General features: G+C 46.0%; 1 protein-coding gene across 2 annotated transcripts; it reads left to right on the top strand.

Annotated features, from left to right (window-relative positions):
• Positions 1–12,497: 12,497 nt before the first annotated feature.
• Positions 12,498–55,667, top strand: Rxrg (retinoid X receptor gamma). Of its 2 annotated transcripts, XM_036202946.1 has the most exons (10): positions 12,498–13,037; positions 28,352–28,599; positions 38,477–38,621; positions 41,046–41,225; positions 45,271–45,431; positions 45,540–45,669; positions 47,237–47,369; positions 48,723–48,814; positions 50,071–50,176; positions 55,168–55,662. In XM_036202946.1, exons 1-10 carry the CDS (start codon positions 12,989–12,991, stop codon positions 55,313–55,315), a joined length of 1,392 nt encoding a protein of 463 aa, XP_036058839.1. In that variant the 5' UTR covers positions 12,498–12,988; the 3' UTR covers positions 55,316–55,662. The 2 variants fall into 2 exon arrangements, with proteins under 2 accessions (XP_036058839.1, XP_036058840.1); XM_036202947.1 differs by lacking the exons at positions 12,498–13,037; positions 28,352–28,599 and adding an exon at positions 31,756–31,993 and having other exon boundaries at positions 55,168–55,667.
• Positions 55,668–71,735: the final 16,068 nt, after the last annotated feature.

Below are 71,735 nucleotides of genomic sequence, written 5' to 3'. Positions count from 1 at the left end.
ACAGCATGACCCTGTCCCTCAAACAGCAGCAGAAGCAACGGTTGCACAAGAACTACTTGTTGGATTAATCGAATTTCTTCCCAGCTTGCTTTTGCTTTGGGTGGCCTGAAGACCCTGGAGGCCGTTTCCATCTATCAGGTGACATTGGCTCTGCTGCCACTACCCTCTGACCTTGGCTTTCACAGCCCTTCCAGGCTTGGTGTGCTGAAGTCCGAGAAACTGGAACAAACACACCGGAGAAGACCAAGAAGCCTCTCCTAGAGGAGAATGTGGGAGCAACACCAGCCTTACACATGGACTTGGACTTGGCGTCAGAAAGGCTCCGGTCCCTAAATATCTGGTCCCTAAATACTAGCCTGCTGATATGTCTGAAATTCCTCTGTGAGAGTCGGTGATGTTTGGGTCATTTCAGAAATAGCACAGCATCCCAACAGCTGCTCACGGGTGAAGTCACAGGCAGTCAGAAACCTTTGTCTCTGCATACAGAAGCACCAGGAACTGTCTCTAGATTACCCCTCCCTTGCTGTTTAGTCCTCCGGTTCTCTTAATTGGAGATATTCTGGGACTCCTCTTGTCAAGCTGTGCTTTTTTACCCACTTTTTTCCAAGGAAGACTTTCCAGTAGCAGGAGTTGTAGACCAGCAGCACATTGGTTTGACCTCACCCCTACACTTAACTCATCTTCTAGAACCTTCATCTGACCAGAGTCTGGGCCACTTGGTACCAGGAACTAGAGTGTACACAGTTTGAGGACTAGCTGTGTAGAATGCGGAGTGGAGAAAAGAGCACAGGATTTCAAGTTCAAAGAACTGGCTTCTGATCTTACTTGGGATATGCTGTATCCCCCCCAAGGCTCGTGTGTTAAAAGCTGGGGTGCCAGTGAAAGTCTATGGGGGAGTGATCAGGTCATGAGTGCTCTGACTCATTGGTAATTAATCCACTGATGGATTTATAATTTGGTGGCATTACTGGGACTTTGGCAGGTAGGGATTACCTGGAGCAGGAACTTCCCTGGAGAACTGCCTTTGCTTGTCGCTAGTCTCTTCTCTCTGCCTCCTGTTGTCCTTCGCTCTACCAGGTTATTCTCTTTCAGCTCCTCGGGCTCAGAAGCAACAGAGCAAAGCAATGATGTACTAAATTCTCTGAAACTATGTGCCCAAATAAATCCTTCAAATGGTTTCTCTCAGGTTATTTGTCATAACATGGGATCCTAACTAACATAACCATTGTGAGTACGAAATCACACTAATGAGGCGTTAATACCAGAAGGAGCAAGGAATTACCTTTGACCCTGTAATGCAGCATACTCAGTTAATAATATGAAGATATTCTCAAGAGTGGGATTTCCACATTGCATGACCATAGCCATCATCTATGGAGCTTGTTAAAGATGCATGTGTGCAGGAACCTTCCAGGCCCAAAGAATCTGACTCAGAAACTTAGGGCAGGGTCCAGGAATCTATTTATAGGCTTCTCAGGAGGTCTGATGCAGAGGGTGCAGCCCCACTTAAAAGATGTTATTCTATCTCTTGAGTGTCCTATAAGATACTAGCTATACTGGGTCTAGTCCCTTTTGTAAAGCATATTTATTTACGATGTAGGGGATTGAACTCAGGAACTCTTGCATGACAGACCATTGCTCTATCCCTGAAGCATATCCTTAGCCTAAGGCAAATTTAGCACCTAAACGTAGAGCTTTCTCAACTCTGATGGTGCTAAACATTCTGATTTTACTTACTCCAATCAACTATTTCTCTTCCTACAGCCATTTCTGCTTTTGCTGCTGAATGCTGATCATTAATAAATCCCTCCTTCAACTCCTTGCAAAACCAAATGATTTTTATACCTGTTATTGACCTGATAGAAAATAGATGGTGACAGAGGGGCTTATACAGTATGTGAATGTGGGCCATGCATCCCACAGCGAGCTCCTGGCAGTTGGAAGACCATCGCAGGTATTGGTCATTGCTACCTTGTTTGAAATGGGGTCTCCCTTTTGTTGATGTGCTCCTGGAGAGTCTCTAGTCTCTGTTTCCATCCTTGCCATAGAAACATGAGGATGGCAGACTTGGGCTGCCAATGTCTGGCTTTAGGTAGGTTGTAGGGAGTCAAACTCGGTCCTCACTTCTGCACAGCAAGTAAGTGCTTTACCCATGGAGCCATCTTGGATTTTTTTTTTTTTTTTTTTTTTTTTTGCTGTTGTTGTTGTTTTGAGACAGGGTTTCTCTGTGTAGTTTTGGTGCCTGTCCTGGAACTCACTTTGTAGACCAGGCTGGCCTTGAACTCACAGCGATCTGCCTGGCTCTCTCTGCCTCCCGAGTGCTGGGATTAAAGGTGTGCACCACTACCGCCTGGCTGGATTTTGTTTTTAATAGCAGTTCATAACCTTCTAAGAATGGGCAACAAGGACATGGTATATACTATCAAGTGTTAGACACATGAGCAGTTCCATTACTGCTGTTTATAGACTTGGAAACCTTCTTATGGTGTAAATATCATAGAACAGAGCAAAATGGGCTTTGCCCCCATCCTAGCTTATGACAACTACTTGACTTGCTCAGTGGTTCTTGATAGGACCTCACAGTGGCTTTTCCTGCCACACAGAGCTCATCTCTACAAGTTCTTAAATGGAAATCAAATCACATGTAATAGCCATTTGCCTCTGTGTAAATATAGCTCTACAAGTGGTAGGACCTTTGGGCTGTGCTGGAGTTAATGGTGGCACTTCTGACGTCCCCATCTGCCACACCCTGTTCAGCTGCCAGCCATGGTAATCTGCCTCCTGCAGTCACTGGATGGTATATTTAGAGCCTCTTCCCCAAGAGTAAGAGGGATCTGAAAATAGACTTCTTTGCTTGTGTGTGCGATTGGGTTGCAGCCTCCAACCTACACCTGAGTATGTGGATGCATGCAGCCAGTAGCCAGCACAAGCAGTTCAATAGAATCTGGGTGCCAATGGCTCCCACCAAAGAGCAAGGCTGCCCTTCAGAATTTCTTCCTCCATCTCAGGGACTTGAAGAGGCTTCTCCAAACTTGCACACGACAGCCATCTCTTTGGCTGAGTTTTCTTGCATCTGGACCTAGTCTGGATTAGAGTGTTCCATATTTGCACCAATGGCTCCCCTTTGGAGGGGACCAGATGTTTTCCCCTGGTCTCAGCTCCATCTCCTCCCAGCCTGATCACTGTGGTTCTGCATCCTCAGAGCTGCCATGTGCATTGCAGCTGTGGTTGGGTTGTTTATGGCAGGAGGGCTTTGTGATCGTTACGTGGCCGGGAATCAAGAGAAATAGGAGTCTTTGCAACTGTTCTTTCTACTTTAAGGAATTTATGACAACCTCATTTCATTGGGAGTAAGTTTCACTAGCACTCATGGCTAAGAAGCAGCAGGGTAAAGTCTGCTCTGTTAATAATTGTCATCTCAGGCTACGGAAATGGCTCAGTCAGTAAAGTGCTTGCTTGTCCTGTAAGCATGAGGGCCTGAACTTATGTCCCCAGCACTCACACACAAAGGGGAGCACTGTGGTGCATGCTTGTCATACCAGTGCGAGAGAGGCAGAGACAGGAGGATCCTGAGGTTTCTCAGGCCAGCCAGTGTACCCTGTGAGTGAGTTCCATATTCAATGAGTGATTCCATCTGAGAAACTAAAGCGGAGAGCAGTAGAGGAAGACACTCAGTGTTAACTTCTGTCCTCCACGTGAGCATATGCACACATGTACATTTACCCATGCATATACCACACACAGAGAGGCATAAATAAAAAGATTGTGATGATAATAAAAAGAAACAAGGCAGAGAGCAATTGAATGGCATCAATTGCTGGTCTACATAGGCACTTGCACATATATATACAGAAATATTCAAACAAACACACACACATACACCTACACACACACACACACAGACACACACACACCTACACACACACACACACACACACACACACACCTAACAATAATAATCCTCACCATCACCTTACCACCATACATGCTACAGGCATTTAGCAATCTCTAATGCAAACTGATAGCTTTTTCGGTAATATAAATATGAGATTGTCTGTGTGTACAAGAAGACTACAGTTTAACAACTGGTTATGGTTCAAGTGTAAAGTTAGAGCTGTAAGACACTTAGCAATTTTTTTTTTTAAAGCAGCAGAAACATTAAGTACTTTAAGGGAAGATTGACAGAGGAACCCCCCTTTAATGAGTCAGATTTTGACAGCAGGAGGAGTAAGATGGGACCATGCCAGGTTGGGGTCACAGTGCTGACCAGCCATAGCTTAGAACCTGCAAAGTCTACACACCCGGTGGGCACATACAACCACATCTCTGGATCAGCAGGAGCTTTTTGGGTTCTTCAGGCCCCACTACGCATTGTAGCAGATAGGCAAAAGGGATCTTAGTGATTTCCCGGGAGTATGCAGAACGCTCTTTGCATCTTCTGCTGTTGGGTTCTTCTGAGTAGTTCCCAAAACTCAGCTCAGTAGAGTCCCCTGGGTTCTTGAACAGCTCCAAAACCCAGACCTTCACCCCATACCAACCATATTATCTCTGGTAGTGAGCATGTGCAGTAGGGTGAGTCCAAGTCAGACAAGTACCAATAACTTCCTTATATGGGGACAACTCAGCTCATTTCACTGGTGACAGGGACAGTGGCTGTGCTACAAACTAATAGCTGGTTTCTGAGCCACTAAAGACACTGTAGCTATAATTCTCACCCTGGACATATTTAGGCCATTTGCCTTTTTTATGATAACTGAGATAGTTCTTCTAACTTAAAGCTAATCAACACTGTGCTGTAGGTGCCTAGTATCTGTCTTCTGATGATCTCAATTACTGAGACTGCTATACTGTAGTACTGTCCATAGAAGCCTATAATCCCAGGACAGTGAAATCTGGGCTCTAGAGTCCAGTGGAAGGCTGATGAAAAGGCTCGGTTGGGAAAAGTGATTATAGTGAAAGGAGGAGGACCTGAGTTCGGATCCCCAGCTCCTAGGTAAAAAGCTGGGTGAGGTGGTGCATTGGTTTGTACTGCTCACACTGGAGGAGTGGAGACAGGTGGATTGCTAGAGCTTGCTGCCCAGCCAGCAGAGCCAAACTGGTGAGCTTTGTGTTCAACGAGAGACTATATCTCTAAAAATAAAGGTGCAAAGAGATGAAGATACAAGCTATCGATGACTGGCCCCCACATGAGCATGCACATGCATATATGTGCTAACAAGCATGTGCATGTCCATTAAAAAATTGAACTGTTGACTCTGGGCACAGCCACACTCAGTTCCTCATGCTCAGCATCCTGGAGTTGACATCAGGAGATCTTGCTATACTCAACATATGGTTCCATTTATCATATAGCTACTAGGTTTCTGCTATATGTAAGATTCTGTTGTGGGGGTTTAGTGAGCTACAGAAATAACTCAGACTTAGGTGCCAGTCATCTAGGGTTTACCATTCATTAAGGGTTTTCAGAGACACTTATGGTAAGGCAAGGAGAAGCATGTTGACACAACGGTGGTGCCAGACACAGCTATGGAAGTCTAGAAGTGGGGAGGGAGGGAGAGACGGAGGGAAGGAGGGAGGGGGAAGGGAGAAAGAAGGAGAGAGAGAGAGAGAGAGAGAGAGAGAGAGAGAGAGAGGAGAGGAGAGGAGAGGAGAGGAGAGGATTCACAAGACCACCTAAAGGACTCGTGTGAATGGCCATTAGGGACAGTTTTTGAACAGAGAGCAGAACTGGGGGACTTCTCTGAACTGAGGAGCAGAAGGAACACATGCATGACGGTCTTAGGGGGTGTCATTGGGAAATGGCAATTCATCCATCTGACCAGCAGTGAAGAGAGACAAAGGCAAGGAAAAGAGATTCTGCACAGCATCCAACAGTGGGGTGGTCCATCCAGCCCAGAACCTCGGGTGAGACAACAGGAAAATGGAGCTCTAGAATGCTGGCCATTCAACATGGGCAAAGAATATCTTAGCTCCAGCCCCGGGATCCTGTGTGTTCTCTCCCCCTTGGCCATCAGACCTGTTGTTCTCTCTACCTAGCACACTCCTCCCCACCTTCCTGCTCTTTGTTCCGTTGAATCCTACCGATTGCTCGGATCTGACATAGTTTCCATTGCCTCAGAAGTTTGCTATGACCTTTCAGAGTCTTCTGCTAGAGTCACTCAGCTCATCCAGTTTGTTTTCCTTCCTAGCACTTATCCTGGTTTATAATGACACGGATGCCTATATGGGTTTGTACTGCTAACACTGGAGGAGTGGAGACAGGTGGATTGCTATTTGTTTAATATGTATCTCCTTCATCAGACTGCTTAAGCTCCAGGATGTCAGGGACTACATCTCCCTTTTCTATTCATATATCTTCCCTGATGATTAGAGGCCAATGAGTGCTGAATGGATAATGAAAAAGAGCTAAAACAGTTTGTAGGAACCTCCACTTTGGACCACACATGTGTAATAGAAACATACTATGATGGTTCACACTGATGGTCCACTTGGCAGAATCTAGAATAACCCAAGAGACTAACCTCTGGGCGTTTCTGTGGGAGACAGTCTCCACTAGATTAATTCAGATGAGAGACAGAACTTGACAGTGGGTGGTATTATTCTATGGACTGGGTTTCTGAACTGACTAAAAGATAGAAAGTGAGCTGAGCACTAAGCATTGATCACCTTTTGCCTCCTCACTGTGGCTGCAATGACTAGCAGGGCAAGCTCCTGCCTCCAGGACTTGACACCATGTTGGAACTACACTCTTGAATTGTAAGCCAAAGTAAGCTACTTTCCCCTGAACTTGCCTCTGTCAGGGTATTTAATCCCAGCACCAGGAAACTCAGAGTGTATCAGCGCTGAGAGGAAGACAATGGTTTGGAAGAATCACTCTGGCTAGGAGTCAGAGTCGAGGATATGGATTTTTTTTTAAAGATTTGCTTAGTTTTATTTTATGTTGATAGGTGTTTTATCTGCATGAATGTTTGTGCACCTTGTGTGTATAGTGGCTGAAGAGGCCAGAAAAGGCATCAGACCCTCTGGAACTGGGATTACAGAGGTTGTGAGCTGTCATGTGGGTGCTAGGAACCCAACCTGGGTCTCCTGCAAGAGCCACAAATATCCTTAACCCTTAGCCATCTCTCCGCCCCAGGAAACTGATGAAATATCCACTCTGTCACTGATGGCGATGAGACCACATTCAAAATGTGGTGTATGTGTGTGTGTGTGTGTGTGTGTGTGTATGTGTGTGTTTGTGTGTATGTATATGTGTGTGTATGTATATGTGTGTGTATGTATATGTGTGTATGTATGTGTGTGCACTGTGTGTGTATGTGTGTGCGTGTGTATATGTGTGTATGTGTGTTTGTGTGTGTATTGTGTGTTTGTGTGTGTATGTGTGTGTTTGTGTGTATGTGTGTGATTGTGTGTGTATGTATATGTGTGTATGTATGTGTGTGCACTGTGTGTATGTGTGTGCATGTGTATGTATGTATATGTGTGTATGTGTGTGTTTGTGTATATGTATGTGTGTTTGTATGTATATATGTGTGCATGTGTGTATATGTGTGTTTGTGTGTGTATGTGTGTGTGCATGTGTGTGTATGTGTGTGTTTGTATGTGTGCATGTGTGTGTATGTGTGTGTTTGTATGTGCACGTGTGTGTATGTGTGTGTATGTATATGTGTGTTTGTATGTATGTATGTGTGTATGTGTGTGTGCATGCATGTGTGTTTGTATGTATATGTGTGTGCATGTGTGTGTATGTATGTGTGTGTGCATGTGTGTGTATATATATGTGTGTGTATGTGTGCATTGTGTGTATGTGTGCATGTGTGTGTATGTGTGTGTATGTATATGTGTATGTGTATGTATATGTGTGTGTATATATCTGTGTGTATGTATATGTGTGTATGTATATATGTGTGTGTATGTGTGTAATATATATATTTGAGTCATTATCTTTTCTTCTCTCATTTCACAAACTTGATGTCAATTTGTTCATTTATAAAATTGAGAACATAAAGCCCATTGTACTTAATTCTAGTTCTTTGGGGGCACAAATTGGTATTTAGTATACTGTTATATAGGTAAAGTTTTAGAAAATATAAAAGCACCATCCTATCACATCAGTATGAGATCAGCACATCTGGTTTCTGTACCTAATGTTTATTGGTAATCATCAAGTGAATGACTTTAGGTTTTCATCTGTGTTTGCTGCAGAATATTTTAGCTCACCATTGGTCAAAAGAAAAACAAAACTACCCAGAGATAAAGCTGTACCCTTTGATTATCAGGCTTTGAAATATAAGATTTGTTGGCTGAGTTCTCGTTTAATGTTATAGTGCAAATACATGTCATTTAATCAAATGCTCTACTCAGAGCTCATCAATACAAGTACATTGCATCATTTAAAAGGACATCTAACCTTGGCAAAAATTAAGCTCAGAATTTTTAAGGAGTGAATTAGCTAGTTCCTTCTCCAGACAAGGAGCATTTGGTCATTCCTTTAACGTCTTGATGAGAATTCACTGACAGATGGAAACACTGGGCGACTGAAGTCCTTGTAGCTCTCTGGGGGAGTGGGGGCCTTGTGTTAGACTATTGGACAGTCAGGATGCTGTTGTGACATCACTAATGGTCTTACCCCAAACCACACTTCTTTTAACTTTGCAGGAAGTCTTGAGTGCATGGTAAGCCTCTTGAAAGGGACCACAGGGAAAGAGCTTTTATGTATTAGTGGTACACTGGGGCTATTGGAAGCATGACAACCACTTTTTGATGTGGCATATTTATTGGGTATCTATGAGCATTTATGTCAGAGTCACTCACAAAATCCACTGTCACTGTCTTTGCAGAGTTAACAGTTAGGCAGTGAACACAAGGCACGTTTGAAAGAAAGCTAGTAACCACTCAGTTCCACTGTGCTGGGGATGTGGTGAGCTCACACCTAGGAAATGTCACCGGAATGCCAGTTTTGTCAGACATGGGCTGGGGGGGAGATTGTCCTATAAAGGTGTGGGACTGAGCTGGAACTTGAGTGATGGGTAAGAATTTGGCAGATGGGAAAAACTAAATGAAAATGAATAATAAACCCTACTGAAGGACCCCACAGAAAAAGGGATAGGAATGAGAAACCCACACACACACACACACACACACACACACAGAGAGAGAGAGAGAGAGAGAGAGAGAGAGAGAGAGAGAGAGAGAGAGAGAGAGAGAAGAAAGCTTTAATTCTTTGAATTTACTTTACAGTATAAAAGTGAACACATGCCCAGTTCTTACCACATGTGATCCACAAAACAAAAACCAAGTCCAGAGACTTCAACAAGATGGACAACATGTGTATTTTTTTTTCCTGGAGTCCAGCTTGCCCCAGGCCAGAAAGCACCTAAGTGGCAGAGCTGTATGGACCAGTGCTTCATGACAGCTGTCCCTTAGCATTCTCCTCTACCTACAGTTCAAAGGTTCTGTTGAGATACAATGGTGAAGCCTCCATGCTGGCTTAAGAAATATGCTTATTCTGGGGGTAAAGAAATGGTTTCGTGGTTAAAAGCACTGGCTGCTCTTCCAGAGAACTTGGATTCAATTCCCAGCACCCACATGTTGGTTCACAGCCATCTGTAACTCCAGTTCCATGGGCTGCTATGTCCTCTTCTGATCTCCACAGGTACTAGACACATGGCACACAGACATAACATGCAACAAAAACGCCCCCACACATAAAATAATAAAAACATTTTAAAAAGGAACTTGCTTATTCTGTGAGGAAAAGAAGTTGAAAAGATACCTAACGGTGGCAAGAAAAGATACCAACAGATCGTCTCGACATTAACGCTGGGCTAAGCTCTCAAGGGAGCACTTTAAAGGATGGTTTTTGAGCGTCTGGATACTTAAAAGAGTCCTTGCAAGCATGGAATCATCCAACAGCCAATTGAGACAACATGTTTCCTTTCTGACAGGCGTATCATAGAAAACGTGGTTTGTCCTTGATGGAGACACTTGCTTCAGACACCACAGCAGAGAAGACAGACAATTGGGAACAGGTGGTAGTTGGACTGCATTACTGTTTCTCGTTGAAGGGGATAGTGGATGGAGCTTATTTAAGGAAAGTGAACTAAAGTGCCTCACTGAGATTGTCATGCCATCTTCATGGTCATCGTCAGATTAGCTTGTACGTGTGGCACATGTATCATGCCTCTGTCATAGTTTAAGTGGTGGGCATTTGTGGGTTCACTAAATACTCACAGCCCAGAGAGATTCAGTAATTGACAGATATCACCAGGCTATAGCCGTAGAGTTGGGGTTTGCAGCAAGACTGGCCTCAGACTTGGCACCAAGGGGTGGATTTTCTAGTGGTGTAAGATGCTACCTTTGATATATATTCCTTTCAACATTTTGATTAATGGGTTGGATAAGACATGGGAAGCCATCTGTTGCGTTTTCAGAAGCCATGAAATGAGGATATGTATAAGAGAGACACTGGCTAGCAGAAACATGTTCCAAAATAGCTGGAATGAGGAAGGAATGCCCTTAAAATTTTCATTTTAGAGGAACACAGGTCAACAATGCAAGAAGGCCCCTAAACTAATCATCTAGGAATTGGGTGAGTGATGTACATAAAGGTGAGCATAACATGCGTGGGGAGTTGGTTTTTTGTTTGTTTGTTTGTTTGTTTGTTTGTTAATCAAGTTAGTTCTCTACAAATGAACATGCAGAGCCGAGATGCTGGCCATCTGAGCAAGCGGGTCTCCTGGGAGCTGCATTGCACTACTTACTTCAGCCCACCCTGGATTAATGCTTTGAGACCCGGTGTCTGTCCTCTTGTCCCACTGTGACCCTCCTTGACTCTTGTTGCTCGGGTCCCGTTCATTACCTCGTCTTCTGTCGTCTGGATTTTGTGCTTGCCTCTGGAATGTTTTTCTTAGTTTTCACTTTGGTTTCTTCTAGAGTTCAAATTTTGATTTTGTACCACAGTTCTCTGGTTTGATTTACCTCTCTGGCCGTCTATGTTCTGTGCAGTATCAGGAGAAACCTTCATCCTTTGTGAAATCCCTCAGTTCTAATCCTATGACAATGGCCCTTGGGGAGTGGGGAGTGTGCTCACAACGTGCCCATCACCTTCTATCACAACTTGAAGAACAATGTGGCCCATACTAGAGTAATCATGCAAGTCTGGTCAACTCCTTTCTCTTCCTCGAGGGTGTCTATAGAAACAACATTATTAGAAACAAGGTGTGTGTGTGTGTGTGTGTGTGTGTGTGTGTGTGTGTGTGTGGTTGGCTGGTTTGTATATGTCTGTATGCAAGTGTGCATGCCCATGCATGCAAATGCAGAGGTCAGAAAAGGATGTCTTCTATCACTTTCTACTCTGTTCTTTTGAGACAAGGTCTTTCTCAGAACCCATAGCTCACCATTTCTTCTTCAACTAGGCTGGTGGCTAGCCAGTCCCATCAATCAATCTTCCCGGCTCCACCCCCCTCCCCAGTGTTGGGATTATAGGTGCACATGGCCACATTCAGCTTTGTTCAATGGGCACTGGAGATCTGAACTCAGATCCTCAAACATACACATCAAGCATTCTTACTCACAGAACCAATCTTCCCAGCCCCCTGGATGTTATGAACTCTTAGTGATACATGGACTGTCTGGAAGAACCAGGTACATCTAGAGAGAAGGCATGACTGTGTTTGGCATGGCAGATCTTTGCCAGAACTTCCAGATGATCCAGTGACAAGCCCCATAGTCTTCTATTCCGTGCCTTCAAAGAACAGCTGAGATCCCAGCAGTAGGGAGCAGAAGTAGGGTGGTGAATACTCTTTAGAGAGGAAATGAGATGGTAGTGAGTTCCCCAACATTGAAGATATTCAAATATAGGCTGAGCAGTGCTTTCTATACATCAGACTCAAATACCAAAGGGACTTAGACTTCTCTCCATTTATTCAAGGGACTCTGTGTCAGTGAGGAAGCGGGGATGACCCTTGAGCAGATGGCACAATGATGGTGCTCAAGGTGAAGTTATCCAACACCCCCCCCCCCCCCCCCCCACAGTGAACCATCAAGGTGAGTACCACTTTGCGGAGGCAACATCCCCTTCCTACCTGTAGGAAGCGTCCTACCTGTATGTAGACTTCCTTGTGAACCAGCTCTGGTCTTGCCTATTGGGTCAGGCTTCCATTGTTAGAGCAGGGACCACTGTGGCTGGCCACCCAAGCAGGAGGGGCCCAGCCCAAATCTAAAGGCTGCTCTATTTGAGTTTTTCGTCTTTGGGCATCTAGTCTCCTGCTTTTCTAATTCTGTGCTTATGAAAGGGCTCTGTTCTCTCTTGGCCCCCACCCCCCCCCCCTTTCACAGATCAAATAACAAATGCACTGGACAGAGAGGAGCCAGAGTGAGAAAATGCATTTTAATAAAACCCCATTGATTTTTGTGGGTGCGAGTCAAGGGAAAAGGCACCTAAAGAGTCTTCTATCGCCTGCCACCTCCCCCTCTCTCCTGACCTACTAGGGCACTCACACATCGATTGGTTCCCAGCTAATAGATTGTGCCACCCGGTAGGGACCTCTGGGGACTAGCGGGGGAGCTGGAAGAGTCGCTCACAGCAGCCCAACCCAGAGTTAATCAAACTAGCAACAGGATCTCAGGCGCGGCGACGGCGGCAGCGGCGGCGGCGGCGGCGGCGGCAGCAGCAGCAGCAGCGACGGCGGCGGCGGCGGCAAGAGGCAAGAAGAGTAGCAGCCGCGGCGGCAGCATTATGCGTGATTACTGACAGGCACCAGCTGCCGCCGCCGCCACAGCCTCTCAACACTATGTGGACTCTCGGATCTAGAGGCAGATTCCTGACTAATCCCAGAGGGCTGGCCCAGCCTGCGCTCCCCCGGCTGCTAGCAAGCGATGGCCACTCTTGTTAGCCCAAGTTGAAGGAAGCCGGGCTGTGCCTGGGAGCGGGGAGAGGCTGTACACTCTTCAGAAGCGCGGCAGAGGAATGAACTGAACAGCAAACATGTATGGAAATTATTCCCACTTCATGAAGTTTCCCACCGGCTTTGGTGGTAAGGACCTCCCTGGGGCTTCACCGTATGAGTGGGAACCTGTCGGGGAGAGGCAGGGAGGAAACAGGATAACGTAGCTTGGAATTGGAAGGCGGGCATGTATGTTCATATGCATGTGCAGTGCGTGTACCGCGTGTTTCGCGGGTGCTTATCCGTGCAGAAGAGTGAATGGTCCCAAGGTGAAGGCATGTTTGCGTATCAGAAGAAGGGCCTGGGGTATTCCGAGAGTCTAAACCAGCGTGTTGGAGAGGGTCTGAAACAAAGATAAAGAGCTCGTGCAACCCCACATGTCCTGTGGGTGTGAAAAGTGAAACAGTGAGGGACATTGCTAAGATGTACCTTTTATTTAATGTGTAATGAGAGGGAAAAAAAAAGTGATGTGAAAGGTTTTGCTTGGGCAAAAAGTGCTGGAAATACTTTACAACACGGGCGAGGTTGTTTTTACTTAAAAGCTGATCTCTTTACAATTGGATTTTCAAAAAGGAAACATACCCCTTTAATTTGCCACCCTGCTCTCCTCTCTGCGTTTCCCCCTTTTGATTTGCTAATAGCCTCCTCTCTCCTCCCCTGCTGCTGCCCCCAATTCCACAGCAAGGGTTGCTGTCATCATTTCCGCTCTGGGGGTCGAGATCTAGGGCTGGGGGTAGGGAAGGCCAGGCTCTGAGACCGAACCTGCAAACTGAGGCTCTAAGTAGCCACACCAGGCAGGGTTGTCACTCACTCCCCAGGAGGCTGAGTTCATGGGCTGCCTGCCCAGGCACATCTGTCCTGAGGACCCCCTCCCTCCAGACACAGGAGTAGTCCAGACACCCAACCATGTGTAAATGCAACCAGCCGTCAACCCAACTGACTTCTCATGTGTCTGGTTGGTGGCATGGAGTTCATATTCATGGGAACCAAAGTCAGAGGCTCTACTCTATGGATTCTGGCAGGCCTGGTAAAGCAGACAGATTTGCAAGGTCTTAAGAAGTGAAGTCCCTGCTTGCTTGACCTCCTCTATGAACAAGAGCCAATTTATCCAAAGGCCTGGGAAGAAAGTTTGCCACTTTACTAGACTGTATCCTCTGTGAGGCATTGTGACACACGACTGTCCCTTGTTTGGAGGCTTTGGGTGAGGGGTGTCTCATTCCTTCAGAGTGCATCCAGTGACTGTACGAGGCAATCAGGGGCCAGGCACCTGGAGATTGAATGTAAACGACACACTACCCTTTGCACTGAGGTAGGTTCCTTAGATAGACACAGTAATGCTGTGCTGTGTACAGTGGCCGGAGCATTAGAAGACTGGGCCCGGGGGCAAGGGAACGTGGGAATGGGCCCATGGTAAGGCTCAAGTTCTTTGGACCAGTTTGATGGCTGAGATTGGTGGCCGATAATATGATCTGATATGAGGCTTCCAGGTTGTGGTTGAGTCCTTCTCCACGCCCATCTCAGTGCCCTTTGGGGCTGAGAAGAGCTTTACCCCTTGCACATGAGCTTGATTGTTTATCTTCAGCCCGATTCTTTAGACCCTCAGGATCTTCGGGATGATGGCTTCAAAACGGAAGAAGAAAGAGGGACTGACTAGTCTAAGATTCCTTGGGGGCTGACTGCTGGAACTGTGAAATGGTAGCAACTGAAGGGCCTCAGAGAGTCGAAGACGTCTCATTTGGATAGATACCAAGCTGAGGCCTAAAAGAAGGCCGAGATTAGTCCAAGGGGATGAAGGGTAGAGTCGCAAAGTGCTTCCAGAAATGCAAACTTATAGTAGAATTGCTTTCACCTGATGTAACAGACAGAAACACACACACACACACACACACACACACACACACACAGAGAGAGAGAGAGAGAGAGAGAGAGAGAGAGAGAGAGAGAGAGAGAGACAGACAGACAGACAGACAGAATGAGACTGTTGACTTTGGTCCTTAATTTTCCATCATTTATTTGTGTGATCTCAGGCAAGCTACTGAACCTCTCTAGACCTTCTCACCTTCAATCTCTAAAGTAGGATTTGTAATCTCATTCTTAGAGTTTTGTTTTGAGAATTACATGAGATGGCTAGCACATGAAAAAAAAGTATAGTCTGTACATTTGGTACCAGGTACAAATTAATATTTCCATCCCTCCCATTTTGCTCAGAAGCCAACATGCAAATCAATTTAAATACCAGATATTACTGTAGAAGAATGAATTGGGGATCTGGAAAAACAATGTACAACTAAATCTGCAAAACCCCACACATTTTGCTGGCTTCAATTTTAATAAATGTGGAGGCTGCAGTATTTAGAGTAATTGTTATATCAGATCTGATATAACTCGGGGAAGGGTTGTTGGAATGCTTGCTTCTAATGATGCTTTTTGTTGTCATCCCTGAGAAGGAATGACGTACTTTGCTGGTTCTGTTGATGTTTTCCATTTTGTTTGCATGAGCCAGTTAAGAGGAGGCCTATGCTCAGAGCCAAAGGACTCTGCTCCTTCTGTACTAAGAACCTGCAATGCAGGAGGGGGATCCGACTGCAGGCCCGGGAAACCTGGGGACATCACCTGCAGCCATCATGCCTCTGACTTCCTAATACAGTGCAGGATTACTCCTGCCTTTGCACATATTGGCAAATAGAGTCACAGAAGGTTCCGGGGTCCTGTAAGAATCTCTAGAGCAGCAGCAATATCGCTGTTGGAGAGTAACATTCATGTCTGGGCCATGCTTATGATGTGGCTGAAGTCCAGTGCCCACAGAGACCTGCAAAGTGCCCACTCTTGGGCTTGGACTCTGCCCTGGATGGTAGGAGAACAATTTTCTCCTTCTTGGCTAAGTCTTGGGTTTGCCAACTGAACAGGAACATACTTGTTATCCCAGTATGCTTCCCTTAGAAGATTCAAGACAGAGCTTGTGATACCCCATCTAATTGAGCGGTAATCCCAGGGAAGAGAAGAGAAGGGGCAGAGGGTGACAGGGGCCAGCTGTCAGTGTGAGTGATCTTCTGGGGCCAACCCAGCAGCAAGCAGGCTCGCTGACACTGGCCACTCTTTTTTTTTTTTTTTAAGAGAAGAATAACTGAAGGCTTTGGGACTTAAGGACCCTCACAGCTAGAAATGATACAGCTGGCCCCTAAAGCCAGGTAGTCAGGCTGCAGGTGCATGCTCTGCACAGCGGCCGCACAGCTTTTGAAGCTGGCACATTTACTTTGCAAGGGTAGGAGCAGCAGTCCACCTCACTCCAGCCTGGAAAATTGGGGCTGATCGCTAACTGGTGGCTCCTGGCACAGCGGCCTGGCCATTGAGAAATAAACTGCAGAATGGCTTATGACCAGTAGTGACCTCTGGGGCATTGACTGGTGGCTTCTTAGGAACTTCCTGATTTTTAAGAGTCCTGCTCACCTGACCTGGCTTTGGCATAGAAACTGCTCCCTTTCAGCTTGAGAACAGCCACAGAGGAGAGTCATGTTGGCAGCATTTGTGTATGTATGTATACACACATGTGTGTATTTTCCAGAACACATTTTTCCCTCCGCCAATGTGTGGGTGGTTAATTGAAAGCTACCATGGGCATAAGTGGTTAGGGTTTGTGTAGGAAGAAATAACTGTTTATGAGATGTAGGAAGGAATATATTTAGGATAAACTATTTTCTGAAACATTTACAATATTAAAAAGAAGTAGATTGATCAATAGCAGCCAAGAGAAGAAACTATACAAAGATAAATCTCTCACTTCCCCCAAGGTAGACAGCATCGAGGCTGCTGAGAGCTGGACCTTTAGCCCTGGGTGTTTGATGTCAAGGCTACTGAAGGAAGCTGCTGTTTTCCTTTCTGGTGCTTAAGTGCATGACACGGAGTTCAGGAAATGCAAGACATCTATTTTTTTAGAATTCCTGGGCTTGGGTGGCTCTCATGAGATGGTTCCAATCCTCACTCAGTTGTCCTCACAAGAGTGAAAGTAATAGTCAGCATTTACCAGGCACTTGCTGTGTGCCAAGCACTCTCTGGGGCACTACATGTATGTATATGTTAGTGTTCTCTGGGATCCTTGGAGGTAAGATACTACTATCATTTTTTTCCCTTTTTGAAGACAGGAAAGCAGAAGCCTAGAGAGCTTGAGCAAACTGTCCAAGGTCATCCTGCCAGTAAGGAGCAGAGCCCAGGCAGGATCCGAGTCCAGGCGACTCAAGCCAGGGCTGCTGGGCTTAACCTTACACTGAGAGGCCACGCCCAGGGCCAGAGGGAAGGTGGGGTAGGAGGTAGGAAGGAGTCCCAGAAATGAAATGGGTGAGTTACTTGTAAGAACAACTTACATCCCTATTTTTATTATTTAGAACTTAGGGTTCCTAGCGCTTACTTTTTCTCTTTTGAATCACTATAGCAAAAGAATAAAATATCTTCGGGAGGAGGCAGGTAACAAGACAAAGGTTAATCTTTTTCTTTCGCCCTAGGCAGATCACATTTTATTTTACTATGTGCTAGAGTTTCCCATTCTGGGGCAGGGGTTGGCCGGACGGCAAGCAGCGCACACTTTTGCAGGCCACACTGACTACATCTGGGAGAGGTGCTCACATGAACTGTATAGTGAGAAGCAGCTATGGCTGTGCTCCAGCAGAGCTGCTAGTCCCTAGGGGATTTCTCTGGAGAAGTTTTATTACCATTTCTGATTGTTCCTCTGTTAGCTGTGATTCCCAACACCTGGCCTGTACAACACATTTCTTCTGGTTTCTCTGTCATGGAAATGAGTTCTCACAGTCAGACAGCATCCCTTAGGTCATCTGTCCCGACTGTCCAGTGACGGTTGGAGATACTTAGGAAAGCACATGTAGCTTGGCCAGGGTGTAGGGATGGATGCCACCTTCAAACTCATTGTTGTAGTTCCGTTGGAGCAACCCTGAGTGGGCAGGAAGAGGGACATGCAACTAAGCCATGGGGTCCTCCCCTTCCCTGCTGTCCACTTCGAGTGCGTAAGCATTGACCTACAGTTGTAAGGGTTAAATTTTTATTTGAGCATGGAAAATTATAAAAGCTCTATAGAAGTCTGTTCCCCCTGTTTACACAACATTTGGAGGCTGGCATTAAATGTGACCTGAATTCTGTATGTACATGTACCCTCCCAACCCCACCCTCCTTATAAGAGGGATGTCTGTTTTTTTTCTTTTAAGGAATTTTTTATTCATTTTACATATCAATCATAGATCCCCCTCTCCTCCCTCCTCCAGCTCCTCCAGCCTTCCTCCTCAACCTACCCCCCATTCCCTCCTCCAACAAGGCAAGGTCTTCCATGAGGAGTCAGCAGAGTCTGGTACATTCAGTAGAGGCAAGTCTAAGACCCCTCTCCCATTCCCTCCCCATCCCCTCACCCCTGCTTCATCAAGGGTGTGTGAGGTGTCACCCATCATAGGTAGTGGGCTCCAAAAGGCCAGCTCATGCACCAGGGATGAAGCCTGATCCTACTGCCAGGGGCCCCTTAAGTAGGTCAAGCTACACAACTGTTTTGCTTATGCAGAGGTCTAGTCCTGTCCCATGGAGGCTCCACAGCTGTTGGTCTAAAGTTTATGAGTTCCCACTAGTTTGGTTTAGTTGTCTCTGTAGGTTTCCCCACCACGGTCTTGATGCCCCTTGCTCATAGAATCCCTCTTCTCTCTCTTCGACTGGACTCCTGGAGCTCAGCCTGGTGTTTGGCTGTGGATCTCTGCATCTGCTTCCATCAGTTACTGGTTGAAGGCTCTATGATGACAGTCAGGGTGCTCGCTGGGGATGTCTGTCCTAAAGTATCAGACTGTACACTGGGACATGCTGAAATAAACATGACCTGGATTTGATTCCTGGAAAAGCACAGGTTTCAGACAGTCACAGGTTAGCATGTCATTCCAGGGCAGGTGCTCAGGAGGTCGCCATGATGGGGACCTCCTACCCCTGCTCTTCCAGAGCCCTTTGTACCAAGGCAGGGAGGGAGGGACCTTGCTCACTCCTGACTCTGGGTTTCTCACCTTTGAATTAAAGAGCCTCCTGTTGCCCTTGTCAGCTGCTGTGTCTAGAAGAGGGCAGGGAGTGTGCACAGTAAGGGTTTCCAGGTTCAAGGTCAACTCAAGCTCCTGTTAGGATTTTAGAATTAATATTTGAACTCCAAAAATGGAAAAGGCTGTGATCTTTAAGTCAAAAGAACATTTACAAGAAGTTAGAAGACTGGCAAGGAAAGTGCTTAATAAATATTTTAGGCTGTTTGCCTGAGTTTCATTTCTGGGACTCCAGATCTTTGTCTCTCTTTTCCATCTTACTAGTCATGAGTCATGGGAAAGCAGCCTCATGGAGGCCTTGGGGGTCACAGTACCTGTGTTTTCTCAGCTCCAGCAACGAAGAGAGCAGAGCAGAAGTCAGAGAGCAGTGAAGTAGTTCCCTGGACCTAGGAGAGGATGTCTGCTCATTCATTCATTCATTCATTCATTCAACTTAAGGGCTAAAAACCTGGTGTGTGTAGGACCTGTCCCTTGTTGGCCTCCTGGAGTATACACTCGGGCTCCAAATCCTTGAAAACATTTGAGGCTCCCATTGTTTCTGGAAATTTCTCTCAGGCTGAGTTTAAGTGTATAAATCTGAAAAATTCAGGTATTTAGAACCCAAGAACAGATGAAGCCAGGGTAACATTGTATAGAAATATGCTTCCTGTAATGTAAGGTGACTGTAGTCTTTGGAGAAGGCTTTCCTTGTTCAGAGGCTGGGAGAACCTGAACAACCCAGAGACATAAAGGCCATGGTTTAAAGAGCTGTGGTGGGCAGAGCTAATGTTCAGAGACCTCAGCAATGAAAAGTTATTCTGTGGCACCCTCAACACCTTCCTCAGACTCCCGTTGGTACATGGTTAGAAGGGCTCATCGAATACATCGTACCAGAATATGGACCTGGCTTGTGGGATAGACAGTTTTTTTTTTTTTTTTTTTTGTCAGAGGGATCCTCTGGTACATCTCATTTGTTAGGGGGCAACACCATCCCCGTCTGGACCAACCAGGCTTATATTTGGTCCTGGGTAGGAAAGTAGTATGTGAGTAAAACTATCCAAAGAGAGGCAGACAAACACGGGGTGGGGTTAGACCCCCAACTCTAGGGTATACACAGCACTGACTACAGTAATTCACAACAAGCCCTCTTGAAAGAGCCACATGGTCATCGGGAACCTCTGTTTGCTGATCTGCCTAATGGGGATAACCCTGTACCAGACTGAAGCTGGAATGAAACAGACAGTAGCCTCAAGGGGGAATGGTTTTATCTCAAAGGTTTGTCATGGATCCTGGCACACAGCACTCAAAAATGGCTTTTGAAAAAGCCAATAGTTGCTATGGAAATAGCAGCACAGATTCACGAAGAACCCCACGATGATAGGCATCATTTAGTGAGTATGATATGCTTGGTTTGAGGAATCTGAAGACCCAGGGCTTTGCTTGGCATGGCCCTGAGCAGATCCATCTTTGAGCTCATCCCCCTTTAATAAACAAGGTAGTTCTTGAAATCTTATAAGTCTGATTCCTAATCAAAAGCAATATAGTCTTATTAATTTATGAAATAATAAATTAAGAAAGATGATAGGGCACTGGGGGGATGGCCCAGTGGGTAAAAGCATTTTCTGAATGAGTGTGAGGATGTGAGTTGGAATCTTCAGAAGCCACTTGAACTCAGAGTCTCTTCCTGGAGAAGGGAGGAGGAGCCAGGAGAGGGAGGCGGGGCCAGGAGAGGGAGGCGGAGCCAGGAGAGGAAGCCCTTGGGAGAGCCAGCCTAGCAAAACTAACTTCACCACCACCACTACCACCACTATCACCACCATCAAAGAGAGCTTGTCTCACACAAGGTGAAGTTGAAGATTAGCACTTGAGGTTGTCGTCTGGTCTTCACACACACACACACACACACACACACACACACACACACACACACGTGCCTTGGCACACGCGTGCCTGCATTCATATACAAGAATCTGTATACATTCACAAGTAATAAACATTAGGAAAAAACAATCACGGTATGAACTAGTTTGTATTCGCTGATTTAAAAAAAAAAAAAGAAGAAGAAGGTTTGTTAAGCAAATAAGCTGGTGAGAGGAGCGTTGAGCCTATTTAAGATACATCTGTTTTCAAGCAATTTAAAAAGCATAGTCGGAATGTCATTAGCATATTAACGGGGTGTTAATTACAAAAGAGTCTTTTAAAGCAGGTTTTATAGAATCCCACTTAGTAACCATTAGCTTACAGTACTTGAAACACAAACTATTCACGTGTGTTACTTAGAAGTAATAAAATTGTAATTTAAAAGTAATCTGCCAACTTGTCAGGAATTTAAACTGATTTTCCTCTCAATTGATCCAAATGAGTGAGGTTTTGCTATAATTATATATAATGCTGGTAATAATGAGGCTGATTATCAATCTTTCCCTGCTTTTCACCACTCCATCATCACAGATTTTAGGGTGGGAGTGGAGAGAGTTGGGAGGAATGGGGGATGGGGAGGGGAAGTGGAAGAAAAAGAAAAGATGAAAAAAAAAAAAGCACATTCCCCTCCCCCCTCACCCCCTTTGAAGCCCTGGAAGATGCCACCACACAGCCTCTTCCTGAACTGTGCCAGTCTAGCAGAACTCCCTCACTGGCTGGGAAAGGCTGTCTGCCTCTGCAGCCGGTCCCAGCCCCGCAGCAGATCACCACCAGTGATCACCATCATTTTGGCCTCACCCCTACTTCCCTCTCAGTGGCTGTGGACATAGCGCAGGACTGAGCAACCCCAGAGGCAGAAGCAGGGCCATTTCTCCATGTTTTTCATTCCGGACAAGTTCTTGATTATTCTCTCTTTAAAAAAAATCCAGGAAAGGCTTTGGCTGCAGAGGAGGCTCCCTCTCTGGGCTTGCTTCTAGGTGGGCTCCCCATCCGGGGAGTCTTGTTTCTAATACCTTGTTTTCCACACCTGTTAAGACATCCAGCTCTGTTCCAGTTTAATGGGTATAAAAAAAAAAAATCTTTCCATCCAGCCCAGATATTGATGTGAAAGTGCTTTGGAAAATGCCAATAATGATTCAAGTATAGAAGAGGTATCTTAGCAAATCCTAGTACAGGATGGCTCTCCATGGAAGGTCGTGCCGGTCAGGAGTCCTGCAGAAGGGAACCAAAGCTGGGGTTTGGACTATGAAGGGCTGGACTCAGGACTAGTAGGTCCTGTTGGAAGGATTCAGAGTCAGGATTCTGAGAGCTGAATCAAGAAGAAGGAGGCGGGAAGGACCACCTCAGGATTCTGCCAGGAGCTACCATTGTACCATCAGAGGGACTGGGAGGCAGGATTGACCCTCTCAGGATTCTGCCAGGAGCTACCGTTGTACAACTGGAGGGGCTGGGATTAGAGTCGAGCGCTGGTGCCTTGCATAGTATCAAACGCCTTGTTCCCTTGTGTAAGTTGTTGGATCCCGCTATCTCCCAGGTTTCACATCCACACAAGCAGGGACAATAAGAGTGCCAGCCCCTGGCTGGGGATTTAGCTCAGTGGTAGAGCGCTTGCCTAGCAAGCGCAAGGCCCTGGGTTCGGTCCTCAGCTCCGACCAAAAAAAAAAAAAAAAAAAGAGTGCCAGCCCCAAAGTATATGACATGCACAAGAGTATCACAAATAAACCCCATTGATTCATGTAATGAATATGTGCTAATAATATATATATATATATATTTTTTAAAGTACCAGCCTCCAAGGGTTGTTGGCATGAGGCGAGTTAATATATGTAAAGTGTTGTGAACTCTGTCTGGCTCATGGCAATCCCTCAATACTATTAGCTATTATTTTTATTCAGGAGAGGAGACAACACAAAAAGCGTCAGTTAAAGCCCTTCGTATGGCAGTCCCCTGCCGAACTGGCTCAGCAGCCTGCCAGTGTGTTCAGAGCCAAGTAGGGAAAGGATGTGTAAGTTTTCTTTAAACAAAGAACAAGTCAGGCATCGACTATTGTCGATCACATGTCAGCTTAGGCACAACATCTTTCTACTGGATGAAAGGAGGGAGACTCGGGTGTGGGATGGTCCCCACCGTGGGAGAAACCAGAGTGGGGCAGGGCCCCAGGATGCTCCCCCTCACCCCAACTTATTGTGGAGACTCCAGTTCTGAGAAACTGTCCCCTCCCCATGGGTGGGCATTAGCCATTATCAATGGCTTGTGACAAGTCTCCTTGCCCTCCTGAAGAGGGTTGCCAGTGGGAAAACAAACCCTCCACCCTGGCACAGCAGCAAAGGGGTGGGCACGCCAAGCCGTCTGCTCCCTTGTCTGGCCAGTCAGAAAGACTACAGGCTTGACATTTCACTTTCATTGGTGGAGGATTGGTTGCTAAGCAACTCCTTACCTTGGTAAGAATTCTGTACATCTCAGTACTTCTCAACAAGTATCTGTTTCTTTCTCTTCTCTTCTATTTTCTATTCCTCCTACCCGCCTCTTACATACACACACACTTCATTTATTGTTCAGAGATTCCATAGGTTTTGGTTTTGATAACTGTCAGGACCATTGTTTCTTATGCAAATAATTTCTGTTGATGTATTCTACATCTAGTCATATATAACCGTGAACAAATGCTTCACTGGTCAAGAATTAGCCAACAAATACCATTTTGAGCACAGTGCTGGGAACCGTGGTGATTGTTCAGAGCAGGAGTGTCCAAACTTCTGACATGATGGCATGATGTCATGGTCTACAAATGTGCTGGTTCACATGCACAGTTAGTCCAGGTGCATGTGGCCCATGCTAGCTGGCCAAGCAAAGAGGTGACTGGCCACTGGTCACCAGGAATTCTGAAGAGAAGTCATCAAAAGGGACCTGTGTGCCGGACTGGATGATGAGATGATATGAGGGGACCTAAGGAAGCTGGGGTGACAGAGGAGCACTTTGGGCTGTTTATGAGCCAGTCATTTAGAAAATACAATATTAAAAACCCCGGTGTGCCTATGTAGGTGCCTCTAATTGAACCCTTACCTGAGGGTTCACTATTCACTTGAATTGGACCAATCCACATTTTAGCGCTAGATACAGAGCCCAAGGCCTTACACACTGCAGGCAAGTGCTGCCACTGAGCCAACCCCTCCCCCACATTCCTTTGATCTTTACCAAACCAGTTTTCTGTGACTCTCAACAGTCCCTTCCTACACTCCCTACAAAGCAGTAAGCCTTCCAGAGGCTGCCACTGTGCCACCGGGGATCTCAGGCCTTCTCTCTCTGAGGCAGGCATGGCTGTCTCAGTCCACACAGTTCAACAGGACTTGGGTTGTAAGAAGAGGGAGAGACCCAGGAGCAGGCACACTTGGAGGACACAGCAAGGAGGCTACCTGCAAACCCAGTAGAGCAGATTCAACGCCACAACAGCATGCGGATGTTGGACTGGCCGCGTTCAGAACTCTTACGAAGTCAATTTTGGTTGCTCAAGAAAACGCAAGTCTACAATGGCCGAAAAAGTGGAGGCCAGAGGTCACCTTTGGGCATTTTCCAACGTCAGAGCTTGTGTCTCCTCCTCTATAGGACTGTACCTGAGGCTGCAGTGCTGTAACAAACTTCTGAAAGCGATAGTGTTCTTTCTTCCTGTATTCTACATATTCTTGTCACAGTTTGGGCTCCTGACGATACTCAGCATTTCAAACTATACTTACCAGACAGCCTGAAGGCCTAGCCAAGTTCAGCTGGCCATGGCAGGCCCCCTCAGCCAGTGGCTCACCTCAAACCATTCCAGACTACCATCGCCTGTCCTTTCTCCCAATGCCTGAAGGCTGTGCTCTGCGCGTCACTTACAGAACAGAGCTAGCTGGGAGGATTGTAGAGGTTACCAAGTAGGAGATCCCTGCTGGGAGAAATGAGGCCCATGAAAAGCAAACACTTTTCCTTGGCCTATTGTCAGGAAAGGAGGGAACCTCCTTAGGAATTTTCAACAGATAAGTCATTATATATATATAAAGCTGCTGATTCAAGAAAGAAAAATGAACTCAGAAAAGTAGTTCAAGGGCATTTTCTAGGTCTCTCGGCAGTTGGCATATTGCAAATGATATAAGTTCAAGGTGCAGGACCAGGGAGCTAGCAAGGTAGATAGGATGCAGAGGCAGGATCCTCATTCAAAGTGAACCCAAGCAATCAGCTCTCCATCCCTACTGCTATAACAAGGTACTTCAGTCTGGCTAATTCATAAATAATGATGTTTTTTACTTATGATTCCTGAGACTTCAAAGTCCAAGATCAAAGGCCTGACAGACTCAGTGTCTAGTGAGGGCTGGTTTTCCCACTCTGATCGTGACGTGCTCCGTGAATTCTGGTCCTCTGGTGATAGAAGGATTGGAAAAGAGTCAAATGCTGTTTCCTCACATGCAGAAGAGATCTTAGAAGGCCTCATTGCATGCTGAAGCTTCTTTCAGAAGGGCATCAACCCATTCATGAGGGTGCATCCCGAGGCGCTCTTCACTTCCTCAAACCTGGGGTTTGAGTTCCAAATGAGTTTTGGAGGGACATATTCAACCCACAGAAGAGTTAAATATCTTTGCTCAAAGCAAAACTACCATTTCTAAGAACTACTAGGTCATTGTAAGGTACAGAGTTCCAAAACAAACAAACAAACAAACAAAAAAATTGTGCCAGATGCACTTGTCTCTTTGAGTTTGATTTTATTTTGGAAAATCTGGTTATAACTCATCCACCCCTTCTAGGTTCATGGATGCATCAGAAGTGAGTCACATTTTTTAAAAGTAAAAATTGTATTTATTTATTTATTTATTTATTTGCTTACGTGAGAGTGAGTATGTGTGTGTGCACTTATCTGTCGCATACATGTGACATGGCATGTGGGAGATCAGACCTATGGAGCTAGTTCTCTCCTACTATGTGAGTCCTGGACAAGATCCTCAGGTCATCAGACTTGGCAGCAGGTGCCCTTCCCCACTGAGCCATCTTGCTGGCCCTGTACACCTCTAAGACAATTAATAACTGGGCATGCGCACTATTTCATTCTGTCTCAACAAAGAACCCTTCCCACAACTGCGGTTCATAGTCAAATCGTCTTCATTTTTACTAGTGGCGGTAACAATAGGCTTTGATTTTTGAACTGTTTGCATGTTACTATCTCAGTTTATTTCTGAAACAACTTATACAGTCTCTAGTATCTATTCCTATGTTGCTGTGCAGGTCAATCAATCCATCCTTCCTTTCTTTCCCCCTTCCCTCCCTCCCTTCCTTTTTTTTTTTTTTTTTTAAGGGTTTCTCTGTGTAGCTCTGACTGTCCTGGAACTTGCTTTGTACACACCAGGTTAGCCTGGGACTCAGAGAGCTGACTGCTTCTGCCTCTCAAGTGCTAGGATTTAAAGGTCTGCATCACCACGTCTGGGTATTTTTTTTTTCTCTTTTTGGGAAGGAGTCAATGTTCCTTAAAAGTCATTTGATGCTGACTTTCACAGTTTTATAGGGAGAATATACTTTGTATTTGGCATATTGTTCCTTAGCTTGTTTCCATGACAACAAACCTGGAAGGAAGCAGCTTGAGGGACAAGGGTTTATTTTGGCTCAGGGTTCAGGGGATGCAGTCCATCATGGCAGGGGAGGTGTTGTAGCAGGACTAGCTTCTGTCTGTGGTGTGGGGATGTTTGGTTACATCTAGGCAGATCAGGAAGCAGAGAAGGAGGAAGGCCAACATCCATCTGTCATTATCCTTTGCCCCCTTTTATTCAGCTCAGAGCCCCCATCCATAGTGTTATGATGCCTGGATTCAGAGTGGGTTTTCCCTCTTCAGTTAAACCTATCTGGAAACAGACTTGTCCAGGTGTGTCTCCTAGGTGGTTCTAAATCCAGTCAGGTTGACAATGAAGATTAGCCATTACACGTGGTATTTCGCTAAAATCAATTTATTGTTTTTTAAAAAAAGTTTGAATAATTCCCTTCAGAATGATAACTTTAGATAAAAGTGGGACATTGGGCCCAGAAGTGAGTGACTGGGGGCTTGAGATTGTTCTCTGCAAGAAACAATTGCTCCCTCTTTGATTGATTAACTGATTGAGTGATGTGTGTGTGTGTGTCTAGATGCATGAATACACATGCCACAGTGCATGTTTAGGAGTTAGAAGACAGCTTGTGGGAGCCGGTTCTCTCCTTCCACTATGTGGATTCCAGGGTTGGGACTTCAGTCTCTAGACCTGGCAGTTGGTGCCTTTACCCATTGAGCCATCTTGCCATCCCTAGAGTAACTCCTTTCCTTAGGCAGACCTTAACTGAGGAAGAGGAAGAGAAAAGAGAAACTCCAGACAGACACGTTTAAGACCAATGATAACTCCCTGTTCAACCCCAGAACTCTGAGGAAGAGAGTTGTTCCTTACCTCCTAATATTAGCACTTACTGCTCAGGATTCTACCTCGGATAGAGTGTAATTCACAGGAGGCATTTGGAATTGGGCAGCTTCTCCTGCAGGGCATACTCACTAACCACTCAGTTTTCCTTATCTATCCCTGTATACAACAAGGTGCTGGGGCTGAACCAAGAGCAGCAATTTTGCACATTTCTTTGCATCTGGCCTTTCATATCAGCTGCTTAGGGACCCAGAGCCACAGTTTTGGTGGTGATGGGGTGCCCTTGCTGAGTTTTCTAGAATGTTTTGCAGAGACTGAGTTTATAACCATGCTGGAGAGAATGGTTCATGATGGGCTCTCAAGGTGGTGGGAGAACATCCATCCGTCCCTTTTGTCTTGTGTTAGTTACTAGCTACAGGAAACATGGGTTCAACTGAGCTGAGAAAAATAGTTAACGCTAACCACCCAGTCACTGCTCCCGTGCTCTCAGAACCTCTTCCATAGACACTCAGGGCATGACACCCTATCCCCGGAGGTGGGAGTGCTGTCTACAAGCCCATGCGCACTGGCTGGTCTCTGGTACCCAAAAAGCCATTTCAGTCATTCCAATTTGCATCTGAGGGAGTGGGTGTTAGTCTTGCCTCAGTTCTCATAGCCATATGAGCTTGAGGTAGGGAATCTTGGTAAAGCTTGGGCACTGGCTCACTCTGTTCCTCACATGGGCATTGGCATACCCTTCCCGAGTGACTGGCCCAGGACACAGGACACAGTCACAGAGGCCCAGGGACTCGTGAGCCATGCATTTGTTGTACCCCATTCAACCTATGATGGGTACAGGGAGAAACCTGGAGAACTAAGTCATCAGTGACTCCCTCTTCTAGGCCAAGCCCTCTCCTATGCACGTTGCTTGTCTGAGCAACTAGCATTTGTAGGAGGAGAAGGATCCAGGAAACAAAATCAGGGGTGGGCTAGGTCCCTGTCTCCACAGGAGCCTTGTCTTTGCTTTCCTAACCTGTCATGAACTATGTTTGTCCTTTCCCAGGCTCGCCTGGCCACACTGGCTCAACCTCCATGAGCCCATCAGCAGCCTTGCCCACAGGGAAGCCCATGGACAGCCACCCCAGCTACACGGACACCCCAGTGAGTGCCCCACGGACACTGAGTGCTGTGGGAACCCCCCTCAATGCCCTCGGTTCTCCGTACCGAGTCATTACTTCGGCCATGGGTCCGCCCTCAGGAGCATTGGCAGCCCCTCCAGGAATCAACCTGGTGGCCCCGCCCAGCTCTCAGGTAGGTGTTCTTTCTCTCCAAGGTTCATTTAGCCATCTTCAAGGCTGGAGGTTGCTCTTGGGTAGACCACAGGCCAGACCAAGAGCTTGAGCTGGACCCATAGGCAGGTGAGGTTTCTGAAGCAATTGGATTACCTCTGTGGATGGCTCTCCTTCAGGACTTCACTGTCTGCACCTTCAGTCTGAGAAGGCCAACAAAGTCTGTGGTCCATGAGACTGTGGTCACAAGGGCACTTCTCTCGTGGGCTTCCTGGATGGGATTTCATCACCTCTCTGGGGTGTTTGTAGACACTTTCATTTTTTCTTATTTCATAATGAGTATCTAGAGCAGTGGTTCTCAACCTATGGGTTGCGACCCATTTGAGGGCCCCATATCAGATATCCTGCATATCAGATATTTATATTATGATTCATAACAGCAGCAATGACAATAATTTTATGGTTGGAGGTCACCACAACATGAGGAACTGTATTTAAAGGGCACAGCATTAGGAAGGTTGAGAACCTCTGATCTAGGGGTTTGGAGAAATGGCTCCCCCAGTACAGTGCTTGCCATGAAGGTATGAGGAACTAAGTTTGGATCCCCAACCCCCCCCCCCAAAAAAAAAGCAGGGCACAGAATGCCCTCACAATCCTAGTGCTGAGAAGGTAGAGACAGGAAGATCCATGAGGGCTTCCTAGCCACGCATGTCAACCTCTGGCCTCAATACATTATGTGTGTATACACACATGCATACTTATGTACACACACAGGAATGAGTATCTAGGCAATGAGATGCCATATGCTTTTGTTAAAGGGAATACAGAAATGACCAGGGCAAGTCTTTGCTAAGCATTTTCAACGGAGAGGGGAAATAGGCAGGCATAGTGCATAGACAAATCTAGAACTAGGCAAATATACATCCATATTGTGCCTGAGACTAAGGGGAGTCAAGGAGAAAATAAAACCTGAATTCTGAGTGTCTCCTGGTCAGTGGAGAAAAGGTGTATGCACAGCTCTGTGGAGCTCCCAGGATGGCCAGATGGCTTTGCCTTTCTTCTAAGATTGGCAGCTTTCCCTTCTTGGAGTGGGTTGGCCACTGCTGTAATAATGCTGTATGAAAATATAATCCCCAGGCTGGGGTGCTCAGTGATTAAGAGCACTTACTGTTCTTGCAGGGGACTTGGGTTTGGTTCCCAGTGCCCTTATGGCAGCTCACAATTGCCCGTAACTCCCGTTTCTGGGGATTTAATGCCCTCCTCTGGCCTCTGCAGACACTTCACAGATGGAAGAACAAACATACATGCAGGCAGAACACACATACACATAAAATAAAAGGCAATAAAATTCTTTAAAGAAAAGCAATCCCTAAGTCATCAAAGCTTGCAAAAACAAGTATTTACCTTCCACTAAAGATGTCCATGCTTCATAGGGGCCTAACATGCTAGCAGGACTTTGCCCTTTGTGTCTTAAGCTAAAGGATCAAGAGCTAACTAAGAAATAGTTCTTCACAGTCTGTCCACAAAAGTGCTGTCTTAGTTTCTTGTCCTGTTACTGTGATAAAATTGCCTGACAGAAACAACTTAAGGGAGAAAGGGTCTATTCTGGCTCATCGTTCTGGGTGATGGTCCATAACTGTGGGGAGATGAGACTGCTGGTCACATTATAGCCACAGGTGAGAATCTGAGAACAACATTGTCTTCAAGCTAGTGCTCACGTTGCCTTCTCCACGATTACACAGTTCAGTAACCGTATAATAGTGCTCTGCCTAGGGGACAGTGCCACCCATAGTGGGCAGGTCTTCTCACCTCAACACAAGATCCCCCATAGACATCATGGCCAAAGAACATCATAAAGATGACTTTATCTTTGGTGGATGGGGAAGTAGGCTGTGCCTGTTCTAGTAGGAATTACTACAAGGGCAAAGCACAAAGGATGTGGAGCATTGGAAGCGAAGATTTAGGAACAATAATCCATTTACTATACCTCCTTTTCTCTCTGTAAACAGCCAGGACCCCCCACTGTACCAGGAATCCGAATCGGTCTTAATAATAAAAACCCAGAGTCAGATATCAGGGTGAAAACTGAAAGATCAGAGAAACAGAGCAGCCAGCCACTAGAGAGACTTTTTACCTCTATTGAATCCTCAGCCTAAAAGGGACAAGCTCCTGCTTCCAACCCACCTTATCACTTCCTCTCTCTGCTCAGCCATATCACTACCTGTTTTCTCCTCCCAAATGCTTGGATTAAAAGTGTGTGCCACCACTGCCCGGCCTCTAGTGGCTAGCTCCCCAGTCTGATCTCCAGGCAAGCTTTATTTGTGAGAGCACAAACAAAATATCACCAAACCACGCCCCCTCCTTCTGCATGCTTGCGGGCAGGAGGCAACACTGGTAGCCTTTATGATGCTTAGCTTGTCTGTATAAACATTGTCATGAATATTTCTATGACAGTGTTTTTGATGAGGCTCACATTTATAGGTTACTCATGGGTAGAATGAGTAATCCAATGTACCTATGCTACTTTGGACAGTTATCATCCAATCACCTGAAAGTCAAATTAGAAAAAAGTTCTTTCCTGGCCCAAAACACAAAACACAAGCTACTGAGGAATACTATCTGAGGTGGACTTCTGGTCTGCACATATAGGAGCGCGCGCGCACGCACACACACACACACACACACACACACACACACACACTTAGTAAGTTCATGAATAAATGCATGCATAGTAAAAACTATGAAGATCTACAGTGCATGAGTGCTATTTGATTCCATCCTGTTTGGAGGCCCAAAAGTGCAGTAAATGTGGCTGCACATTTTAAACAAACAAAAACCTAAGGAATAAACAGGATAGTTGAAAATACCCATCATCGTTATCTGTGAAGACACATAAACCAGGGTCGGTCAGGAGAGTGGCAGGACCTGTGGGTAGGAAGCTGGCAGCCACTGTCTCTCTAAGGCTGCACTTAGAAATCACAATGGAGACTTCTAACTAAGCCAAACCTGGCCAATAAATTCATCTTCAGAGCCGTGTGTCAGGGCCGCTATTCCTGGACCATATGCCTGTACAGAGGGATCGGGGTTGAAAGGTCAGTTGAAAGCTTTGGTGCTGGCCAACTGGGCTGTGTGCAGAGGCTGGGCCAAGTTTGGCTTTGGTAGCTATATTAAGCTTGCCAAGTGCTGGTGAAGCAGCCTCAGACAGCGAGCAGCGCTCTGGGCTTGGGATCCGGAACCACACGCAGCTGCAGAACTTTGCCCAGTCAACCAGGTGACACACGGCAAAAGGTCTTGGTGTTAGCCACAGAGACGTAGACTCTGAGGCCTTGGGTAGGGATTGTTCCTACATCCTGCCTTCTCAGCTCAGCCCTGGGTCTGTGGGAGCTCGGCCCTGAAGCATGCTCTTTCCGTGACCTGTGAGTACAACTCGGGAGTAGTGGGGGAGGAAGTGCTTGGTACGGGAAAGCCGACGGGGTCTCCCGCTCTGCTCAGTTACTATACTCTTTGAAGTCCTCTGAGTGCGCTCTGGGCTTTAAGATCTTGAGGACCAAGGAGAGCTGAACTGGCATGGATTGGAAAGGACCGTGTGACCTTTCACAAACCACGTTAGCTCTTTTCTGTTTTGAGTTTCATTTTCTCTATTGTGGGGCACAAATGCTTGCCCTGATTTTCCTAAGGGGATTTTAATGAACATCAAAGGAGATATGGAATTGAAAAATGCTTCTTGAGTTCTGTAATGCCATGTGGGAGCCAGAGGGTATTATTATTATTGTTGTTGATATTATTATTATTCCTACATGCTATATATTCTACAAACTGACCCGTGATTCAGGTACTCTGTTGCTGAAAGGCTCTAGAGAAGTTTGTTCCAACTAGTATTCACAGAACCATGCCCAATTCGAGGCACTATATATATATAAACTTACACACATGGTTTATATACATGACTGAATCACATGTATATATATGAATTATACATGCACACATGAATTATATACACATATATGTTACATATTAATTATATGCACATAAATTATATGTGCATATAGATATGAATTATAGATGTGGATTTTATATATGTATAGCTATATGATTTAGTCTTTTGGGAGCATCTTAGGAGAGGGAACAGTTTTCAAATACCACATCTAGATCCGAGAGGGCATCTGAACATTTTTCATGTAGTCATCTAGGCTACAGATTTCATGGTGTGTGTGTTCACGTGCATGCTCATATGTGTATGCAAAGTGCTATATATTTGTCAGTATAATTCTGTTGGACAGACTCCGAAAAGGTCCTACAAATATTTGGCCTCTCCCTCCTCTCTTTCCCCTGCTGACCCTTACTGCCTGACCTGGATGCTATCCCTATTGATTTATATACTTTTTTGGCTTGCTGATTTGTTGACAATTGAGTTCTTACCCTCTCAAATGTTTTATAGCAAATGCTTTCATACAACTACAAATATTATAGTTGGAATAGTTCTAAAGATTATTCAATCTGATGATAAAGAGAAACAAAACTATAAAGTCTTCAAACAAAATTGTATTTGGAAGGTTAATACACATATCAATTAAAAAAAAGACTTGGTTATCTGGGTGTGGTGGTGCTCACCTGTAATGCCAGTGCTTGGGAGGCAGAAGCAGGAGGATTATTTCAGACTCTGTCTCAAGAAACAAATCAGTTTTGGTTAAAGCATATTCAGAAGATAAGTAGCCTCAACTTTTTTATATCTAGGACACATACACACACACACACACACACACACACACACACACACACACACACACATTCACCCATCATTTGAAAAGCACTAGTCCAGAGATGAGGAAAACAAATTCTGCTGAGTGATAGGACCTGGTCAAGATCTATAGTGAGGAAGAGTAAGGCCAGACCAGGATCCAGGTGGTGGGCCAGACCCATTACAAGATTAGAGATGGGGTCTGCTGCTGTGGATGATTGATTGACAAATAAAACACTGATTGGCCAGTAGCCAGGCAGGAAATAGAGGCGGGACTAGCAGAGAGGAGAATTGAGAGAATAGGAAGGTGGAGAGGAGGAGACGCCAGCCTGCCGTCCAGGGAGCATCATGTAAAGGCAACAGGTAAAGCCACGGAACACGTGGCGACATATATATTAACAGAAATGGGCTGAGTATAAGAGTAAGAGCTAGACAATGGTAGGCCTGAGCTAATGGCTGAGCAGTTTAAATAATATAAGCATCTGTATGTTTATTTTATAAGTGGGCTACAGGACTGCTGGGGCTTGGAGGGACCGGAGAGAAAAACTCTAGCTACAGTCTGCATCCTGGAATAGGAGCCAAACCCTGAGTCTGGCCTGGGTGGAATAACTGAGGCTGAACGCAGGTCAGAAATGGCTCAGGATGTATCCAGGAGGCATCAACCACTTGCCAAACCTGCAAGGAAAAGAAGAGCCAGTATGCTCCTGTCCCATTCTGAGGACACAGGCAACCTGCGTGCAGTGGTTGGTCAGACCGCCTGCTGAATTTCAGCTCTAAAGTGCCTGTTTCAGCAGATCTGCCTCTAATGGAATGAGACAGCAAAGGTCCAGGGACTTTGGGGCCAGGCAGCTAATAGGTCTGGATTGACAACAGCCGCCTTCCATTCCCTGCACCATTGTCTCACCCCCACAACCCCCAAGCCGGTCAGCCAGAGGGGTGGATGGCAGCGAGGACATCAACTCACTTGTCCTGACCACTTGTCCCCACCACCATTGGTTCATGAAGAAGAGATATGGCAGAGGGGCTGCTAACTTGGAATGGAAAGAGAACAGCTCAGCTCCTTCATGGGTTCCCGGTCCAGGAGAGTGGAGTAGGAAACAGCAAGAGCAGGGGAGGACTCGGTGTCTCCTGCCAGCCCCAGCCAACTACCTAGTAGGGAAGAATGATGACCTGGGACCCAGGGGCCCCGGCACCAAGCTCCAAGTATTAGACCTAGTGAGGTACTAAGCATGTCTTTTCCCATCCTTCCTCAGTGCTGTGTCCCATGCTTCACTGAGGCTGAGTTTGAGAGCCATAATTCCTCTGCCCCAAATTTCTAGCAGCCCCTATTTGCCATCCTCCTAGCCGGGCCATTGAGTCTCCAAGGCTCTGCCTCTGCCCACCTCTCCATCTTATCTACCATCCATGTCTACCCCATGGGCACAGTTACCCCACAGGTTCTTGGGTTTCCCTTCAGGCCTTCACTCAAAGCCTTTGCCCATCATCGGCCCACCTACCTCCTACCCATTTGGGGGCAGGTTTTATCCCAAGTGCTGCCACCTTCAGGAAGTCTTCCCTGATCTCACAGAGTGTAATCTTTCCTTCCTGTCTTATCCCACCCAATTTCACTGGGCAATTCCTGGAGGCAGTGCCCACATCTTCTTGCTTGCAGAACCTCCACAGTGTTCCTGAATGAACAAAAGAAAACCCCACGGCAAGGCTGTCGTCTTCATATGAGAAATAGGGGGCTATGGAGGTGGCTCAGTAGGTAAGAGCACAGGATGGACAAGCAGGAGGACCTGAGTTCAAATCCCCAGGACCCACACAAAGACTAGGTATGGTTGCCCATGGGCCTGCAATCCCAGCCTTGTGTGGGCTGGAGAAAGGAAGATTGCTGGGACTTACTTGTCACCAGCCAAGCTCCAGGCTGAGCAAGAGACCCTGTCTCAGGAGAATAAAGGTGAATAATAGGACAGGATACTTGGCATCTTTCTCTGGCATCTGCACACACACACACACACACACACACACACACACACACACACACACATACACGGGTGTACACATCTGAAGAGTTCACACATGTATACCCTCTCATGCATCCACAGAATGAAAATAAGAAGACCTCTTTGGGTTGTTATGAAGACTTTCAGTGGTAGTCAGCATTGATCTAGCTTCCCAGAGATGGTCATGTGCGTTGATTACTCTTCTGTGGCCACTGCAGAATGCAGCTGCAGAGCTAGGGCATGAGATGGGAGGCAGAGGGATGGGGGTGTCTTCTTGAGAGGATGATCCTTACTCCTAGGATCTTTGTTGTCCACCTGAGGGGTTTGAGGACAGAGCTGTGATCAGCTAGAAGGCTCACTCTTTGGGCTCATCTGATGTAATAGCTTCCATTTTATGCAGCCAAGTGTTGATTGATCTGCTCTTGAGGCAGTTAGGAAAAGCTGTCCTGATTCAAACCATGCCAGTGATTCTTTGTTTTTTAATTTTATTTATTTTTATTTTATGTGCATTGGTGTTTGTGGCTGCATTCCTGCTGAGCCACTCCTGGCCTGCCTTCAGAGAGTAGCACCTAGCCCTAATCCATTTGTTTAACCAATACCCTTTGTTTCTCTTATGTGAATCTTGTCTGAGCCAAGAATCAAAGGCCTATGCAAAGCTTGGTTCAGGAAACCCAGAAAACTGTGGTACCTGGGAAATCGAGGAATTTGCATCTGGCATTTCATTGTTGGGAAGTCCTTTCAGGTTGCTTTGAAGATATGGAAATTAACTGACTAAACTGTAAATGGAGAGAAAAAAATGCCCTGGGCAAAGGGCAAGTGCTTCAGTCCTTAGAGGCTGGACCCCCTGCAGCCATGAAAGCCTAGATTCATTCTTAAGTTCCCTCTGAGTCTTCTTTCCATGGATCTGTGTGAACCCACACACCATGCTGCGACAATCTGAGACAGGTGTTTTGTCTGCATGTGTGTCTGTGTGAGAGTGCCGGATCCCCTGGAACTGGACAGTTGTGAGCTGCCATGTGGGTGCTAGCAATTGAACCCAAGTCCTCTGGAAGAGCAGCCAGTGCTCATAACCTCTGAGCCATCTCTCCAGCACTACACCTCCTTATGTTTTAGAGGCAGAGTTTCTCTGTGTAGTTCTGGCTGTCCCAGAACTTTTTCTGTAGACCAGGCTGGCCTCAAACTCACAGAGACCTACCTGCCTCTACCTCTCAAGTGCTGAGATTAAAGGTGTATTGCACCACTGCCCTGTGCCAGTGATTCTTACCTGTAAGGGTATATTAATATCATCAATGATGTGATAAAAGTCCCACTGCAAGATCAGTTCTCAGACCCACCATGTGAGAACCTCCAGGCACCGGCTGTGGGCATCATTTTCTCTTGAAGTTCTCAGGTGGGTAGAACTTGTCTATACTACGCAGAAGCAGGATGAGATATTGGGCATGGGCTCCAGAGAGCCTGGATTAACCTCACATAGAAATGGAAAGGAATTCTTCCATCACACATTTTCATCCATTATACAAATTAATGAAATATTCACAGCCTTGAACCCACAGCCTCTGTCTGTCTCCCATGCTCAATAAATATTTGCTTAGCGTATTGAAAGGCTAGTGATTGTAAGAGGAACCTAACTTGATGCTATTATAGACTACATTTTATTGGTCTCTCTTCCTACACCAAAGTACCAAAATAGGTGAGAAATCCTACCTTTGCTTCAGTTTGGACTTAGAGCTACATGGTTAGACAATGTAATTAGAAGCTCATGAATATCACAGGAAGTCAGTGTTAACCCTGATGTTTTCCTGATGGTTCTAGCAGATACACAGGTACAGATGTACACCACCTTGCTTTCTTTCAAGTTGCTTGTGCATTGTGTGTGTGTGTGTGTGTGTGTGTGTGTGTGTGTGTGTGTGTGTATTTGAAGACACACATGCATGTGAGCTTGCCTGTGGAGGTCGGGGGACAACTTCAGTTCTTTAAGTACCATTCACCTCTGTCTGTCTGTCCTTGAGTTCTTCTTTTTTCCTCCTCCCCTTCTTTTGAGGCTGGTCTTTCATTGGCTTGGAACCCCTTGATTTGTCTAGACTGGCCATCCAGAGAGTCTCAGGGATCCACTTGTCTCCACTTCCCAAGCACTGGGATTCGGAGCACATGCCACCACATTTTGGCTTTGAAAAAAAGATTCTATAGTTTTTCCTTAGGCCTCGCCCTTGCACAGGAAGTCCTTCACTGACGGAGCTGCCTCTCCAGTCCCTCTTATGCAGGTTCTTAACTGTGCATATTCTGACTCCTCAAGGACACCAAACATTTTTGAGGACTAAGAGACAGACCTTCTAGGTTTTGTGTCTCCCTTTGCACAGCTGAGAATGTTGCTGTGTACCCCTGGCTGGATGACTGCCTCAGATTTATTCAACTTGTTTTCTCTGGTGATCACAAACACTGAGCTTCAATTTCTTGGACACCTTAAGGGCAGCGGGATAAGTGGGGAGGAAATGCTCACTTTTGACAAGGGATGGGGAAGAGGAAAGTCAAGCTGACCTACTCAGACATCCATATGTACCAGCTCCATGCTGTGGGATGTGGGGGTGGAGGGGCTTACTAGGCATTGCAGAGACAAAGCATTGGGGCTAGCATCTTCAGTGAGCTCATAGAGATGAGCCACACCTGCCCTTCTCTTCCATTTTTTCATGAGCCTGTAAGTATGCACTTTTATTTGCCTTTGTGTCTCAGAGCCCTGGGGAATGTCCAGCGATTGACTAATGAATGAATTTGCATTTTGGGGTAGGGGGCTGGCTTTTAGAGTCTGTTTGTCTTGCCCTAGGGGCTGTAGCTCTTCCTAGTGCACTGCTGAAGCTGCTGTCAGTAGTTGATAAAAATTTAAAATTGCACCTCTGACATGTCCTATGTGTGCAGTACTGTTCAGCTCAAGTAAAACACAAGAGTAAAAGGAAGGAACACAAACAGCCTCATAGAGGTGTGTTGTGGTGCTCCGGTTATGTTTTAGCTTCCATCTTGTGCAGTTGTCTCATGGTTTTGCATTCAGGTCACAGCTGAGCAGTTGGGAATTTCTGTACTTGGAAGTTAATTTTTGAAATGGAGCTCATCTCAAGCGTATGATCTTGAGATGGGGCTTACCTTGCCTATGTCTTACTCTTTGTTTTTGTTTGCATCTCTTGCAGCTAAATGTGGTCAACAGTGTCAGCAGCTCTGAGGACATCAAGCCCTTACCAGGTCTGCCTGGTATTGGAAACATGAACTACCCATCCACCAGTCCCAGTTCTCTGGTGAAACACATCTGTGCCATCTGTGGGGACAGATCCTCAGGTATGGATGGGTCCCATGAGACAGAGTTCCAGAGAAGGGGTCCCTCTGCTCCATGTGTACCCTGCACCCAGTGAAATGAAAAGACCCCTGATAGTGGTCCAGCTAGAGGCCTTGCCTATAGATTTTGCTTGTGGGGTTCAAAGCTTGCAGTCTTGATGATTCTAAAATACATTTTCTATGTGAAGGATCAGCTTCAGTGGAAATGTTTCAGTGACTCCTCTCTGGAGCAGCACAATTGCATACATGTCTGGGATTGAGGCCTTTAGTGACGATCCAATGTCCCATGCTAGATTTTCTTTAATTTTTAAAAAATTATTTCTTGTGATCATAAAGTGTCCCAAATACATAATTATAAAACCAATAAAAAATTGGAAGAACCATAAAAGTACAAAGAGAAAGTAAAAATTTTTTCCATAGTATCCCTATGAAAGAGAAACTCTTTAATATTTGAGTATATTTTGTTTTATCCTTTCACGGCATGCTAGATTTTTTTTAAAGCATGCCTTTATGGGCATAAATGTGTTTCCATTGGCTTTTCCTCTTCCATTTTACCAAAATTGCTTCTTTCCCTTCCTCTGTTCTTCCTCCATCAGTTTTTAACACATTTGAGTCTGAGAAGGAGAATGAGTGTCTGCGTGTAATACCAGCACTCAGTGCTGAGGCAGGCGGGTCGTGAGTTTGAAGTGAGCCTGGGTTACATAGTGAGACCCTGTGTCCCAATTAATTAAAACAACGAGAAGACAGAGCATGTTCTTTCTATAGCAGACCACGAAGGCTGACTGAATGTTTCTTCTTCCTCTCATCAAGGCTACAGGCCTCAGACTTCTTCAGCCTCACAGCCAACTGTTACTTGCTTTTATGACTCATTTCCAAATCATGAAGGCATGGCTGTTGCCACGACAGAATGTCAGTCACAGCCTGACAAAGTATGTTCTTTGTTTTGGTTATTTTAATGGAAGGTGGTAGGTCTCTTCATATATATATAGTAAAGCCATGGGATGACTATCACATTATGGTCAAATCAGGGTCCTGCTTCTCAAAGTTAAATATTTCAGAGCCAAAAGTACTGAGTTACCTGGGGCCAAGATGAAGGCCATATTTATCATTACTGTGAATTCCAAAAATTAGTGTAGCCAGCTAATTTGGCACAACTATCAGGCAGGCTGTCTCTAGCCAACACTTCAAAGGGTGGTCTCCACTGATAGGTAAGCTCTGGGGTGCGTGAAGTTACATTTGTGAGTTCTCAGGGACTTCACGTGGATTTTAGCATCAACGGAAATAAAACAGAATTAGATAATTGGGTCTGTGGTGACTTGGAACCACATTTTGCATTCTAGAATCAGACCTGAAAGTGTTTTAGACAATCTGCTTCGTTACATTTTTAAGTTCTGCGACTCCAGCCACGTGACCGTAGCTGCCTAGTGTACAGCAGAGACTTCCCTTAGAGCAGTGGGTCTCAACCTTCCTAATGCTGTGACCCTTTAATGTGTGACCCTCATAAAATTATTTCATTGCTACTTCATGACTGTAATTTTGCTGTTGTTATGAACCATGATGTAAATATCTGATATGCAGGATATCTGATAGCCTTGGTAAAAGAGTCCTTTGACCTTGAAAGGGGTCGTGACCCACGGGTTAAGAATCACTGACTTAGAGCAAGCGCTGTGACTGACTCATGGTACCTGTATGGAGACAGGTGTGGCAGGCAGCTCTCTTGACACAAATTAGCCATTCTTGCCAGGGATAATAACTATAGGTCCCAGAGACAGTGAAGCATACAACCAATTATTCTAGATGAAACAAAATTACTATCTATCAGAACTGTATGCCCTGCTCAAGATTGAGTATAATGTGATGCTGTAAAGATTTTATAGCGGTTTTTTTCTTTTCTTTCTTTCTTTCTTTTTTTTTTTTTTTCTTTTGCACTAACAGGCAGTAGCTCAGGATTGTTCATAGTTTATGGTATAAGACGATAAGTTTTTTAGTGGGTTTCCTGAGACCTTGGGCTTCAGTTTTGAGAACTGTTAGAACAAGGTTCTTCTCCTGCCGGGTAATACACAGCAATTAAACATCTTTTTTTGGTTGTTGTTATGTACACTAAAATATTGAGATGAGGCGGGGCATTCCCTTATCCAAATCCAAGAGTTGCTCTGTTAAGATAAATGTCAATAAAATCTGAGGTCAGGAATTTTTTAAGGCTGCTGTCTGGAGTTGCAGATAGAGGGAAGACACAAAAAGAGGTTATTTATGCTTCCTTTGGATCCTGTGGTACAGCTTGCAATGTTTGGGAGTCCTTATTTGTGCCTAGGGGATGTGGCTGTTTCCTTGGGCGGGAGGTGGGAGGGTGGTTAGTGATGGGCTTCTTCGTGGTGGGAAACCTGAATAGACACAAGAACAGTCTACGGAATGTTCTCTTGTCACCAGGAAAGCATTATGGTGTGTACAGCTGCGAGGGTTGCAAAGGCTTCTTCAAGAGAACCATAAGGAAAGACCTCATCTACACCTGTCGGGATAACAAAGACTGCCTCATCGACAAGCGCCAGCGTAACCGCTGTCAGTACTGTCGCTACCAGAAGTGCCTGGTCATGGGCATGAAGAGGGAAGGTGAGGTGCCCCCTGCTCCCCTCTGCCCAGGGAGAGCAGCTCGCATGCAGAGGAAGAGCGGGGCTGCCCTGGACGCTGTGGGAGGGAGAGGTCTGATGTGGTGCTTAAGACGAGCCTAGGTGCCACCACTTCTCAAGGCTTACCTCCAGAGCTCAGAGGGCAAGAGACATCTCTCCCTCTGTCTTCTCTCTTCTCTGGGAGCCCAAGGACAGGTGGGTCTCAGAGGTGTGAGAGGCCTCGTTCTCTGTGGTTCTGAGGGAGCATCAGACTGACCTTCGAGGCGGAGCTGGTTTCATGCTGTCGTCTTGGTCTCACTCGAAGGGAAACTGCAGGTTTGTTGAGGCCCTCTAGGATTAATAACCCTGGCCTGCTATAAATCCTGTCATGTTGGCATAGTCCTCAGCCTTTGTGGATTATTGGTGTTTACACAGGTCTGGCAGACTGGCCTTCTCAGTCCCAGAGAGTGTCACTGGGCGTTTCAGTGGTTCCATCTTTTAATTATAGTGTGAGTTAGTGGGCTACCCTTGTGACAGAGAGTAACAAATCCGAAAGTGCTTTTTCCTTGTTGGTGGTTCTTGCTTTAAAAGATCGAAAGTCATCCTGCTAAGTAACACAAATAAACTGAAGTAGGCAGTTAATTAACTAGAGGGCTTTGTGCAGGTACCTGGTGTTCCTGGGGAAAGATGTCCTTGCAGGTAGAAGGACTCACTGGGTAGGTTTCTTCAATACTTCTTGTTGTGGGATTGAGGAAGTCTGCCAGAAAGAACCAATGAAAGAACAGGTCATTGAGCCCATGCTTAGAGGAAATGCCACCAACAAAGAATATGACAAGATAAGGGTACGTTTCAGAATCGTGCAATCAACAGAAATCAGCTCACAGACGAGGAGGAAAAGACCCTGAGAGCCAAATGGCATCCCAAGCTGCCTCCCTGCTTCCTTGGGAGAGACACCAGTGTGAACAAGATGGCCAAGTCTAGCCACCCCCCCCCCCCCAAAACAAAACAAAACAAAACATCCAGATCTAACTAAGAGAAAGGAAAAAAATCTTTGCTATGGCTTCTAGGCTGTATATGGTATACACACCCTTTAGCTCAGCCTGTCTTAGTGCCCTGGCAGTGTGGAAGGTCTTTAAGTGGGCTCTGGAGGCTGCTAGCCTGGGTCCCTATGCCGGTGCTACCACTTCCTAGCTTTTGACTTCTGACAAGTTATCTAGTTTCTCTGTGGTTCATAGTACCCCAGAGAGTTATTGGAAGGGGTTAAATGAGATATAATAATCTATGTAAAGTATTGAGTATAAAATATAGCTTCTGATTTGGAAAGTGTTCCATTAATATCGGCTGCTGGAGAACCTGAAAATAAACAATAACTATTTACTACGTGGATGGATGAAGTCTGAAAAGCTGGAGTCTGGGACTGTTTTAGATCCACCAGTGTCCTGGATGTATCGGGATGTATGTTGTAGTGGGAGCTGAGGGTATCTGCCGTGTGGAATAGCGATGTGTTGCTTCAATTATAGCATTGAGGTTTACAGTACTAATAGGAGAGAGTAGCCAATTCGTCCTCAATTAGTGGCAAACTGGAATTGAACCCAGTTTCCTGAAGCCAAGGAAGAAATTTGAAGCTTCAGGGCTATTTTCCTCCAGGGTTGCAAGTCTGTTAGAAGAGTTGGTTGACGACCACAGAAAGGACTTGACTCAGTTTGCTTCTGTTTTTAAAAATCAGGACAAACAGAAATGTATTAATTTCCTAAAGATAAGCACAAGAGCATTCAGCCGTGAGAAAACCATGGACTGTAGTTCCCACGGTTGTCACTGAGCAAAGACTGACAGAGTGAACTGAAAATGAAAGAGAAAGTGAGGGAGAGAGGGAGAGAGAGAGAGAGGGAGAGAGAGAGAGAGAGAGAGAGAGAGAGAGAGAGAGAGAGAGAGAGAGAGAGAGACACACAGAGACAGAGAGAGGAAGGGACCAGGCAGAAGAGACATAAGCCTGGAAGACAAAGGAAAAGGAGAAATAAACACTCTGAAAACTTTTACTGTTGTTTTGATAATCCCCACAAATGCGTCTCAGTCATTCACTGCAATTTCAGCCCCAGGGAATCCGAGGCTGGGGAGGAGCCTGAGTGATAGACCTGAGGGCGTCTTCATGCACGTGGCAGGGATACACTTGGAAAAGATTTCTTTGGCTGTGTGTTTGCTCTTCTCTCACCTTTCCTCCTATCTGTCCTGTGTCAGTTTCCTCTTCCCACTTCCTAGTTTTCTTATCTCTTCCCTGTGGTGGTATTGTGTTCCCCAAAATATTGTGCACTCTAATAAACTTTTCTGCGGTCAGAGACAGAACAGCCACAAAATTAAACATAGAGGATAGGCAGTGGTAGCACATGCCTTTAATCCTAGCATTCCAGAGGCAGAAATCCCTCTGGATCTCTGTGAGTTCAAGGCCACATTGGAAACGGCCAAGCATGGTGACACACACTTTTAATGCCGAGAAGTGAGCCGTTAAACCAAGGGAGTGAGGGCAGAAAGCAGAAAGATATATAAGGCGTGAAGATCAGAAACTAGCAGCATTTGGATCGTTAAGCTTTTAGGCTTTGGAGCAGCACAGTTCAGCTGAGATTCATTCTGGATGAGGACTGAGGAAACAGGATCAGGTGAAGAACTGGTGAGATGAGGAAGCTGTGGCTTGTTCTGCTTCTCTGATCTTCCAGCATTCGCCCCAATAACTGGCTCCAGGTTTGTTTTTATTAATAAGAACTCTTTTTTTGCCTTCTTTTTTTTTTTTTTTTTCCAGAGCTGAGGACTGAACCCTTGTCTAGCCTTGAGCTCGCTAGACAAGTGCTCTACCACTGAGCTAAATCCCCAACCCCAATAAGAATGTTTTAAGATTCATGCTACACTTCCCTTTCTCCTTCCTTCCTATACTCTTTCTGATTCTCTGGGCCACATAACACTGCTACCTGGTGGGGATTATTAGTGATGTTCTTAGGCCTCTTCTCTGGCCTTGAGAAATCAGTCTTATCATTCACAAGAGAGACTCAGTGTGCAGCAGCCCAGCTCCAGCCCTTCAGACAGCCTCCGTGGCTGGTTACATCCTCAGAGGATAAGTGCTCCTTGGTCTATGGGCTGGGAGCAGTGTGAGAGAGAGACCCAGAGGAGAGGCTACTTGTGAAGGTGCTTAAGCAAGTTAGATTAGAATTTGCTCCTTTTGGGGATGCAAACTGTCTTCCAATGATGAATTCTGCTCATTGCTGCTGGGACCAAACTGGAAACAGCAGCCTTGTAATAGAAAGGAACCCAACAAAAACTCTTCACCTTGAGAGGGCAGGTTAGGGTGTGGAGTCCGCCTTGCATCCTGATGTGTGGACCAAGGGTTCTGAGAGCTAGCGTGAACTTTGATGAAAATCCCAAGTTTGGGGAATGCAGAAGTAACTCCAGCCTACACCTTTGCCTATGTGCCCTCCCCCACCCATGAAATCAGTGCACATTCTGAAATGTCTTCTAGGTGACATCCCTCCACCCCTTCACTCACTAAATCCCCACAGCTGGCTCCCTGAAGATCTTCCCTGACAAGTCGGATCAGGTGATGCTGTGTTCATGCTGGTGCACAGGGGGCCTACCTAATGGGACGTGAATGCCAGGGTTGATGCATAGGATCTGACAAGGGGAGTTTTTGCAGTAATTGGCTTGCTCCTTAACCATTGCGTGCTCACAGTTTACCAGAGGCAGCAGAATAGGAAGGGTGATGGACAAAATGGGGATAGCAGGGAAATGGTAAGCCCTTCAAAGAAGGGTGCAACTGGAGCTTAGTGAGCTAAAACAGCAAGAGTGAGAGGGTCTTTGCAAGGCTTTGGGAACAATACCACTGAAGACCTGTCTTTGCCCCCATAAGGGAACAGCTTTGCTGTCTTGGTTCCATCTGTCAGCATTCCAGTGTCCCTGGTTCAATACCATGATGACTCTCGTTGTATAGAGGTGACACTTGAGGTAGGTAACTGTCCCGTACTGGTCCTCGGCCCTCGGTAACCTCTGTTGGTCTTGCCACGTGCCAGCTGTGCAAGAAGAAAGGCAGAGGAGCCGGGAGCGAGCCGAGAGCGAGGCAGAGTGTGCCAGCAGTGGCCATGAAGATATGCCAGTGGAGAGGATTCTAGAAGCCGAGCTTGCTGTGGAACCAAAGACAGAATCCTACGGTGACATGAACATGGAGAACTCGGTACGTGGTCTTAGCTCTCCACCCAGCTTCCATTTCCTGTCTGGGGCGGGAGGTCATAGAGGGGTATTTAGAGTCCCAGGACCTCATAGAAAATTGTTCCCTTTTTAGACAAATGACCCTGTTACCAACATATGCCATGCTGCGGACAAGCAACTTTTCACCCTTGTTGAGTGGGCCAAACGCATCCCCCACTTCTCAGACCTCACTTTAGAGGACCAGGTCATTCTGCTCCGGGCAGGTAAGACATGGTGGTTCCTCTTGTCCTGAGACAATCCTCTAGGCTACTAATTTGAAATGACCCATGGGACCCTAAAAGGAGCAATTTGCAATTGCTATGTCTTCCTTGAACTCACTATGTAGACCAGGCTGGACTCCCCAAAAGCCGCCTACCTCTGGCTCCCAAGCACTGAGATTAAAGGTGTGTGTTACCATGCCAGCCTTCATTTTCGTCCTTTATTTTATGTCCTTTACAGACTTGTAAGTTTAAATGGTCCTTTTGTAGGATTTTCATTCCCAACTGAAATCTCCATGGAAGAGTAGGGCTTTACCCACAAGCAAACGTTTCTTTAGTTTTATAATTTACATTTAGCTTCTAAGACTCACAAATACCTTTACTGAGGATAATTTGAAGCAGTGTCTTACAACTATAGGACCATACAACTATAAAATGAAGCTATTCCCACTTCACAGGTGAAGTAAGAAAAGCAGAGATTTGGGGCGCCGGGGAGATAGCGTGGTGGGTGGAAGTGTTTGCTGTACAAGTGTAAGGAACTGAGACAGGATCCCCAACACATGTGTGAACAGAAAAGCTGGATGAGGTTGCATGTGCGTGTCACCCAAGCTCTAGGGGTTAGGAGTGGTGTGGAGAGGGGAGGATTTCAGGGGGCTTTGCTGTCCAGTCAGCTTAGCTGAAAACCAGCAATCTGCAGGTTCACTGAGGGGCCCTGTGTCCTGAGAATAAGGGAGAAGAGGGATAGAGTAGGGATGCTGTGTCCTCCTCTGGCCTCCACACCTGCACACACACATGTGCACATGCACACACACACACACACACACACACACACACACACACACACAGACAGACAGGCAGACAGAGACAGAGACAGAGAGACAGAGACAGAGAGACAGAGAGACAGAGCAACCTAGAAATCTCTGCTTAGTCCTGTATTACCTGGTGTTCAAGGTTTCCTCCATTTTAAGATGCCTCATGCTACAATCTTGCTGCCCGTGTCTGAGACACTGCGGTTGATTGACATCTGCCAAAGCTCCTCTTTGTCACAGAGCCATCAGGGAGATTCCATGAGGACCTGCCGAGCATTGGGAACCAGTCCACTCACTCATCCCTGTGAGATGTTGAGCCATCAACCTAGTGTCCCCTGAGAGCTACATACTGTGCCGTTGCTATAGGTGACACCAGAGAAATACAGCTAGGTTGTCAAGTCCTGAGGCAGAGACGAGGAGGGACAGTCACTGTATCCGTCGTTCAGCCAACAGTGACTATTGTCCCGGAAAGCTTTAATTCATATTTGTTGGCAACGGGCGACAGAAAGAGTCCCATTCTCAAGCTGTCACTCTAGTCTGCATCTAAGAAGCTGCAGGGGTTTGTGCCGAGCCACGAGGTCAGGAAGCTCTAACCCTGTCCTTTCTTCTGTCACTAATTACACGTGTCACCTTGGGCTGTCTTAACCCCCCAGGATTCTCAGTTCTGCTCTCGTTCCATGGGCGAACAATCCAGGCGTTGCTGGCTATTGAGGGAGTGGGAATGTAGTCACTTTCCCCACAACGTCTCCTCTTTCCGCTTGCAGGGTGGAATGAATTGCTGATCGCCTCCTTCTCCCACCGCTCGGTTTCTGTCCAAGATGGCATCCTGCTGGCCACAGGCCTCCATGTCCACAGGAGCAGTGCTCACAGTGCTGGGGTTGGCTCCATCTTTGACAGGTTGTGATTCCCTTCTGTTTCCAGGATTTGCACGTGACGAATATGTGCACATTGTGTATACACACATTTCCCTCTCTCCTCTTCTTCCCTCCTCTCTCTCTATGGGATGCTGATGTACAATAGGCAGTTCAGAGAGGTGCCGATGACTATATCAAAAGCCATTTCTTTTTGTACTGAGACAGTGTCTCCTTCTATAGCTGGGGCTAGGCTTAAGCTCATGATAATCCTCCTGCCTCAGTCTCCCAAATGCTGGGATTATCGGTGTGAGCCCCATTTCCAGAGACTATTAAGCAGGTGAAAATATAAACCTGGAGACTGAGAGAGGGGTTTTGACAAAGGTGATTACAATAAAATAGACTCAGTCAGAGGCCAGCATCATTGCCTGGCAGATGGAAGGGCCTCCAACCCTCATGCTTTCCACGTGGGTGGACCATTGACATCAGCTAGTAAGCTACAGGTGAGGAAGGAGAACAGCATATCCCAGGGACCAGGGATGGAGAAGGGGTCTAGGATGCATCTTCAAGAGGCCTAGTGTGTTGGGATAATGCTTTTTTTTTTTTTTCTGGACTCTTTCTCTCTGGATTCCAGATCTCTAGGCTACAGCAGAAGCAAGCTTAGTCAGAAAGTGACATCGTGACAGAGACCCTCTCCCTTAAATGTACTAAAGTACATTTTAAAAAATAAAGTAAATAATATTATAAATATAGTATAAAGTAAATATAATATAAAGTAAACAATACATAAAGTAATATGTAGATTGGTGACTTGGAGCTAAAAGATTGGTCTTCTGGTAAAGAGGGAGAGAAAGCTGAAGATGCTCTATTGAGTTCCAGGACCCAGGGCCCCTCCTCCCCCACAAGTGGTCTCTTTGAGGGACATACATGCTCACCTTAGAGGAGTCTACCTCTTCCCTGTCCTTTTCCATGATGTGCTCAAGCACTCTCATAGTTCCTGAAGATGGCTTCCCGGTTGACCCGGGCTGCCTTTGGTGGGTTCTTCTATATGCACAGTGCCCGGGCTGACTTTTCCTGCTGTATTTCTCATTTCCACCTCCGTTGAGATGCCTTTCTGTTCCCTGCTGGGAGGTCATTGCTTCCTCCCTGGTGAGCTCTTGAACTCGGGAGGTAGTTATTCACTGGACTTTGTAGCTGGTAGTCCCCACATCAGTGTCTTCCTCCCCACTGTACGTCCCTTAGCTGAGGGGCTTCATCGTCTTTATCCCTGTACCCTGATACCTTCAGCAGTGTCTAGAAACTGCGTGGGCCGTCGTAAGTAGTGGTGGGATTCATTTCACAGATCCTTGGCCTGGGACTCATGCTTCTCTCCTCCTCTGCCCTTGCTTCCTGTGAACAGAGTCCTCACAGAGCTGGTTTCCAAGATGAAAGACATGCAGATGGATAAGTCGGAGCTCGGGTGTCTGCGAGCCATTGTCCTCTTCAACCCAGGTATGGGGGCACCCCTCTCTCAAGGTTAACCTTCAGAACTCTGCTGTTGTTGCCCAAGCCCCGTACCGCCAAGCTCGGCTGAAACAGAGCAGCTGGAGCCCAGCACCCATCGAAGTATAGAACCTTCTCTTTATCACCTTTGCTCTCCAGAGCCATCCTGGAAATATTTTAATGGGGCGTGGAGTTTCATGAGGTGTGTGTGTGGGGGGGGGGGTAGCTGGACAAGGTGAGAAGTCACAGTGGTCTCTGTGACAGAGGAGAAGGAGGAGGTAAAACGTGGCCAGATTCTGGGTACATCTCTAGTAAAGTCACCAGGATCTACCGGTGAATTAGAGTAGGGTATGGAAGAAAGACAGACGACAGATATGTCTCAGGGGTGTTTCATTCCCCAGAACAATTGCAGAAATGGAATTCCCATTCATTCGACACGGGTAAAACTCCAAGGGAAGCAAGTTCTAAGTGTGAGTGTGTTGAAACCAGGAGTTGTCTTGGACAATGAACTTAGAGACAGACAGACAGACAGACGTCCAAGAGAATGGACTTCACGGGGGGAAGCCTGGACCAAAGATATATAAAGACTAGGCAAGAGCTGCCCACCTCTCACTGAATTGGGAGGAAGCCACAAACCTGATGAGAGATCAATTGTGAGCAAAGATGGCAAAGAAGAGGGTTGGGGACGGAGACTCTCAGGAGCTGGTGGAAGACAGAACTATCAAAGGAACCCATTGTGTGGTCAGCAGGGAGGGAGTGGCAGCTTGGGGTCCAGGTGCAAAGTACTTTAAGAGGAGGAAGTGACTAATGTCATCAAATGCTGCTGTGCACCTCCGGGGAAGTGTGATGTGACATGTGTGCACCCTTCAGCTCCAGGATTAGGGTAGATCTGATGCGGGCCGTGGGTAGGTTGAATTTTCATACCCATGTCACCACTCAGCCATGCTCGACATGGAGAAAACTTCTGGTAAGGGTGTGACTGGCAATTTTCCAGAAAGGCCTGGATGAAATTAAACTTTCCTTAAGTCTGCAGAGGGTCCATTTCACCATTAACAGTTGAAAATCCTTAAAATGGAGAGTTTGTGAGGGGGATTATGCACAGAAAGGACACAGGTGATCTGCTTACCTCCCAGTTGACCCTGGGCATGAGTTAGTTACATGTGTTCCTCCTAACGCTAGGGGAGGTGGCCAGTATGATGGGATGCTGTCTGGAGGAGTATCCTATGGAGACATTAACCAGAAATTAAATCCAATACTCTCTGTAGATGCCAAGGGTTTGTCCAACCCCTCTGAGGTAGAGACTCTTCGAGAGAAAGTTTATGCTACGCTCGAGGCCTACACCAAGCAGAAGTATCCGGAACAACCAGGCAGGTGAGAGAGTGAGGAGAGAATGGCCGTGTTAACAACAGTGCAACTCCTTCTTATCTCCATTGATGGAGCCCCACCCATGCCCCAGGGACTCTATAGACCTACTGTCCTTATATCAGTACAGTAAGAGAAAGGCTTGGGTGAGGGTAAGGTCTGTCCAGATCACCGTTTATCCCCTGAGCATCAGTGAGTAAAGCAATGGCCATAGATGGAACTTGGCAAGTTCCACAAGTGAATTAATGGCTTTTCAGTAGCTTTTATTACAATGTATTGTTATGATGGCTGTGATTTGTTACTGTTGTTCATCTCTTACTGTGCCTAATTGATAAGTTTAATTTTTCAGTGGTACATGTGTATATATGTACGCATGCATACATTTCTCTGTATATGTATAGGTTTAGTCATATCTTCAGTTTCAAGAATGCACCCAGGGTATTGGGACAGGTCTTCCTCAGATGGGGAGGGGGACTAGCATGCATATTTTTAAATGTTAGATGAACAGGGAAATGAACGGATTGATATGGGAGTTCTGCCAAGTAACAAATGCAGAAAGGACATGTCACTTAATTGAGTTTGCAAAGCTGGTCACTGGTGGAGGTGAGATATGAACCCAAGTCTCTGTGAAGTGACAGCATCTCTCTCACAGTCTCTGCCCCGTGGACTCTCATGCAGTACAAAGGACAGGCTCTGAGAGCTGCTGGTCCCCAGGCATCCACCTGTGTGGCCTTGTCATACCATCTACAGCATTATCATTTGGTCTAAACAAACCTTTTCAAAAGTTTACTCCAAAGCATGGTAAGCAAAGAGTTTCCCCTTTCTGTAAATGAAAATGAGAAACTGTGATGCTCATATCTCAAAAACCAGAAGAACAGAAGACTGCATAAGACACACTAGTTTTGTCTTTAGGTTTCATTGTATACCCCGAACACACACGAGTGACTTAGTCCTCTGTGAAGTCAAATTTCCATTTATACTGCATCATACACAGACATCTACCAAATGTTCAGTGGAGAATACAGTTTTGTCAGAGGTTGTGAAGGAATCAAGTGGGCGGGTTTCAGTCCTTAGGTCAATTCACAATCAGGCTACTGTATTATTAGAGATTAAATAGTGATAACAGAGCCATGAAAGCCAGTAACTCATCCCAGTGGAAGGTCTTTCCCACCGCCCATCTAGGTGGACACTCAGTGTAAAGAAACAGCTCTTCCTTGCCAACACTCAAAGCCCCTGGCTTATTCCTCCTTGTGGCTCCATCCCAGAGCCATCTAGGTGATGGAGGGGGGAAGGCAGAGAGGAGAGAGGAGCCGTGTGGATGTGACACAGATCCTAGACACAGGTCCCCTGCTATCTTACTTCTATCAGCTAAAACTTAGTCCTGTGATCTAGCCAGCTGTGGAACGTCAATGAAGAGTGCATCAGGGGAGCTCAGTGGCCATTTGGTAGCCTGTTCTTCACCAGCCATTGGAGAGATCAAAAGGGCCCTGCCCTGGAGAGGCTGAAAGGGACCTGGCTCTGCCTCTGACATCTACAAGCCCTGGGCAAGCCACGTTAACAGGAAGCTCTGAGCAGGATGTTTTCTGCCAAAGCTTCCAGCCCCCAGATACTATTAGACCTGCTGTCCTCTACGCTGCCCTCTTTCCGGAACTAACTCTGGGTCCTATTATTAATCATTAGGAATAAAAGCACATCCCAGAATAACCTGACTCTCTTTCCTCTCAATTACAACAGCAGCGTCTGCTTTATTAGAAGAAATCATTGTTAGAATCGGGTAACCAATTTTCACTGTAACTGTTTCGGGTACGCTTTGTTCCGGTGTCCATGTGGTCCCATGTGTGTACACACAGGCTGTATCTACAGACATGGGACTGTGTCTTTTGTTGTACTGTGTTCTTCCTTTCTGACACTCTAGGGATTTTTATCAGATTATTGAAAGAAAAAAAATCATTTCCCATAGTTTGTCATATTACAACATGCTCATATTTTCAGGTGCTTAGTCATTGCTCTGTGGCTGGCATCTAAGTTGTTTCTAAATATCGCTTTAACATTTTAGAACTGCTGTTTTTCCTGCAGGAGACTGTCAAGAGCCTGGCTACCTCTAGGACAGTGGTTCTCAACCTTCCTAATGCTGTGACCCTTTAATACAGTTCCTCACGTTGTGGTGACCCCCCCCCCCACACAAACCATAAAATTATTTGGTTGCTACTTCATAACTGTAATTTTACTACTGTTATGAATCGTAATGTGAATATTGGATCTGCGGGGGTCGCGACCCACAGGGTGAGAACCCTTGTTCTAGCAGCTGAAGAAAGAGCCAACTCTCAACTGGGAGCTCATGAAGTGGGTAGGGGCTGTGTCCCCTGTGTGTCCTGGCTTGTCCAGCATCCCTTGAACAAGGGGTGATATGTCTGTCTGAGCTCACAGGAGGCGGCCAGGCAGGTGCATGAGGGGAGTCACCTGGCTTGTTTGTCGGGTCACTAACCTGACATAGGCTGGTCACCTCTGACTTGCCACACATGCTGGCACCTCCCAGCCAGGGCACTTGTCACAGTGGTAGAGTGCTGCCACCTTGTGGACAGGACTAAGCAGTGCCTGTCATGAGGCCCAAGGTCTGTGAGAAAGTTGGAAGCGGAAATTGAAGCAGGGTGCAGAACTCACGCTCATCTTGTGCACACAACATGCACCTTCAAAGGGTGCCTCGCTGCTGACACACGAACCAGCAATGCAGTGACAGTGTCTGTTGATGCATGGGTTCAGTCCATTAGCCCTGGCCTTAGTTCCCAGCCCCAGCCCCGACGGCACAGGTAGCCACTGGAGAACACTGACAGCCTTACAGGGTGCCAGGATTAATCTCAGTCTAGCCTTGCATTTGAAAGGCAAGCTCTTTGCCAGGACAGCTGGGTAGGAGGGCAGCCTCCCCCTTGACACATGGTCCCTTTGCTGCAGGGGACACAGGTGTTTTATCAACAAGAGCTCTGTCGACAGAGGCATAGGTCTTGACTTTTTTTATGGAGCAAAGAGTGATTCCCTGATGTTTTCAGATGGTGCCAATTTGTTTTTCTTATACTGATATTTACATTGATTGTTTTTGTCTTACTTGGGTGTATGTCCGTATAGGTGTGTTTGTGTATCCAGATGTGTATACATGTGAATGTAGAGGCCAGAAATCATCTCAGATGTCAGTCCCTAAGTGCTGGGCATCTTTTTTTTTTTTTTGAGACAGGGTCCTTCACGGGTCTGAAACTCACTGATTATGTGGGACCAGCTGCCCAATGAGCCTCAGGGACACTCCTGTCTCCTTCTCCTCAGAGCTGTGATTACCAACTCACACCACAATGTTTGGCTTTTTTATGTGAGTAGCGGGTATCCAACTCAGGTCTTCGAGCTTATATGGTGAATGGTTTACCGATGGAACTATTTCCTCAGCTGTATTTTTGAATGTCATGTGACATGAATATAGAAGTGTGCACCTTCTAAGGAACACAGAAATTCCAATTCAAAACTTATCCTTAAAATGAAAAATTCAAGTCGCACAGGGAAATGGAAGGATGTTTCAAATCAGGGGGCCAAATGGACTGCACACATGCCATACAAACTCTTCCCATGCTACTCCCTCCCTTCCCTGGACTCACTGTGAATAGCCCCATTATAGAAAGTATGAACAAATGTTAAAGTGTGTGTGTGTGAGAGAGAGTAAGGATGTTTGTGCTCATGCATGGACGGACACACACACACACACACACACACACACACACACACACACACACACGAGATTGTGCATGTACAGCAGCCTGGGTGTGCATATGCAATAATGTGTGCATACACGTGTAAGTATGTAAGTGTGCATGTGTAAGTGAGGGTGTACGTGCTAAATACTCTGGGATAAGCAACTTAGGGGAAAAGGCTTTCCCTTGGCTTGCAGTTCCTGAGAGATACCATCTATCACGGTGGAGAAGACAAGGTGGGTGGCAGAGAAGCCTGGTGATGGGAGCAGGGGGCAGCTGGTCACACTGTACCATGCTCAGGAAGCAGAGAGCAAACCTGAAATGGGGCCAGCCTATCACCCACGCCCCCGCGCCCCCCACCCATGACTCATTTCATCTAGTGAGGCTGCACATCCTAAAAGTTCCACAACTTTCCAAACAACTGCTGCCAGCTGGGGACCAGCAGGTGAAATACATGAGCCTGTGCAAGATGCTTCAACCCCCAGTGTGGGGAGGGGAGAGTGGATGTGAGAGTTGTGTGCATGTGTGAGGGTGGTGGGGATAGCACATACGTGGGTCTCGGGTGCATGAGGATGTGTGGCCAGTGTGTGCGAGTGTGGGTATGTTTTCTCCCCAAACAGACTGGTTCCTCAGAGGCTAATAGTCTCTCTCCCTCCCTCACCTAGCAAGAAGCTGGCCATAAACATTAGCAGTGACTGGTTAATTGAAAGCAAAAACTTGGTTTTGGGAAGCAGACTGAGGTCACACAGCCTAAGTGACCAGCTAGACTGTGAGGAAAAGCGAGAGCAGGGGTCTCCTGAGAGCAGGGCCGTGGGGTCATGCAGGTCCTCACGTGTGTTCATCTAGTGCTGACAGCTGTCCCAGGAACAGCACACCTCACGTGTCGTGCTCTGTTGCAAGGGCTCACACTAATCTTGGAGGACCCTGAGGAATGCAGGGAAATGGCTAGCAAGGTAGGCGACACCATCCATATATTCCGTGATCTGTGTGGGGCTGAGGGCTATTCTGGATCATGTCTTAGAACTCAAGGCTGCCAACGTGCTGTGGGATCCCAGTTCTTCTTTTAACATGAACCAGCCCTCTAGCTGATTTCTGAAGTTCTTAGAAGCTCCCTGGGTTGCAATCCTCCAACTCCATCATCTCTACTTCCAGGATTTTCTATGGCAGCTTGGCGGAGACCCATCAGACGGTCTCTACCACCACCACCACCACCACCACTAGACACCTCTTCTTGCCATTCCTTAGTCACAGTGCCCCTTGGCTTCCCTGCAGGTTTGCCAAGCTGCTGCTGCGTCTCCCAGCTCTGCGCTCCATTGGCTTGAAATGCCTGGAGCACCTCTTCTTCTTCAAGCTCATTGGGGACACCCCCATTGACACCTTCCTCATGGAGATGTTGGAGACCCCACTGCAGATCACCTGAACCTGCTCGGCTGCAGCCTCCCCACCCAGGGTGACCTCTGGGCTGATGTGTGTGGAGCCCTACCCTGCACACTGTTGTCCCTCACCTCCCATTCTGACCTCCCTTCCTGTTCCCAAAATGTGATGCTTGTAATAAAGACAACCTTTCTACACATGAGACTTTTCTAGGTGGAATTTTGTATGGATGTTAAAGGTGACCCTTCTTTGCTATCTAAGGGGCTGAGGTCTTTCTGGAAGTTCTTGGGAAGAGTAACCAAGCCTCTGTACATACAATTGGTTTAAATTATTTTTTCACTTGCCATGGAAAGCAAACAAATGGAAAAGAAAATAATAAATATGATATTGGCACTGCTCAGACTGTGTGGTGTGTTATTGTGTGGCTGGGAAGTTCTCTGGGATGTGGAGGATGGGGACCAGGATATAAGCTAGCACTGGGCTCTGTGGTCCAGGGGTGGGGTTAGGAGCTGAGTTGGGCTGGAAGCACCGCTGGTGTTGCTGCTGGGAAGAAGGAGAAGGCATCTTTTACAGACAGCTTGCCTCTCTTCTTCCCCTCTCCCTCCTCCTCTTCATCCCCCTCCTTCTCCTTTAACCCTTCTCAAGCCTGTATTCACAGATATGGAAAAGGAAATGGGGACTATCTGGTGAGGAGTGCTAGGGTTTTATTCCTGGCCCCTATGATGGGGGAGGGCAAAAAAGGGGTCTAACCCCAAGTCACATGAGAGAACACAAAGATTCACTCAGTGAGTGCCTGCCTAGGCAGGAGGAGGCTGGGGTCTGACCTTCTGGGCTAGCTACCCACTAAGCAGCAGGAACACAGACCCCCATGGACACAGCAGGCAGCAAGAAATGCTTGAGAGAGGTTGGACTATTATAAACATAGAGACAGATACCATTCTTGAGACCTCTAAAGGCAGGCTCCTTCTTGAATTTGCCCTTGGGGCTAGGTAAGAGGGAAGTTACCTATGACATATTGCATGTCACCCATCTATGTTGAGCAAGTACTGTCTAACCTCTATGCAATGCAGAGGTCTTTGGGGGCCTTCCTGAACAAATTATCACCTGCCCATGCACTTAAACCTGTTTCTTGTCATCCCTGTTGTGATGGTTGACTTGAGTTGCCAACTTGACACCATCCAGAGTCACCAGAGTCTCAGTAGGAATTGTCTAGATCAGATTGACCTGTGGGCACATCTGTGGGCGAGATTGTCTTGATTGTGTTAATTGATGTGGGAAGACCCAGCCCACTGTGGGTGGCACTATTCCTTGGAGCTGGGTCCTGAAATGTGTAAGCATAGAGATGAGCTGACATGCATGCATTTATTCTCTCTGCTCTTGACTGCCATGTGACTGGCTACTTCAAGTTCCTGTTGTGACTTCCCCACAATGATGGGCTGCAACCTAAATTGAAGCCAAATAAACCTTTCTCCTTCAAGTTTCTCTTCTCCAAGCATTTTATCACAACAGCCGGAAATGAATGTAGCTCACTTCCTCAAACACTCAATTCTCCAGTGGACAGAGGAAAGGAAGAGCCAAAAGAGAATCGATGGTAATGGAGTGGGAAAAGATCAGTAGAATGGACCACTAACTTGGGATGAGACTGGGCACTTCAGTGAACAATATGAGCTATTTTGAGCATCATCCCGAGTACTGTCAACAGGCAAGGAGAAGGGATGTATAGAGCTTGTCCATAGGGCAAAGTAGAAAAAAAATAAAATAAAATCGTTTCCAATTCAGTCTATGTGTAGGAGGCACAACTTAAAGAAAGAATTAGAAAGATCAGAATTGTAAAACATGCATGCTTTTTTCTTCACGGGGAGGAAATGACTAATGTCTGTCCATGCTGAAGGCTGGTGTGGATGTTGTCTAACAACCCGGTGATCCTTTGCTATTCTATGGAGCCAGCCTTCACCTGAATCCACCCAAATCCTGAGCATTGTTTAAGTCCTAACCCTGAGCTTTGTCTCTCAGTGACTAGAACCCATCCTTCTGAAAAGTCCCATATACTTTGCATTCTCAGTCAATGGAACCCATCTTTATGCTTATTACAAATTCTTGCTCATAGGTCCTTACCCCAGCACTGTTTCTTTGTGAATAAGGACCCATCCTTATGGTAAAGGTCACAGGTGCTCAGCTAAAGAGATGTATCTTGCAAGGGAGTGTCTATGTAGCCCTGTCTAAAGCATTGTGATCATTGCTATGTGGAAACCTTTCCCCAAAGTTTCACTGTGTTCAAATATGTAAGGGAAAATTAACTGCTTGGTCAGACTCCGGAAGTTTTTGACCCAGCACCTGCTAAAGTGGTGTTGACCTGAGTTCAGTTCTTCACCTTGTGTGGATCATATCCTTGCCAGCTGTGACATTTGCAGGGACCCCCAACATTCTATGTACTTTGGATGCCTCACAATACCAGTTGCTCTAGCAAATACTAGGCAGCCACCATCTTGACTTGGCCTCCTTAGGGTATCTGCCACACCTTTCTTCTTCACATCATTCCCACTGCCCACTTGAGGGGGCCCAGATGGCCTGTCTTGAAGTCTTCTATCCAAAACATCAGCACAATGACTTAGCTTAGCCTCTGATATGAGGCCAAAGAGAGTCAAAATGTCTATGGATATCTCCTCCTCCTCCTCTGTTTTTTGTATTTGTTGTTTTGTTTTTTGTTTGTTTGTTTTTTTTCAAGACAGGGTTTGTCTGTGTAGTCCTAGCTGTCCTGGAATTCATTAAGTAGACCATGATAGAAAAAAAAAAAAATCCCCCGATAATGAGTAACTCTACCAACGCAGTCAACCAGATCAGGCCGAATCAATAAGTCCAGGTTTAAACTGAGCAGAACAAAGCAACTTCTGGATGACTCTCAGGAAGGCAGGCAAGAGAGAAAGCACCTGGCAGGTCCTACAACCCATCTTAAATAGCCTGCAGGCATGGTCTTGAGCAGCCCCCGGGGAGGGGCTGACCCTTGGGGGACTTTCTGAGGGGCGGGGTCTGGAATGGAAGGAGTGAGATCCGGAGAGTGGAATGCCCCTCCCCGCCCCAAGCTAGAGATCCCCAACAGACCAGGTTGGCTTTGATCTCAGAGATCCACCTGCCTCTGTCTCCGGAGAATTAAAGGCAAGTGCCACCAATACCCCGCTAATTGTCTTCTTTATATATCCTCAGCACACTCATTCCAGCCAGGGTGGCCCTCCACCAATCAGCTGCTGCCCATGTTTCCGCTTTTCTTCTCTGTCTGGCATGACTCCTTTTCTAGTGGCTCCTCTTCCAGCCCTACTTGTCCTCTGAGGCCAGCTGTCACCACATCTGTATGCAACCATTTCTGATCTCTCTACCTCTGTAGTTTCACACATTATTTTGTGTCTCCATTTGAACACACTTCGTACTGTGTATTGTGTATGAACTACTTACATATTCTATTAACTTTACTTATAAACTCCTTGAGCTGAGATCATGTCTGATTGAACTGTGTTTCCTCAATGGCTGGAACCGAGCACCCAGTTTAAAGTTGACACTCAATAATCCCCCCCCCCCCACACACACAGTTGGTACCTCTGGTTTCATTTGTAATAGAAGGCATTCCCCTGCAAATGGAGCAGCCCCATTACCAGGCCAAGAGGTGGAGAACTAGACTGTTGGCAGCCAAGTTACTATTCAGGGGCATGGTGGGCTGTGACCAAATAAATTCAGGCAGGTTCTTTGCCTTAGGGGAATTCATACACGAGTCAGGCAGAAAACATTAAGATCAAAGCTAATAAAAATTACTTATCTAGGGCTGAAATAATAGAAGATGGCTTGGTGGAAGAAGTGCTTGTTGTACAAACATGAAGACCTGATTTTAGTTACCCAGCACCCACACAGAAGCCTGGCATGGCAGCAGCATGCATATGAACCCCAGCATGGTGAGGCGTTTACCACTGGATTGTGGAGAGCAGATGAAGTCCTGACTGAATGTATATTGTTGACATGAGCCCAGCCATGTTAAGGACCCCAATATCTCAGACCTGTGGGAACTGGCAAAGCCTTCCCCAGGTTCGGTTCAGGGAGCAGGCCAAGCCTTCCTCTGGTCCCGATGTAAATGATGACTGTGTGTGTGTGTGTGTGGAAATAGTCAACCAAGCTTTCTCTCTAGTATTAATACAGCCCAAGACTGCTCCCCGACAGCATCTTCCTACCAAGATTATCTAAACCTGCCTCCTTGATCAGCTGGGTATCACAAACGCACCTTCTTATTCAACTGTATACAAACCAGCTCCTTGATTCAGATGTATAAAATAAACATGTTGAATTTCTGGGGTACTCTGTTGCTATTTCTTCACCAGAGCAAGCACGGCACACTGGACCCCAGCTTTTCTGTAGGTGTGTCTGTGTGTCTGTCCTTTCTTCATTCTCTCATAGCCCTAGTTAGGTAAATCTGTGAAGTAGTGCAGAGTGTGGCAGTGGATCCCAGGGGCTCACAGGTCAGCCAGAGTAGCTCCAGGTTCAGTAAGAGACCCTTTCTTGTGTGTGTGTGTGTGTGTGTGTGTGTGTGTGTGTGTGTGTGTGTGTGTTGATGAGAGAAACAGAGAGAGAGATACACACACACACACCAGAGAGAGAGAGAAAGACAGAGACAGATAGATAGAAACAGAGAGAAAGACATACATACAGAGTCAGAGAGAGAAAGAGAGAGAAAGAGAGAGAGAGAGAGAGAGAGAGAGAGAGAGAGACTATGACAAAGACAAAGATAGATAGATAGATAGATAGATAGATAGATAGATAGATAGATAGATAGTAGAGAAAGGTAAATTGGGATAGAGAAAGATACATCTCTGGCTTTCACACATCACACATGGACAAGTGCACCCATACATACCCACTCACATACCACACACACACACACACACACACACACACACCACCCCCAACCCCTAAAAGAAAGAATGATTTGTCTATAGCACTTAAGTTTACATCACACATGAAAACCTGGGATTGTAATCTGGCCTTGGAGATGTAGACAGGGAACCATGATTATATAGGTTTTTAAAAATATTTATTATTATTATTATTATTATTATTATTATTATTATTTGTTTTAATTTTATACATCAGCCATGGGTTCCCCTGTCCTCCCCACTCCTGCCCCCACCCCTGCCTTCCCCCCAGCCCCTCCCCTCCATTCCCATGTCCTCCAGGACCAAGACACCCCTGGGGACTCATTTAGACCTGCTGGATTCAGTACAGGCAGGTCCAGTCCCCTCCTTCCAGGCTGAGCATGTATCCCTGTGCAAGCCCAAGGTTCCAAACAGCCAGCTCATGCACTAAGGACAGGTCCCGGTCCCACAGCCTGGGTGTCTCCCAAACAGATCAAGCTATTCAATTGTCTCACTTATCCAGAGGGCCTGATCTAGCTGGGGGCTCCACAGCCGTTGGTTCATAATTCATGTGTTTCCATTCGATTGGCTATTTGTCCCTGTGCTTTTTGCAACTTTGGATTCAACAATTCATGCTCTTGCAGTCCCTCCTCCTTCTCGACAGTTGGACACCTGGAGTTCCACCTGGGGCCTGGCGGAGGATCTCTGCATCCACTTCCATCAGTTATTGGATGAGAGTTCCAAGACAACTGCTAGGGTGTTTAGTCATCTGATCACCAGACTAGGTCAGATCAGGCTTTCTCTTGACCATTGCCAGCAGTCTACAGAGGATGTATCATTGTGGATTTCTGGGGCCCTCTCCAGCACTCTGCCTATTCCTGTTCTCATGTAGTCTTCATTTATCATGGTCTGTTATTCCTCATTCTCCCTTTCTGTTCTTGATCCAGCTGGGATCTCCTGCTCCCCTAAGCTTTCTTTCCCTCAAATCTTGCCCTTCATTACTCCCACTGTCATCTAGGTTGTTCATGTAGATCTCATTCATTTCTCTGTCATTGGGTGATCCCTGTGTCTTTCCTAGGGTTCTGTTTTCTAGGTAGCCTCTCTGGAGTTGTGTAGCAGTCTAGTCATCTTTGTTTTACATCTAGTATCCTCCTATGAGTGAGTACATACCATGTTTGTCCTTCTGAGTCTGGGTTACCTCACTCAGGATGATTTTTTCAAGATCCATCCATTTGCCTGCAAACCTCATGATGTCATTGTTTTTCTCTGCTGAGAAGTACTCCATTGTGTATATGTACCATATTTTCTTTATCCATTCTTCAGTTGAAGGGCATCTAGGTTGTTTCCAGGTTCTGGCTATTACAAACAATGCTGATATGAACATAGCTGAGCAAATGCCCTTGTGGTATGATTGAGCATTCCTTGGGTATATGCCCAAGAGTGCTAAAACTGGGTCTTGGGGGAGATGGATTACCAATTTTCTAAGGAAGCACCTTATTGATTTCCAAAGTGGCTGTACAAGCTTGCCTTCCCACCAGCAGTGGAGAAGAGTTCCCCTTGCTCCACATCCTCTCCAGCATAAGCTGTCTTTGTTGTTTTTGAACTTAGCCACTCAGACAGGTGTAAGGTGGTATCTCAGAGTCGTTTTGGTTTGCATTTCCTGGATAATTAGGGATGTTGAGCAATTCCTTAAACGTCTTTCAGCCATTTGAACTTCCTCTGTTGAGAATTCTCTGTTCAGTTCTATAGCCCATTTCTTAATTGGACTGTTGGGCATTTTGATGTCTAATTTCTTGAGTTCTTTACATATTCTGGATATCAGCCCTCTGTCAGATGTGGGGTTGGTGAAGACCTTTTCCCATTCTGTAGGCTGTCGCTTTGTCTTGTTGACCATGTCCTTTGCTCTACAAAAACTTCTCAGTTTCAACAGGTCCCATTGATTGATTGTTTCTCTCAGTGTCTGTGCAATTGGTGTTATATTTAGAAAGTGATCTCTGGTGCCAATGTGTTCAAGAGTACTTCCTACTTTCTCTTCTATCAGGTTCAGAGTAACTGGATTTATGTTGAGGTCTTTGATCCACTTAGACTTAAGTTTTGTGCATGGTGACAGATATGGATCTATTTGCAGCCTTCTACACATGGACATCCAGTTATGCCAGCACCATTTGTTGAAGATGCTTTCTTTTTTCCATTGTACATTTTTGGCTTCTTTGTCAAAAATTATATGTTCATAGGTGTGCGGGTTAACGTCAGGGTCTTCAATTCGATTCCATTGGTCCACATGTTGGTTTTTATGCCAGTACCAAGCTGTTTTTATTACGTCAGCTCTATAGCAGGGCTTGAGGTCCGGGATCGTGATGCCTCCAGAGGTTGTTTTATTGTACAGGATTCTTTTGGCTATCCTGGGTTTTTTGTTTTTCCATATGAAGTTGAGTATTATTCTTTCCAGATCTGTGAAGAATTGTGTTGGTAATTTGATGGGGATTGCATTGAATATGCGGATTGCTTTTGGTAAGATCGCCATTTTTACTATGTTAATCCTGCCTACCCATGAACATGGGAGATCTTTCCATTTTCTGACATCTTCTTCAATTTCTTTTTTCAGGGACTTAAAGTTCTTGTCATATAGGTCCTTCACATGCTTAGTTAGAGTAACCCCCAGGTATTTTATATCATTTGTGGCTATTGTAAAGGGTGATGTATCTCTGACTTCCTTCTCAGCCTGTTTGTCTATTGTATATAGGAGGGCTACTGATTTTTTTGAGTTGATCTTGTATCCTGCTATGTTGCTGAAGGTTTTTATTAGCTGTATCAGTTCCTTGGTTGAATTTTGGGGGTCACTCACGTATACTATCATGTCATCTGCAAATAGGGAGAGCTTGACTTCTTCCTTTCCAATTTATATCCCCTTAATCTCTTTGTGTTGTCTTATAGCTCTGGCTAGAACTTCAAGTACTATATTGAATAAGTATGGGGAGAGGGGACAGCCTTGCCTTGTTCCTGATTTTAGTGGTATTGCTTTGAGTTTCTCTCTATTTAATTTGATGTTGGCTGTTGGCTTGCTATAGATTGCCTTTATTATGTTTAGGTATGTTCCCTGTATTCCTGATCGCTCCAAGACCTTTATCATGAAGGGGTGTTGGATTTTGTCAAATGCCTTTTCTGCATCTAGTGAGATGATCATGTGTTTTTTTTCTTTGAGTTTGTTTATATGGTGTATTACATTGACAGACTTTCGTATGTTGAACCACCCTTGCATCTCTGGGATGAAGCCTACTTGTTCATGTTGGATAATTGTTTTGATGTGTTCTTGGAGTCTGTTCACCAGAATTTTATTGAGTATTTTTGCATCAATGTTCATGAGGGAGATCGGTCTGTAGTTCTCTTTCTTTGTTGCATCTTTGTTTGGTTTAGGAATCAGGGTAATTGTAGCCTCATAGAAGGAGTTTGGTAATATACCTTCTGCTTCTATTGTGTGGAACAATTTAAAGAGTATTGGTATTAAGTCTTCTTTGAAGATCTGGTAGAATTCTGCAGTGAAACCATCTGGTCCAGGACTTTTTTTGGTTGGGAGACTTTTAATGACTGATTCTATTTCCTTAGGGGTTATTGGACTATTTAAATGGTTTATCTGGTCTTGATTTAACTTAGGTATGTGGTACCTATCCAGAAAATTATCCATTTCTTTTAGATTTTCCAGTTTTGTGGAGTAGAGGTTTTTGAAGTATGACCTGATGATTCTCTGGATTTCCTCATTGTCTGTTGTTATGTCCCCCTTTTCATTTCTGATTTTGTTAATTTGGATGCTCTCTCTCTGTCTTTTCGTTAGTTTGGATAAGGGCTTGTCTATCTTGTTGATCTTCTCAAAGAGCCAACTCTTTGTTTCATTAATCCTTTGTATTGTTCTCTTTATTTCTATTTTATTGATTTCAGCTCTCAATTTGATAATTTCCTGGCGTCTGTTCCTCCTGGGAGACTTTGTTTCTTCCTGTTCAAGGGCTTTCAGGTGTGCTGTCAAGTCACTAGCGTGAGATTTCTCCAGCTTCTTTATGTGGGCATTCAGTGCTATGAATTTCCCTCTTAGCACTGCTTTCATAGTATCCCATAAGTTTGGGTATGTGGTGTATTCATTTTCATTGATCTCTAGGAAGTCTCTAATTTCTTCCTTAACCCATTGGTGATTCAGTTGAGCATTATTCAGTTTCCATGAGATTGTAGGATTTCTGTAGTTTTTTCTGTTGTTGAAATCTAACTTTAAACTATAGTGGTCTGATAGAACACAGGAGGTTATTCCAGTTGTTTTGTATCTGTCGAGATTTGCTTTGTGGCCAAGTATGTGGTCGATTTTAGAGAAGGTTCCATGGGGTGCTGAGAAGAAGGTATATTCTTTTTTGTTTGGGTGGAATGTTCTGTAGATATCGATTAAGTCCGTTTGAGCCATAACATCAGTTAAGTCCATTATGTCTCTGTTAAGTTTCAATTTGGCCGATCTGTCCAGAGGTAAAAGTGGGGTGTTGAAGTCTCCCACTATTAATGTGTGGGGTTTTATATGTGGTTTAAGCTTTAGTAATGTTTCTTTTACATATGTGGGTGCCCTTGTGTTTGGGGCATAAATGTTCAGAATTGAGACTTCATCTTGGTGGATCTTTCCTGTGATGAGTATGTAATGACCTTCATCATCTCTTTTGATTGATTTTAGTTTGAAGTCTATTTTGTTGGATATTAGGATGGCTACACCAGCTTGCTTCTTAAGACCATTTGATTGGAAAGTCTTTTCCCAGCCTTTTTTTCTTAGGAGGTGTCTGTGTTTGAATTTTAGGTGTGTTTCTTGTATGCAGCAGAAAGATGGGTCCTGTTTTCGTATCCATTCCATTAGTCTGTGTCTTTTTATAGGTGAATTAAGTCCATTGATATTAAGGGATATTAATGACCAGTGATTGTTTGTTCCTGTTGTTATTTTTATTTTTTTGGTGGTAGTGTGTGTGTACTTCTCTTCTTTAGGGTTTACTGCTGTGGTGTAATCTATTGCCTGTGTTTTCATGGGTGTATCTGCCTTCCTTAGGTTGGAATTTTCCTTCTAGTGATTTCTGTAGGGCTGGGTTTGTGGATAAGTATTGTTTAAATCTGGTTTTGTCTTGGAAAGTCTTGTTCACTCCATCTATGATGACTGAAAGTTTTGCTGGGTATATTAGTCTAGGCTGGCATCCATGGTCTCTTAGTGTCTGCATTATATCTGTCCAGGCCCTTCTGGCTTTCAAAGTCTCCACTGAGAAATCGGGTGTTATTCTGATGGGTTTGCCTTTATAAGTCACTTGGCCTTTTCCCTTTGCTGCCCTTAATATTCTTTCTTTATTCTGTTTGTTTAGTTGTTTAATTATTATGTGGCGAGGTGACTTTTGGGGGGGGGGTCTAGTCTGTTTGGTGTTCTATAGGCTTCTTGTATCTTCATAGGCATTTCCTTCTTTAAGTTGGGAAAGTTTTCTTCTATGATCTTGTCAAATATATTTTCTGTGCCTTTGAATTGGTATTCTTCTCCTTCCTCTATCCCTATTATTTGTAGTTTTGGTCTTTTCATGGTGTTCCAAATTTCTTGGACATTTTGGGTCATGACTTTGTTGGTTTTAGTGTTTTCTTTGACTGATGAATCTATTTCTTCTACCTTATCTTCAACACCAGAGATCCTCTCTTCCATCTCTTGCATTCTGTTGGTTATACTTGCCTCTGAAGTTTCTGTTTGTTTACTCAGATTTTCTATTTCCAGCATTCCTTCTGCTAGTGTCTTCTTCATTTTTTCTATTTCCCTCTTCAGGTCTTGGACTGTCTCCCTTGTTTTTTCATGATTTTCTTTCAAGGACTTATTGTTTTCTTCTGCTTTAATTGTCCTTTCCTCTAGTTTTTTTATAGCGTTCTTCCCATTTTTTGTTTGTCTGTTTCTCTACTTTATTTTTGATTTCTTCTATATAAGGCTCTAGCCTCTTCATGATGTTACTTATAAGGTTGTTTTCTTCTTCTTCTTCTTCTTCTTCTTCTTCTTCTTCTTCTTCTTCTTCTTCTTCTTCTTCTTCCTCCATTCCATGATGTTCAGGTCTAGCTGTTGGAGAAGGGCTAGGTTCTGGTGATGCTGTATTGCTCTTTATTTTGTTGTATGTACTTCTGCCTTGACGTCTGCCCATCTCCTCTTGTGTTTGTTCTTGGCCTTATCAGTGTACTTGGTCCAGAGAGAGCTGACAGATTTAGGGAGCCTCTCTCTGGGCCAGATGGTAGCGCTGGTCCAGATGAGAGTGCTGGCTGGATAGGAGCGGGGTGGGGGGGTGGGGGGGTGGGGGGCAGGGGGGGCTGGACTCTGAGTCTTGGGAAGTCCCTGGGGTCTCTTTATTTTGTCCAGATGGGAGCTCCTCTTGTCCAGATGGGAGTTCCTCTGGTCTCTGGTCCAGATCGGAGTTCCAGGGCAGGATGGAAGCTGGGGGCTGGTCTCTGATTCTCAGGAAGTGGCTGGGGTCTCCAGCAGATGGGTGTGGGGGCAGGGTGTGGAGACTGCAGGGTCTGCCTGCAGTCTTGGAAAAGGGGAGCCTTCCCGCAGGGCCCGCCGATTGGCTGGAAACTGGGGCCAAGTTGGGCAGTTCCTCCCGGGATGGCCTGTGTCCAGTGGTGGGACCCAGGGGCAGTTGCCTCTCTGACTATAACCCCAGGCACTCACCTCTGGTCCAGATGGGAGCGGATTATATAGGTTTTGAAAAAATGTTTTTGTTTGAATTTTTTAATTAAAAACATTTAAAATGTTTAAAAATATGCATGCACTTATGAGACATTTGTTCATTCTAAACATGAAGAAACAAAGATTCCTGAGGTCAATGATGGTTCCAGGGCACACACATGGGCCTCAGGATGAGGGGCGTGGGCATGGCTACTCCCGCTGCAGATGCTGATCTTCAAGATCTCTATTCTACTGAGAAGGATCTGTGGATTGAGGCGCTAGTAGACGCAAGGAGCACATGTAACATGAAAAAGAAGGGTGCTTCTTAAATAAATGTGGAACTTGGACAAACCAACAGTTGGCCAACATATTCAGAAAGTTCCGCTTAAAAGTATTTTCTTTGTTTAGTTCTCTTTTAGAGTTTGTCTTTAAAACCGGTTAAGAGGCCACCGAAGAAAAGTGATCTCAATGTACTACACTAAAAACTCATTCAATAACTATAAGAACCCTACGTGACCCAGATTCTCCGAGCATCCCCACCTACCCAGCTGCCACCAGCACTGTGCTGGCTCTTTGATATTCCTAACATTTTTTCCTACAGTATTTAATACATTTGGGATTGAGTAGGATTTGACTGTTGCCAAACGTTTAATCTTTTCTCTGAGTAATCATGCCCCCATCACTGTGCTTCTGACAGCCAGCTCGGCTTCTGGAGGGTCCTCCCTCACACTAGGCTATAATGTCGTCCCACTTGGAGAAAGAGTCAGGCCTGTTATAGGATTAATTTAGGGCGTCGCTGGAAGGGGCTAAGTGGGGAGTGGAAGGGAAGCTTAAATTCTCCCCTTTTCCCTAAGGTGCCCAGGGAAAGCCGATCAGGGTAAAGGGTCTCTGCCAGCTTGAGAAGGGACCTGCCCCCCTTCCCCGCGCCCCCACCCTCGAACATTTCTCCAGCCAGAGGAGAGCCGTTCAGGCCCTCCTGGAAAACTCTATGGAAATGTCTTCCGTGGCAATTTGGGAGTACACAGCCATCTCTGATCACAGACCGCAGAGGAATTGGCCCTGGGCCCAGAATCCCCACGAGGGAAACTCCCTGGGCTGTGCAGCTGCGGGCGCAGCCAGAATCTCGCCCACCCCCAGCTGGATGCCGCAGCATGGTGACGGTTAGGCACGGGCTCCCTCTGCTGCTAGCTCTCGGTATTTGTCGCGCTTGTCTGGGAAAGCATCTTCCAGAGCCTGGGTGAGCCTCCAACCCTGGCCAGAAGTTCCTGAAACCTGTGTTATTCAGTGGAATATTTTTTCAGACTCTGCGGAAATGGGCCCCAAAGAGGAGCCAAGGCGAGAGCATGGAGACGCCCACGGAGCAGGCACAGGAATACAGTGTAGGTTGGGAGAGAGTGAGCCCTTGGCAGTTGGGGACACAGACTGTACCTGCCCAGCCACCCTTGCTTCATACCTAAGACTGGCTCTCCAAGACCGCATCCCACTCTGACAGAAATGTTTCCATTGTCACTGGCAGCCAGAGCTGTTCCCAAAACAGGGGTCTTGGGAATGGCTGAATTAATTTTCAATGGGAATCAAGTTTTCTTTAGCTCCCACCCCCCTTTAACCAAAGCCACCAGAGTATAAAAATGCCAGAACCAGCACTTCCCTTTTCTGAGGAGCCTAACACAGAAATTCCAAGGAAGCTGGAGTCATTTACAGCACACCTAACAGGTAGCCAAGGTCAGAGTTCTGCTGGGAAGGGTCCCTGCTGAAAATAGAACAGCCCATGATGGCACCTTGAACAGGTCCTGGTTGTCGCAAGGATTCAGAGCCCTGTGCTGGATGACAGAAGATTCTGGTCAAATCACCCCTAAAACATCTTTAGCTTGGTGAATCAATAATGTCTGCCAGAGATCAACTGAGTTTGTGTTCCATGATCTCACATGGAAGCAAGGGACCGCTCCCAGCCCTCGGACACTGGTTCTGGAGAAAGCGGAAAGATCCCATTTCTTAGCACGGACTCTGAAGGATCAAACACGCAGATTAAATAAGCTTATTTAACCCATGTTATGGGTTCAATGCTTTTAAATGGCACAACTCTAAAGGTGCCGCCTGGAGCTAGGGAGATGGCCCAATCAGTACAACGTTTGCTTTGCAAGCATGAGGACTTGAGTTTGATCCCCAGAACCCATGTAAAAGTAAAATCAGGATGTGGTGGTCCGCACTTATAATCCCAGCACCAAGGGAGCCGAGGCAGATCCTGGGAAAGTCATTGGCAAGTCAGCCTTCCGGCCTCCATGTGCATTACAGTGCTGGCTAACCCCAGGAGAAAAGAACTGAATCCATCCCTCTAGTTCACTGGTTTCAACCAGCAGTTGCAACTGTTTGGATGGGAGCTCCACCTCAGCCCCTGGCACCCTGGCATCCCTGTACCCAAAGAGTCTGGAATGTTCTGGTGGAAGCTCCACCTCAACTCCCCTCCCCCATCTCTCTCCCCAAACCCGCCCCTTCAAAGCCTGCCAAACACAGCTCCTCCCTGAGAGAGGTTCAAGACCACTCCCACAGGGTATATAAGCTCCCCCAAAACAGACACGTGGTTATTCTGGTCTCTTCTCCTGGTCTCTCTCCTCTCTGAGGGGCCGGGGAGAATCACCTGGGAACACCATGACTGTGGCAACTCTTATAAACGAAGGCATTTAGCTAGGGGCTTGCTTACAGTTTTAGAGAGTTAGTTCACGGTCATTATGGTGGCAAGTAGATAGGCATGGGTGTGGAGGAGTAGCTGAGAGCTTTACATCCTGATGCACAAGCCGCAGGCAGAGAGGGAGAGAGAGACACAGCCTGTCGTGGGCTTTTGAAGCCCACGGCCAGTGACACATCTTCTCACAAAGCCACACCTCCAACAAGGCCTCTCCCCTAGTCCTGTACCAGTTCACCAGCTGGGGACTAAACATGCAAACATATGAGCCTATAGGGGTGTTCTCATTCAACTCACATGCCGTGGGAATGGAATGGCGTTGTTCACTGGGCCCTCTACTCTGTGTCACTTCAAGCCTTTGCCACGCTCAGCCATAAGTGAGATGTCTTTGCCAAGCCCCTCCCCTCAAGGCAGAAGAGGAAGCAAGAAAACTGTAAGAGGCAGAGATGATAGATGACTCCAAGGACGCATCATCTTCCAGATGAAGGACCAATGCACACACAAACTCACGGAGACTGTGACAGCACCCCCAAGACCTGCACAGGTTCAGACCAGACAAAATCCCAGCACTTGAGAAGAGGAAGTGGACACAAAGTCCCTCCCCCAACCAGGAAGCTATTTGCAATTGATATTTGCTGGGAAAGGGAGACTCACTTTGCTCTAAAGGAGTGTCACTGGGTATATCAGTCTCACTCCAGGACAGGCTCCATGAGCAGGAATAGTTGGTCAATACAAAATGGGCTTCAGTTGTGTGTGTGTGTGTGTGTGTGTGTGTGTGTGTGTGTGTGTTCTTCAATTTTATTCTTTCTTTTGTCTGTTTTGATTTTTGTTTGTTCTTGTTTTGAGAGAGAGAAAGAGAGAGAGAGAGAGAGAGAGAGAGAGAGAGAGAGAGAGAGAGAGAGAGAGAGAGAGAAGTTGGATGGGAAGGGAGGTAAGAAGGATATGGGAAGAGCTGGGGGAGTGGAAAGAATATGATGAAAATATATTACATTAAAAATTCTTTTTTTTTTTAAGGCTGCCATTTGGGGCTGGGGAGATGGCTTGGCGTTTAAGAGCTTGTTGCTCTTGTAGAAGACTGGAGTTTTGTTCCCAGCACCTATGGCAAACAACTCGCCTGCTCCAGGGAATCCCACACCCTCTTCTGGCTTCCACAGGCACCTGCAGGCAAGTGGTGTACACTCACATAGACACATACACATGAACAAGGATTGAACAAGAAAAAGACTGTGCTGCTGTTCCGTGGTGTTTTTCTGCTTGTTCTTACTGATTGCCAGAGGTTCCTCCACCAGGCTCTAGACTGTACCTCCCAAAGCAACAGATGCTGCATCAGCTTCTCCCAGTCCAATACCATCCACCAGCTTGAGCTCGGTCTTCTGTTTTGATTCGGTCAGATCCATTCACTTCTCACTTTGTGGTTTGTGATTGTGAAGTCTTAGAGGGAAGTCATATAATGTCCCAGTGTCCCGTAATCATTTTCTCATCCATCCAACAACAGACTCAAGAGCCCTGGTAATGGGAGTTCTAAGAGACATCTGAGGCTGGAGATCAGGACAGGCCTTCACACCCATTTCTTTCTGGACTTAGAGATGCCCAGGGTCCGAGGCAGGCTGACCTGATGGCCAGGCCTCCCTGGTGAAGAATCCAGAGGATGGGTGCTCCCATGATGCTCCCGAGGTATGCCGTGGTGCTCTTGCGGCTGGTGGGACCTTGGCAAGAATCTATCCTGTGGGTTCCAGAAACCCCAGCTTATTAACCTGGAGCCCGCACATGTCCCCACAGCATACCTGACCTTCACTCACCCAGCTGGCCACAGGAGTGGATGGTCCCTTTTCCCATATCACCTGCCATCTTTCTTCTACAAGGTAGAAGACTGGACAGAGATGCCAGAGGGCTTCTCCAAGCACTTCTCACTCCTGTAGAAGATCAGAGTTCATCAACTTTATACTCAACATGGGAATGTGAGAGTAGGAAAAATGTAACAATTATTTTTATTAGCTTATCTCAGTGGCTTCATAACAGAGTTGACAAGAACACGGTTCAAAGAGGTTGAGACATTTTCCTATGGTCATGGAGCAAGTAGTGCAACTAAATTTCATAAGCAGCCTCTACAGTTCTGCTTAACATAAGTTCCTCACTCACACCCCTCACCCTGAAAACCTAAAGACTGACCTGTGTCTCTCTCCTTCAACCCAAAGACTCCCAA

This window comes from Onychomys torridus, chromosome 11, assembly GCF_903995425.1.
Source record: "Onychomys torridus chromosome 11, mOncTor1.1, whole genome shotgun sequence".
Taxonomy (NCBI): Eukaryota; Metazoa; Chordata; class Mammalia; order Rodentia; family Cricetidae; genus Onychomys; species Onychomys torridus.
The sequence above is the reverse complement of the archived record's forward strand: the minus strand, read 5'-3'. Positions and strand labels throughout refer to the sequence as shown.

Coding starts and splice junctions, on each gene's coding strand:
- Rxrg (XM_036202946.1), top strand. CDS start 12,989: ATGTATGGAAATTATTCCCACTTCATGAAGTTTCCCACCGGCTTTGGT. Junction 48,815..50,070: donor CATTGTCCTCTTCAACCCAG/GTATGGGGGCAC, acceptor TACTCTCTGTAG/ATGCCAAGGGTTTGTCCAAC. Junction 50,177..55,167: donor TATCCGGAACAACCAGGCAG/GTGAGAGAGTGA, acceptor GCTTCCCTGCAG/GTTTGCCAAGCTGCTGCTGC.